Consider the following 72,089-nt stretch of genomic DNA (forward strand, 5'->3'; position numbering starts at 1 on the left):
AAGGGAACTATTGGTAACAAATTTAATTTTTCCATTGATGATGTCTTACTAGTTGATGGATTGAAACATAATCTCTTGTGTATTAGTCAACTATGCGATAAAGGTTACATCGTTAAATTTGAATCAAATATGTGCATTATTGAAAAACCAAATCATAACATGACTATGATTGCTTTAAAACAAAATAATGTCTATACCATCAATCTTGATGAACTAAGTAATGAAATGTGCTTCTCCGTCGTAAATGATGATGCTTGGCTTTGGCATAGGAGATTAGGCCATGCAAGCATGAAAACAATATCTAAGATCTCATCTCAAGAATTAGTACGAGGAATTCCAAATATAAAGTTTATTAAGGACAAAGTATGCGATGCATGTCAACTAGGCAAACAAATAAAAACAAGCTTCAAACCAAAAAATCAAATTAGCACTACTAGACCATTACAATTGATCCATTTGGACCAATTGATACAACAAGTCTAGGTGGAAGCAAATATGTTTTTGTGATTGTGGATGACTACTCTAGATACACTTGGACCTATTTCTTAGCTCACAAAAGTGATTGCTTCAAGTGTTTCTCTAAATTTTGTAAACTCACTCAAAACGAAAAAGGCTTCATGATTTCATCAATTCGGAGTGATCACGGTGGTGAATTCCAAAACCATGACTTTCAAAATTTTTGCGAAAGTAATGGGTACAATCACAACTTCTCAACTCCAAGAAATCCTCAACAAAATGGAGTAGTTAAAAGGAAAAATAGAAACCTACAAGAAATGGCAAGAACTATGTTGAATGAACATAGTTTACCTAAGTACTTTTAGGCCGAAGCCGTAAATACGGCTTGCTACATCATGAATAGAGTCCTAATAAGACCATCCTTATCCAAAACTCCCTATGAATTATGGAATAACAAAAAACCAAACATCTCCTATTTTAAAGTTTTTGGTTGTAAATGCTTTATTTTAAATGAAAGGGATGCTTTAGGAAAATTTGATGCTAAATCTGATGAAGGCATCTTTCTTGGTTACTCTTCCGTTTCTAAAGCTTTTCGGGTTTTTAATAAAAGAACTTTAGTAATTGAAGAGTCTATTCATGTAGTTTTTAATGAAATTTCCGATTTAAAGAAAAATGATTTTGATGATGATCTTGGTTTTGATAATTTGAATTTAAATGAACCCTCTCCTCAAAATAGCCATTTGAATGCATCTTCTTCCGAAATTTCTTTACCAAAAGAATGGAAGTATGTAGATGCTCATCCAAAAGAGCAAATTATAGGAGATACATCAAAAGGGGTTCAAACTCGTTCTTCTTTCAAAAATTTCTGTGCTAACGCCGCTTTCCTTTCTCAAATTGAACCTAAATGCATTGACGAAGCCTTAAAAGATGATTTTTGGATTATTGCAATGCAAGAAGAATTGAACCAATTTGAGAGGAATGAGGTATGGAAGCTTGTTCGTAGACCAAGTGACCACTTAGTCATAGGTACTAAGTGGGTCTTTAGAAACAAGCAAGACGAAAATGGTATCGTGGTTAGAAACAAGGCTAGATTAGTGGCCAAAGGTTTCAACCAAGAAGAAGGTATCGATTACGAAGAAACCTTCGCTCCCGTGGCTCGATTAGAAGCCATAAGGATGCTCCTTGCCTATGCTAGTAGTAATAATTTTAAACTATTTCAAATGGATGTTAAAAGTGCTTTCTTGAATGGTTTTATTTCCGAAGAAGTATTTGTCGAACAACCTCCCGGATTTGAAAATTCTCTTCTTCCTAATCATGTATTCAAATTGACTAAAGCTCTCTATGGCTTAAAACAAGCTCCTAGAGCTTGGTATGAAAGGCTTAGTTCCTTTCTTATTTTAAATAATTTTACCAAAGGCAAGGTTGATACTACATTGTTTATTAAACATTTTGAAAATAATTTTCTTATTGTGCAAATTTATGTTGACGATATTGTGTTTGGCTCTTCGGATGAATCACTATGTGAATCATTTGCCAAATGTATGAGTCTTGAATTTGAAATGAGTTTAATGGGTGAATTAACTTTCTTTTTGGGATTACAAATCAAACAACTTTGTGATGGTATATTTCTTAACCAATCCAAATATACATTAGAATTGTTAAAACGATTTAACATGGATAATTCAAAAGCAATAAACACCCCTATGAGTACTGCGACTAAGTTAGATATGGATGAAAGTGGTGAAAATTTCGATCAAAAAACATATAGGGGAATGATAGGTAGTCTACTCTACCTCACTGCGACTAGGCCGGATATTATGTTTAGTGTAGGACTTTGCGCTAGATTTCAATCTAATCCTAAATTATCTCATCTTAAGTGTGTTAAAAGAATATTTAGGTATCTTAAAGGAACTCCAAATTTAGGATTGTGGTATCCAAAATCTGAAAATTTTGATCTAATAGCTTATGCAGATGCCGATTTTGGCGGATGCAGGATAGATAGAAAAAGTACATCCGAAACATGCCAATTTTTAGGACATGCACTTGTTTCTTGGACTTCCAAGAAACAAAATTCAGTTGCACTATCTACGGCGGAAGCCGAATACATTGCTGCAAGTGCATGTTGTGCACAAGTAATTTGGATGAAAAATACATTAGAAGACTATGGAATTCACCTTGAAAATATTCCCATAAAATGCGATAATACTAGTGCCATATGCCTTACTAAAAATCCAATTCAGCATTCTAGAACTAAGCACATCGACGTTAGGCATCATTTCATACGCGATCATGTCCTTAACAATAATGTTGTTCTAGAATTCATTGACACAAAGCATCAATTAGCAGATATATTCACAAAAGCCTTGAATGAAGACCAATTTGAATTCATTAGAAGGGAATTAGGTATGTTAAATTGTCCCTAAACAATAAACTTGTTTGATTGGATTTTCCGTAAAGTTTTTCATCTTCTTTCCATCTCTCATTCTCCTTCAAATTACATATGACATGTTGTGAAATCTCGAAATCGACTTTGATGACTTGATTATGAATTTCAAGTTAGCGATTTGATTTAAATAAGTTTTATCTAAATCATAATCTTGATCTTGCAAAATTGGAATCACAAATAATATCTCTTGGCATTCATGAATTGATACTTACAAATATGAAAGTATTGGCATTCATGACTTGAATTTGATTGAAACATTGTATGCTTAAATTCATCATTCTCCTATGTTTCAAAAATTCTTTAAATGCCTTATGTGATGATTAAAAAGTAATGTTGAGATTTTCATGAATTTGACGATTTGAATGAGTTTGTATTCGAATTATGATCTTGACTTCGTGAAATTACTACTTGATTTTTTTATCCCAATCTCTCTCTTATACATCTACAATTTCTATTATTCATAGAAAGAAGAGATTAGATAATATGAATGCATGCTGAATTTTCCTCTAAAATGAACTCTGCGTAAATATTTTTGCATACTTAATTTTCAATGATAAAATCGTTGTATGACAAAATATGTGCTTCAAGTCTCATTTTCCTTTTTGTTGATGACAAAGGGGGAGAAAAGTGATGACTTATATCATTCTTAATAGCATGACAAAATATGAATTGCAAAATCCTTGAGAAAAGTGATCGATCGATGATTATCTTATATGCCTTGCAAAATCCTTGAAAATATCGTAAGATTGATTGATCATATTGAATGCATGTCTAAAATGTATAATCATGCAATTCAAGTTGAAAATCTTTATCTCTTGTCATAGTAAAATTTGTCTCTTATCTTTCGACTTGAAAAAGATTTTCATCAAAGTTTCGTACTTACTATTGTTTAATGAGGATAACGATAGAGTTCTACGATTAGAACTTATCGGGTTATGCTTGAATCCAATGGGATGGAATTCAAGTGTTTTTTTTATCTTCTCATAATATGGCATATAGATAGGGGGAGTTATGTTTAACTCCGTCATCAATTGATTGTCATCATCAAAAAGGGGGAGATTGTTGAATCTCGGATTTTGATGATATAATCAATTGGTGGGTTAATTGATCTAATCCATATTATTGAGTTAAGTGTGCAGGATTAACTACGATAACCAGAAAACATAAAGCAAGGATACCGGAGTCGAGCTCGATGGACGTTTAAGAGACCGAAGAATCATCGGAGATGCTGCCGGAACCATCCGAGAAGAAATCGGGAACGTGTCGGAAGTTCGCCGAAGAAATCGTCGGAGGCTTGCGGAGATCACCGAGAAGGCTCGGCTACTCGTTAAAGTCATCACAAAGATTGGGAGCTTGCAGGGAGTCCGTCGGAAGAAGTTCGTCGGAAAGCTCGCCGGAACAAGACTCGACGTTCGCGGTTAAAAAACTTGCTTAGGATGTTTTTTTTGTGTTATGTAGTTCACTTGTAATTAGGATTAGGATTAAGAGATAATCCTATATCCTGGTTAGGGGCCAACTGGGCCCAAAGTCAGAGTTGGTTTAGGCTAAAAATTAAGCTAAACCAGCGAACTAGAGAGCCAAGATTGAAGCCCAACTAGTGGCTGAAAACACTGTAGTTAGGCTGAAAACACTGTAGGCGGTGGCACCGCCTGGCTGGGCGGTGGCACCGCCCAGCACCCGAGAGCTGGGCGGTGACACCTCCTGGGCTGGGCGGTTGCACCGCCCAGCACTCGAGCGCTGAGCGGTGGCACCGCCTGGCTGGGCGGTGGCACCTCCAGCACCGGGAACCCTAAGAGAATTCAAATTTTGAATCCCAAAATTTGAATCCTCTTGAGGCCTATAAATACCCCTCAAATCTCAGCTGAGGTTACAACTTTTGAGAAGCATTTTGATTGAGAGAAAAGTCTTAGAAAGTCTTAGCAAGTCTTGTTTTCAATTTGCTAGAGAGTTCTCCTCCTCCTTTCTTATTGAAAATTTGTAAGAGGTTGAGCTGCTTGTAAAAGGTTGTAAGAGGGGTGTTTACCCTTCCATTTCAAGAGACTTGCTAGTGGAAGGTGGGAGCCTCATCGAAGAGGGGCCTCGCAAGTGGAGTAGGTCATTTGACCGAACCACTCTAAAAATCGGCGTAATCCCTGGTTTGCTTTTTATTATTGTCATTTACATTACTGCAAATCTTCTTACTGCTTTAGTTCCTCATTACTCTTACTGCACAATCTTGCGAATATGATTTCTTAAGCATTTCCTTCTTACTGTCAAGCATTTCCCCATTACGATTTCGTATTGTACGAAAGATTTGTCTAAAACCCTTGTTTTAATCCGCTGCACTAATTCACCCCCCCCTCTTAGTGCCGCTCCGATCCTAACAGCCTTGAGCGCTTTCTTCTTTGATGTCCTCTTTTTGGCTTGAGGACAATCGTTCTTGTAGTGTCCCAGTTTTTTGCATTCATAGCAAATCACTTGGTCCTTCTTTTATTCAAATTTATTTTTTATATTATTTTTAAGTTTGTTCTTTCTTAAATATTTTTTAAATTTTTGAGTCAAAAGTGCAATGTCATTGTCACTGTCCTCATCACTTGATGTTCTTTTCAAGTGGTCTTCTTGTGATTTGAGTGCCATATCCTTCCTGTTCTTTGGAAGGGGGTTCTCGAGCTCGTCATGAGCTTGACATGTCATTTCGTAGGTCATTAGAGACCCAATGAGTTCTTCAAGAGGGAATGCTTTAAGGTCTTTGGCCTCTTGAATGGCCGTAACTTTTGGATCCCAACTTTTAGGGAGGGATCTTAAGATTTTAGTTACTAGTTCAAAGTTAGTAAAATCTTTACCAAGAGCTTTGAGTCCATTGATGACATCCGTAAACCGGGTGTACATGTCTCCGATGGACTCACTTGGTTTCATTCGAAAAAGTTCGTAAGAGTGCACAAGGATATTGATTTTGGACTCTTTCACTCGGCTAGTGCCTTCATTAGTGACCTCAAGAGTTCTCCAAATATCAAAAGCCGAATCACACATTGAAACACGATTAAATTCGTTTTTGTCTAATGCACAAAACAAGGCATTCATAGCCTTTGCATTTAAAGCAAAAACCTTCTTCTCCGATTCATTCCATTCGCTCATCGGAAGAGAAGATTTTTGAAATCCATTCTCAACAATAGACCAAAGCTCAAAGTCCATAGAAATGAGGAAGATCCTCATGCGAGTCTTCCAATATGTGTAATCCGACCCATTAAACAAAGGTGGTCGTGCAATAGAGTGGCCCTCTTGCATGCCGGAGTAAGCCATCTCTCTTGGGTATTAAACCAAATATGAGAGATAACCTTGCTCTGATACCACTTGTTAGGATTGGAGCGGCACTAAGAGGGGGGGGTGAATTAGTGCAGCGGATTTAAACTTCGATTTAAAAAAAAATCTTTCGTACGATAAGAACGGAACTTGAAAAGTTTAACTTGAAAGCGTATTCTTAAAGTTGCGCAGCAAGGGTAATAAGGAACTAAAGCAGTAAGAAGATTTGCAGTAATGTAAATGACAATAATAAAATGCAAACCAGAGATTACGCCGATTTTTAGAGTGGTTCGGTCAAATGACCTACTCCACTTGCGATGCCCCTCTTCGATGAGGCTCCCACCTTCCACTAGCAAATCTCTTGAAATGGAAGGGTAAACATGATAGAACCCTTGCAGATTCTAAACTTGGGGTTGATCTCTTTAGGGGATCGGCCTCCTTGGAACTCTATAGGGGTTCCTCCCTCCAAGTTGCTGCTCAAAGGCTGCAGAAAAGATTCATCTATTGCTTAAGAAAAGAGAAGGAATACATGGTTATTTATAGGGCTTCTAAACCCTAACTCCTAATAGGACTCCTACTTAGGACTCTTACTTCTAACCAACTCCTAATATGACTCATACTCAAGACTCCTATTCCCTTACAACTCCTAATTCTTCTCTAAGAAAAAATCTCCTAACAGAATGTCCCTCTCAATTAGGACTCTCCTAGTTAGAGTCCTAACAGAGTGTCCCTCTCAATTAGGACTCTCCTAGCTAGAGTCCTAACAGAATATCCCTCTCAATTAGGACTCTCCTAGCTAGAGTCCTAACAGACTCGCCCTCTTCAAATCAGCCTTGTCCTCAAGGCTGAGATTCCATGAACTCAGGGAACCGGGTCTTCAGCTCCTCATATGGTTCCCATGTGGCGTCTTCAAGTGGTAGATTATTCCAATGCACTAGTACTTCAGTAGAGGGATGTCGGCGACGCATCACGATCCTGCGATCGAGGATGGCCTGTGGTTGGGCTTGAATAACTCCATCCTCAGTTGTGTTGGGCAGTTGGATCTGGGGTGACTCGTGTTCTCCCAACTTGGGCTTTAGGCATGATACGTGGAAGACAGGGTGAATTTTGGCATCTTCAGGTAATTTAAGTCTGTATGCCACGGCTCCAATACGCTCTGTGATCTGATAGGGCCCATAAAAACGTGGAGATAGCTTCATGGAGGCTCGAGTGCTGATAGAGAGTTGCTTGTATGGTTGTAGGCGAAGATAAACCCAATCTCCCACTGAAAATTCTCTTTCACTTCGTCGTGTGTCGGCTTGCTGCTTCATTCTGGCTTGAGCGGTAGAGAGATTATCTTTTAACAGTTGTAAGAGTTTGTCCCTATCAATCAATTCTTGGTCAACCTGATCTACCTTGGCCGAGCCAATTACATACTTTGGAATCACAGGTGCTGGTCGACCATACAATGCTTCATAAGGGGCACATTTTGTAGATGAATGATATGTAGTATTATACCACCATTCGGCCCAAGGAAGCCATTTCGCCCACTCTTTTGGTCGGTCGCTAGCGAAACACCGGAGGTACGTCTCTAAGCACCTATTTACCACCTCTGTTTGGCCGTCAGTTTGTGGATGATATGCTGTGCTCATCTTGAGTTTGGTGCCTTGTAACTGAAATAACTCGGTCCAAAATTTACTAGTGAAGATCCTATCACGATCACTTACGATGGACCTTGGCATCCCATGCAGTTTAACAATATTTTCTATGAAAATCTGAGCAATACTAGCAGCAGTGTAGGGATTTCTCACAGCACAAAAATGAGCATATTTCGTAAGTCGATCAACCACCACGAGAATCGTGCTTTTACCTTTGGAAGATGGCAGCCCTTCAATGAAGTCCATGGAGATGTCAGTCCACACTGAGTCTGGTATGGGTAGTGGTTGTAGCTTCCCTGGATTTGCCACAGTTTCACCCTTGTGCTGTTGACATACATCACATTGTGCCACATATTCAGCAATAATTTTTTTCATCCCTCTCCAATAAAAATTTTGCTTCACTCTTTTGTAGGTTCTTAGGAATCCAGAGTGCCCTGCTGAAGGTATAGAGTGCATTTCATGCAAGATGATTGCGATGCAAGGGGAGTCAGGTATAAGCACAATGCGACCTTTGTAGCGTAAATTCCTCGAATCCCAAGTGTAGTGGGCTATTGCACTTGGATCCTCCTCCAATTTTTTTATGATCTTACTGATCTCTGGATCCTTCTTCCATTCTTCCCTAATGTCCTCGAGGAGACCGGTGGTAGGAAGGGAGATGGCTGAAACCTTAGCTTGTTCAGGTAGCCGTGAGAGTGCATCTGCAACAACGTTTTCTTTCCCCTTTTTGTAAATAATTTCATAATCAAATCCAAGAAGTTTGGTTACCCATTTTTGCTGCTCAGGGGATGATATCTTTTGCTCCAAAAAGTACTTGAGGCTTTTATGGTCAGTTTTAATTTGAAATCGCCGGCCGATCAGGTAGGGTCTCCACCTCGTTACTGCGTGTACAATGGCAAGCATCTCCTTATCATATACTGACATATTTTGATGGGAGGGAGATAATGCCTTGCTAGTGTATGCGAGTGGTCGACCATTTTGCATGAGAACAGCTCCAATTCCGACTCCAGATGCGTCGGCCTTAATGATGAAGGGTATATTGAAATCTGGTAGCGCAAGCACCGGCGTCGTTGTCATGGCTGCTTTAAGTTTGTCGAAGGCAGCAGAGGCTTTGTCCGACCATTGGAAAGCATCTTTTTTCAGTAAAGAAGTGAGTGGTGCACTGATCTTCCCATAGTCCTTAACAAATTTTCGGTAGTAACCCGTTAGTCCAAGGAACCCCCGCAGTAATTTCACGTTTGTAGGTTTCGGCCAGCCTTGCATTGCCTCAATTTTTGTTGGGTCTACCGCCACTCCTTCTTCTGATATTATATGCCCAAGGTACTCTACTTTTTGCTGGAGAAAGCTGCACTTTGGTTGCTTAACAAAAAGAGTATTCTCCCGAAGGATCGTCAAAACAATCCGTAAATGCTGAAAGTGAGTCTCGAGAGAAGGGCTGTAAACGAGAATATCATCGAAAAATACCAGCACAAATTTACGAAGAAAGCTCCGAAATATATCATTCATGAGACTTTGAAAGGTTGAAGGAGCATTAGTGAGTCCAAAAGGCATTACCAAGAATTCATAATGGCCATCATGTGTGCGAAATGCAGTTTTTGGAATGTCATCGTTACATACCCGAATTTGGTGGTAACCGGATCGGAGGTCCAACTTCGTGAAGACTCGAGCTCCTTTCAATTCATCAAGAAGTTCATCCACCACTGGTATTGGGTATTTGTCCTTGACGGTGATGCCATTTAAAGCTCGGTAGTCGATGCACATCCGCCAAGTTCCGTCCTTCTTGCGTACAAGTAGCACCGGTGAGGAATAGGGGCTGCAACTTGGCCGAATCACCCCTGTTTCAAGCATCTCCTTTACGATCTTTTCAATTTCATCTTTCTGGAGGTGAGGATATCGGTATGGTCGAGTGTTCGCTGGTGGCTTGCCCGGAAGGATTGGAATTCGATGGTCATGTTGCCGAGAAGGAGGAAGACCGCGCGGTTCAGCAAATATGTCGGCAAATTCAGTAAGCAATTGGGCAAGATTTTGATCTTCAATTTCTATTTTCTTCCCCTCTGGTTGCTGCTGGAGGTGCATCAAAAAGCCACCATTTACCTTGTGTAAAACTTTCTCCATTCGTTGGGTCGAAACAGTGGTAACGTTGCTTCCGCGCTTCCCGCGTAGGATGATCTGTTTGCCCTTACAGTAGAATTTCATAATTAATTTAGAAAAGTTCCAAGAGACATCACCTAGTGTAGTCAGCCATTCTATACCAAGCACTGCCTCATAGTCATCGATTGGTAGGAGGAAGAAATCGGTGATAATTTCTTGGTCTTGTAGTAATAGTTTCACCTGCGGGCATCTTTGGTCGCACTTTTGGATTCTGCCGTCGGCAACCTTTACATCGAACTTGCTGCAACCTTCAATATGCAGTGCCATCCGAGCAGCAACCTTACTATTCAGGAAGTTATTAGTGCTACCCGTGTCGATGAGAACAGTGATCGGCTGTTGTTTGAGAAGGCCTCCAACTTTCATCGTTTGCGGATTTGAGTAGCCGGCTAGTGCATGTACCATAATGTCGGTCGGTTGTGACTCTTCTTCCATATCTTCTTCTTCATGTTCAAGGCTCTCTTCTAAATGTTCAAAGACCTCTTCTTCTACTGGTTCAATCATAAGAAGTCTACCTTTTTTACAGCGATGCTCGCGGCTCCACGGCTCGTCGCAATGCCAACATAACCCCTTCGCAGATCGCTCCCGAAGTTCTTCTCTTGTTAACCTTTTCGGTGCAGGGACTCGGTTGATAGTAGGGGGGGCTGAGGGCTTTAGTATTGTAGGTCGTGGAGTGATCCTAGTCCTCCGGGCTTCATGGTTCAATCGCTCTTCTTGAAGTCGTGCGAAAGAGATGGCTGCCATAAGCGTGTATGGTTGTCGCGCCTTAACTTCTCCCCGGATCTCCGGCTTTAAACCCTCAATAAAAGTACCCAATAACTGTTTTTCAGACCAATCACGAGTTTGATTAGATAACCTTTCAAACCTGGTTTGGTACTCCTGAATGGTGGAGGTTTGTCGGATCTTTGCTAGTTGTCCGTCAATGTTCTCGTAATAAGTTGGTCCGAAGCGGATCAGTAGTCCTTCTTTGAATTGTCGCCATGAAAGGGCTCCATAAGTGTGTTCAAACCAGTCAAACCATTGTATGGCATCCCCTTCAAGATGTATAGCTGCAATTTCCACCATGGATGCATCTGCAGTTTTATGGTACCGAAAATATCGCTCCGCGCGCGAGATCCAACCAATTGGGTCTCCTTCTTCCCATCTAGGGAAGTCCACTCTCATGCGCGAATAGTTGGGGTCGGTCATAGAACCTCCCCTCTCTTGGAAGTCATCTCTTTGGGCATGATTTGATTGATTAGAGCTCTCTCCTTGATGTGATTTCTTCGGGCTTGGTGGTCGGCCCAAACTGAATTCGGTAAGGAGAGTCCGAATCTTATCCTCCATTCGTGCCTCAAAGGCTTCAAATTTAGCATTGATTGCGTCCTCAGATGCCATAGTATATGACTCCAAATCTGTGATGTTAAGATTTCTCTTTTGTTGACGGGTTAAAGGCATGTATAGGTTTGATAGAAATCAGTGAAAGTTTGCTGCAGAATTGTGTTGTCTTGTAAGAGCAGAATTAACGTCGAAGAAACAGCGGTTTCTCGATGAAATCTCCACAAAAAAATTGAGAGATTTGAGGAGGGAATTGACAGCAATATCTCAGTTTATATGACAACAAGGATGTCCAATTTAATCAAGAAAATTTCGGCAGTAACAGCAAGAAAATTGGTGTAAGTTGCGATAGCAGAATTCTCGTCGAAAAATTTCAGCAACTTACGATGAAATTTGCAGCAATATAGGAACGAAATTTTTTTTTTTTTTTTTTGGATTTTCGAATATGTATAACTAAATTGCAGCAGCAGTAAGGTAGGAAACCAGAACCTGTTGCAATTCACAGGGAGATCAAAGGATGATCTGCGGTGGTGGAGATGATGGTGGAATTTGGCAATGATCTCTTAAGCAATTGTGGGAATTGCTTTGGGCGGTTGTCGAGGGTTGATGGATGGCAGTGGAAGGGCAGCGAGATGCCAAGAACGCTGCTCTGATACCAGGTGATAGAACCCTTGCAGATTCTAAACTTGGGGTTGATCTCTTTAGGGGATCGGCCTCCTTGGAACTCTATAGGGGTTCCTCCCTCCAAGTTGCTGCTCAAAGGCTGCAGAAAAGATTCATCTATTGCTTAAGAAAAGAGAAGGAATACATGGTTATTTATAGGGCTTCTAAACCCTAACTCCTAATAGGACTCCTACTTAGGACTCTTACTTCTAACCAACTCCTAATATGACTCATACTCAAGACTCCTATTCCCTTACAACTCCTAATTCTTCTCTAAGAAAAAATCTCCTAACAGAATGTCCCTCTCAATTAGGACTCTCCTAGTTAGAGTCCTAACAGAGTGTCCCTCTCAATTAGGACTCTCCTAGCTAGAGTCCTAACAGAATATCCCTCTCAATTAGGACTCTCCTAGCTAGAGTCCTAACAAAACACCCCTCTTACAACCTTTTACAAGCAGTTCAACCTCTTACAAATTTTCAATAAGAAAGAAGGAGGAGAACTCTCTAGCAAATTGAAAAACAAGACTTGCTAAGACTTTCTAAGATTTTCTCTCAATCAAAATGCTTCTCAAAAGTTGTAACCTCAGCTGAGATTTGAGGGGTATTTATAAGCCTCAAGAGGATTCAAATTTTGGGCTCCAAAATTTGAATTCTCTTTGGGTTCCCGAATGCTGGAGGTGCCACCGCCCAGCCAAGCGGTGCCACCGCCCAGCGCTCGGGTGCTGGGAGGTGCAACCGCCCAGCCCGGGAGGTGTCACCGCCCAGCTCTCGGGTGCTGGGCGGTGCTACCGCCCAGCCAGGCGGTGCCACCGCCTGGCTCTCCGATTTCACTGGTTTGGCTTAATTTTAGCCCAAACCATATCTGACTTTGGGCCCAGTTGGCCCCTAACCAGGATATAGGATTATCTCTTAATCCTAATCCTAATTACAAGTGAACTACATAACAAAAACACATCCTAAGCAAGCTTTCAACCGCGAACGTCGAGTCTTGTTTCGGCGAGCTTTCCGACGAACTTCTTCCGACGGACTCCCATCAAACTCCCGATCTTGTGATGACTTTAACGAGTATCCGAGCCTTCTCGGTGATCTCCGTGAACCTCCGACAATCTCTTCGGCGAACTTCCGAAAGTTTCGACAGGTTCCCGATTTCTTCTCGGTTGGTTCCGACAGCATCTCCGACGATTCTTCGGACTCTTAAACGTCCACCGATCTTGACTCCGGTATTCTTGCTTTGTGTTTTCTGGTTATCGTAGTTAATCCTGCACACTTAACTCAATAATATGGATTAGATCAATTAACCCATCAATTGATTTCATCATCAAAATCCGAGATTCAACAGGATTAACTACGATAACGATGAAGACATAAAGCGAAACAAAGTGCTGGAGTCAAGCGCGAAGGATTCGTTGGGAGTTCGAGAGTTCGACGGAAGTCCGAAGGTTCATCGGGAATGCTGCCGGAACTAGCCGAGAATGAGTAGGGAGCTTGCCGAAGGGTTTTTCGGAAGCTCGCCGGAAGGTTCGTTGGAAGTTCGCGGAGCTCACCGAGAAAGATCGGAGCTTACCGAAGAAGCTCGTTGGAACTCGCCAAGATCAAATCGTGAAGTCTAGGAGCTTGCCAGGAGTCCGCAGAATGGTTTCCGAGAGTTTATCAGAAGACCGTCGGAAGTTCGCCGGAAGCTCGCCGGAAGAAGTCTTGACTTACGGACTTTGTAATAGCTTAGAAAATGTCTTTAAATTCGTAGTTAGCACGTTAATTAGGGTTAGGATTAGGTGTTAATCCTATAACCCAAGTAGGGGCCAATTGGGCCCGAGTTCAGACTGGTTTGGGCCAAGTTTGGAGCCCAACCAGTGAGCTGAATTGGCCTAGGCGGTGGCACCGCCAGCATCGGGAACATAAGAGAATTCAAATTTTTGGAGCCCAAATTTGAATCCTCTTGAGGCCTATAAATACCCCTCAGGTCTCACTTGAGAAAATAACTTTTTGAGCAGCAAGTGATTGAGAGAAAAGTCTTAGAAGAGTCTTTGCCTTTCCTGTTTTCAATTTGCTAGTGTTCACCTCCTTCTTTCTTGCTGAAAATCTGTAAGAGAGTGAACCGTTTGTAAAAGTTATAAGAGGGGTATTTACCCTTCCCTTTCAAGAGATTTGCTAGTGGAAGGTGGGAGCCTCATCGAAGAGGGGCCTCGCAAGTGGATGTAGGTCATTTGACCGAACCACTATAAAATCGGCGTAATCTCTGGTTTGCATTTACTTATTGTCATTTATATTACTGCAAACCATTTGCACTTGAATGCTATACTGCTTTGTCTCCGTCTTACTTATCTCTTCAAGTTAAAACACAATCGAAACGGTTTTAAACAAAAACGTTGCTTTTATCGTACGAAGTTTCCGAAAAGTGTTTAAATCGTGAAAAGTTTATCGCACTTCACCGCTGCACTAATTCACCCCACCCCCTCTTAGTGCCGCTCCGATCCTAACAATTGGTATCAGAGCCCGGTATTTCTCATTTCGGATTTACACCCGAGAGAAATGGCTCTTCATGGCTTTCAAGAGGGCTTATCGGTTGTTCGTCCACCGTTGTTTAACGGATTGGACTACACTTATTGGAAAACTCGAATGAGAGTTTTCTTGATTTCTGTGAATTTGGATTTATGGAATATCGTTGAAAATGGTTTTCAACTTCCCTCTAAACCGATGAACGAATGGTCGGATTTGGAGAAGAAATATTTTTCTTTAAACGCAAAGGCTATGAATGCCTTATTTTGCGCTTTGGACAAAAATGAGTTCAATTGGATTTCTACGTGCGAAATGGCTTTCGATATTTGGCGAACACTTGAAATCACGCACGAGGGAACTAGTAGAGTCAACGACTCGAAAGTTAACATTTTATTGCATGATTTTGAGCTTTTTCAAATGCAACCAAGCGAGACTATAGGCGACATGTACACTCGTTTCATGGATGTCGTCAATAATCTAAGAGTTCTTGGTAAATCTTTTTCAAATTTTGATCTCGTAAGCAAGATCTTAAGATCCCTTCCAAAAAGGTGGGATTCTAAAATAACCGCAATACAAGAAATAAAAGATTTAAATATTTATCACTTGAAGAACTAATTGGGTTGTTGATGACATATGAAATGGTACACAATGCACATGATGAACAAAATCACCTTCCAAAGAACAGGAAGGATTTGGAACTCCGGACAAATGGATACCACTTGAGCAATGACTCAAGTGATGAGGACAATGATGAACTTGAATTTCGAACACTAAATCTTAATAAGTTTATTAAACAAAAATCTAAAATAAACAATGAACTTGAACGGAGGAAGAGGCCAAAGAAGAGGAAGGCAACCAAGGATGAATCAAGAACTTCCAAAGGTGAAACGGTGAATTGGGCTTTGACGGGCTTCGACTACAAGGTAAGTAACTCAACTCTCTTGAATTATTTTGAAATTACTTGATATTTTCCATGATGCATTTTCTCTTTTCTTTTGAATAATTATTTTTCTTGAAAATTGTATATTTTATGTTAATAGAATAAAATGTTAGATTTAAATAATCATATATATGTGCTTGAGAAGCAAGAATGTGTATTTTGATGATTTCCATATTAACCTTCAATGATGATGCATGGTTTTTATATGGAAGGCTTGATGATTTTTTTTTAAACCTTGTCTTTGGTTTTCAAACATGATGTATGTTTTTGACATAAGAACAAAACTTGAGCATGCTAATATAAAGTCAATCACATAAATTAAAACTAAAGAAGTTTTAGTTATCTATAAGAATCATTCAAAATTATGTTCAATGAAACCATTGCATAATGATGTAATGAAAATATTAAACATTTTGAAACCATGTTTTAGTGTTATGCATAATGATCATGCTTAATAAATTTCGAAATTATGCATATGAATCTTGTGATTTATGGATTATTGATTTTTACCATAATGAAAGTGCCTTATTAATCTTTATTGTAATAAATCTTACACTTTCGGTTTTAAACATTATACATGTTTTTATTTGGTATAAGTGAAATAAAATCATATGAATTGAAACAACTAAAAAGAGGAAAATATTTTTTCCTTGAAAAATTATTTTTCTCTATCCTATTGATCTTGATGTTTATTATGATAAATCTATGTATACCATTTTGAATCTCTTGAAAGTAATGTTGATATTTTGATGATTTTGATGATTTAAATTTGAAATGAGTTTTATCAAAATCATGATATTGATTTCTTGGAATAACATGAGATTACCTTTGATGATCATTTTGATTCATGGAATTTTGGATTCATGACTTGGTCTTACATTTGTTTATGAGATGGTTGAAATCTTTGTAGAATTCTTCCCTTCTCCTTTTAATTTATGCATGTTATATGTTAAAGATTTAAAACCATGTTTTGGTATCATGCATATCTAAGAAATATTGATGTGACAAATTGAATAAGTTGAAAATATATGATGATTTTTCTCTTGAATATAACTTGTGATATTTTTTTATAAATCATCATTTTGATTTCTCGACATTCGATACATGAGATTTTATTATAAATCAAAATTTCTCATTAATCGATCTTCTACGATTTTACTTGATATTCTCTTGAGAGGAGATTTTCTAAATGAATCATGATTTTTCCTTGTGAGTTCTTGGAGTTATTACTTGATTTTTCTTTTAAAACAAGATCTCTTCTTTGTACTCCTATGATTTTTCTTGATATTTTATTTAAAGAAGATATTTACTATATGAATCATGTCTTTTGGTATTCAAATGATTTTATCCTTCATGACATGATTTCTTTGTATTTATGGCTTGCATGGCTTGAAATGTTTTGGTACGATGCATGTAATGATGATATATTCATAAAGTTAAAATGATGTATACAATACTTATGATAATGATGTACATGATGTATTTATTGCATATGATGTGTATCATGAATGCTTTAAATGATGAATGTTTGGTATCATGATCAACATGTTGATAAATGCTTGAAAATTTTAATGTTTGAGTATCATGTATGATTTGCTTATTAATGATGATTGAATTATTTTTCGGTATCGTGCATGAAAAATAAGGTTATTGAAATTGTGTATGTTTTAATTTAAATATATAATGATGCACAAATAAGAATGATACTTACCTTTGTCATAATATGAAAATTGATATAAGGGTCTTCCCTTCTTTTTGACAATGACAAAGGGGGAGCAAAAATTTCTAGCGTGGACATCATGAAAAGAGAAAAACTAACTAGCTTGCACAATTCAAGATGAAAGCAAAAATTACACTTCTCAAAAGAGAAGATGCAAATGTAACATTTGCCAAATTGTTTGCTTGCCTCATGTAAAACATTATCTCTTGCTAGTTTGACATTTTTGCTAGCTTGTATGTTGCAAAACTTGATCACTTTTTCAAACATTTTGCTAGCTTACATTTTGCAAAGAAAGCAAAAATGACACTTCTAGAAGAAAGAGCTTGTTATTTTGAACATCACAAGCTTGCCTATCTTAAGAAACAAAAATTGCAAAAGTGCTATCTTGCCTATCTCAAGAAGCAAAACTTGCAACTTGCACATTGCAATAGGAAGCAAGAATTATGAGCTTACACAAGAAAGCTATCTTGCATTTGCTTTCGAAATTTTTGCTAGCTTGTATATTGTGAAACTTACATATCATAAAAATTGCTAGCTTGTAGTCTAAAGAGAAGCAAAAAGTTGCTATCTCAAAAGAAGCAAATGTGCTATCTTTCCTATCTTAAGAGGCAAAAATGCTAACTTGCACATCTAGCAAAACTTGACAAATTTGCATAATTCAAGAAGCAAGAGTTGCTTTCTTGAACATCTCAATATTGCTAGCTTGCATGATGTAGAACTTACTATCTTGAACATTACCAAAAGTGCTATCTTGTATGCTGTAAAACTTGCATATCTAAAACTTGATAGCTTGAATGTCCTAAGCATGATGCATTACTTGCTAAATTTTCTAGCTTCAAAACCGCATGATGATAAAACTTAATATTATGTTTTTCATGCAATGAGTTGAACTTATATTACAAACACAAAGAATAGTTATACTTCTCCTTTTTGTTGATGACAAAGGGGGAGAAGTATGTTGATGACATGATATGCATAAATTTATGCATATGTTCATGATGATGTGTTGCAAGTATTCATGATGAATATTGCAATGACTTGAATTCAGTTTGAATTCAAGGTTCTATCAATATGGCATATTGATAGGGGGAGTTTGTTTAAACTCCGGGAGTTAAGGTTAACTCCGTCATCAAGTGGTTGTCATCATCAAAAAGGGGGAGATTGTTGAATCTCGTATTTTGATGATGAAACCACTTGATATGTGTTTATGATTTAAACTGCATTTTGAGCGATGCAGGTCTACTCGATCAGGTTTAGATAGTTGACGCAAGAGGAATTGACGTTGCGCCGGAAGAGATCACGTCAGGATATTGGATGGCTGAATGCTTCGGACGTCGGGCATCGGGCCAAGGAGAGCGAAATTGCGCCAAGGATATCGGGGTTGCGGAGGTCAACCGCCGATTGGGCAACAAGCTGCAAGAGAGGATGATGCACCGAAGAATCGGATGAAGCGCCAACCAATGACGTGCCGGGCAACAGAATGTCAATTCGCATTGTAATAATTATCTAGATCGGAGTTGAGTTTTGGTTTGTGTGTGCAGGATTAACTACGATAACGATGAAGACATAAAGCGAAACGTGCTGGAGTCAAGCGCGAAGGATTCGTTGGGAGTTCGAGAGTTCGACGGAAGTCCGAAGGTTCGTCGGGAATGCTGCCGGAACTAGCCGAGAATGAGTAGGGAGCTTGCCGAAGGGTTTTTCGGAAGCTCACCGGAAGGTTCGTTGGAAGTTCGCGGAGCTCACCGAGAAAGATCGGAGCTTACCGAAGAAGCTCGTTGGAACTCGCCAAGATCAAATCGTGAAGTCTAGGAGCTTGCCAAGAGTCCGCAGAATGGTTTCCGAGAGTTTATCGGAAGACCGTCGGAAGTTCGCCGGAAGCTCGCCGGAAGAAGTCTTGACTTACGGACTTTGTAATAGCTTAGAAAATATCTTTAAATTCGTAGTTAGCACGTTAATTAGGGTTAGGATTAGGTGTTAATCCTATAACCCAAGTATGGGCCAATTGGGCCCGAGTTCGGACTGGTTTGGGCCAAGTTTGGAGCCCAACCAGTGAGCTGAATTGGCCTAGGCGGTGGCACCCGAGCGCTGGGCGGTGGCACCGCTTGGCTGGGCGGTGGCACTGCCAACATCGGGAACATAAGAGAATTCAAATTTTTGGAGCCCAAATTTGAATCCTCTTGAGGCCTATAAATACCCCTCAGGTCTCAGCTGAGAAAATAACTTTTTGAGCAACAAGTGATTGAGAGAAAAGTCTTAGAAGAGTCTTTGCTTTTCTTGTTTTCAATTTGCTAGTGTTCACCTCCTTCTTTCTTGCTGAAAATCTGTAAGAGAGTGAACCACTTGTAAAAGTTGTAAGAGGGGTATTTACCCTTCCCTTTCAAGAGATTTGCTAGTGGAAGGTGGGAGCCTCATCGAAGAGGGGCCTCGCAAGTGGATGTAGGTCATTTGACCGAACCACTGTTAAATCGGCGTAATCTCTGGTTTGCATTTACTTATTGTCATTTATATTACTGCAAACCATTTGCACTTGAATGCTATACTGCTTTGTCTCCGTCTTACTTATCTCTTCAAGTTAAAACGCAATCGAAACAGTTTTAAACGAAAACGTTGCTTTTATCGTACGAAGTTTCCGAAAAGTGTTTAAATCGTGAAAAGTTTATCGCACTTCACCGCTACACTAATTCACCCCCCCCTCTTAGTGCCGCTCCGATCATAACAGAAGAAACAAGATAGGAGCCTCTGACTATGCATCGATTATCGAGCCCTCAACAAAGTGACGATGAAGAACAAGTATCCCATCCTGCTCATCGTGGACTTATTCGACCAGTTGGGCAAAGCCAAGTATTTCTTAAAACTCGACCTTCGATCGGGGTATTGGCAGGTGCGCATTGCTTAAGGCGACGAAGCAAAGACTACCTGCGTGACCAAGTATGGAGTGTTTGAGTTCTTGGTGATGCCTTTCGGCTTGACCAATGCTTCGGTCACATTCTGTACTCTCATGAACTAGCTACTCAAGGAGTATTTGGACAAGTTCGTGGTCGTCTACTTAGACGATATTGTCGTCTATAGTCAAATGCTCGAGGAGCATGTCAAGCACCTTCGGACAATCTTCAAGGTTTTCAAGGAGAACACTTTGTTCGTGAAAAGGGAGAAATGCTACTTTGCTCAAACGGAGATCTTATTCTTGGGGCATCGAATCGGTAATGGCTCCATTCAGATGGACAAATCGAAGGTGCAAGTGGCTGCGGAATGGCGAACTCCAAAGAAGGTGCTAGAGTTGAGATCCTTCCTTGGCTTCGTCAACTACTATCGACGCTTCATAGTGGGGTATTCGAAGCATGCAACTCCACTGACGGAGTTGCTGAAGAAGGAGCAGCCTTGGAGGTGGTATGATAAATATGAAATTGCATTCCAAGATCTGAGGGCTGTTGTGTTAGAAGAACCAATGCTCAAATTGCTAGACTATGGAGAGCCCTTCGAAGTACATACAAATGCTTCAGACTTTGCTATTGGGGGAGTACTCATGTAGGAGGGTCATCCGGTGGCCTACGAGAGCCGCAAACTCAACGAGACCGAATGGCGGTATCCGATGCATGAAAAGAAGATGACAGCGGTGATCCATTGTCTACGAGTTTAGCGACACTACCTTCTTGGATCGCGATTTGTACTAAGGATAGACAAACATCACTTTGAGCAATTTCCAAACTCAGAAGAAACTCTCCCCAAAACAAGCACGATAGCAGGACTTCCTGGCTGAGTTTGATATGGCAATAGAGTATAAGCCCGGAAAGGCGAATGTCGTGGCCGATGCATTGAGTCGGAAAGTGGAGTGTGTGAATGCTGTACAATTGGAGGGAAAGGGCTAAGCAAGTCAATCGATTTTCTAAGTATGTAACTTTCATTGCTGCTCCCCTACACTGTTCAGCAGAAGAAGCGGCCAAGATGATGATGAAGGATGTGGTGAAGTATAGCGGAGTCCTGCACAATATCATCAGTGATCGAGACGCTCGATTCTTGGGACGATTTTGGACCGAGCTATTCAAATTATTGGGGTCGAAGTTATACTTCTCCACAAGTCTCCACCCCCAAACGGATGGCCAGACTGAAAGGATAAACTCGCTCCTAGAGCAATATTTTCGGCACTACGTAAGTGCCAACCAATGAGATTGGGTGAAGTTGTTGGACATTGTCCAATTCTCCTACAACTTGTAGCGGAGCTCTGCATCCAACAAGAGCCCCTTCGAGATCATTACGGGGCAACAACCGTCAACTCCTCACACCATGGTAATTGGGTATACTAGGAGTAGTCTGTCAGCCTATCACTTCACAAGGGAGTGGCACCGAAATGCAGATATTGCGCGGGCTTACTTGGAGAAGGCGGCAAAAAGAATGAAGAAGTGGGTAGACTTGGGAAGGCGACCACAAGAGTTCAAGATCGGCGATTTGGTGTTGGTCAAGCTCTAACCAGCATCACTCCAATTCTTTAGTAATAAAGTACATAAAGGATTGGTGCGCAAGGATGAAGGGCCCTTCCCAATTAACAGCAGGGTGGGCAATATCTCCTACAAGTTACAACTGTCGGCATGGTTCAAAATTCACAACATTCTTCACGCTAGCAACTTGAAAGCCTACCACTCGGATCCGCAAGATGCTTCCCGAAGTGTTCCAACTCGGCTACCCCTCACCACAGCCTCCTATGAGAAGTGAGTTGAAACCATTTTAGCGGACCGTAAGATAAAGCTGCCCACTGGAGCTGAGCAGACCGAGTACTTGGTGAAGTGGCGAAAGCTTCCCCGAACTGAAGCCAGTTGGGACCCTGAAGACACCCTATGACATGAAGAAGCAATCATCAACAACTATCAACAAGCGTCGACGAGGGCATCGACTGTTTGAGTGGGGGAGAATGTCACGAACGGTCATCGTGCACCTGCAACAACTCCATTCAACGAACCATTTCTCGCTCTAATCTACATGTACAGCTACTTGGCAGCATGTTTTGGCTTGGTTTTAAGTACTTTTGCTTATAAAAATGTAAGTTCGAATAAGTTACAGCGCTACAGTGCGACCGCTCACCGAACCGAGCAAAATAGCCCCAAAACAGCTTCGTTTTCGCATGCCATGGGCTGATTTCTACAGCCCGCTACTGTACGCGAAACGTCAACCATCTTAGCACCATGGAACCCCCCAGGTGGCACAGGGCTGGATGGGGCTTCGGTATAGTGTCGGGCGTTGAACAACCTTTCGCAAGTTCGCACGTTACCTTGACGAGAACTTGTTGTCACGCCCGGCACCCGGTGAGCAACTATTTGTGGACTTGCAGCTATTCGTTCAACCTTCTAAAGTCCTTGTTTTCCCCCCTCTCCCTCTTTTCTCTTGTGCACGCAAGGTGCTCGCTGAATTGCTTATAAAGCTTCCCCTTTTCGTGAGACATCAGGACTTGTCCGTCGCTCATTCTTCGAACTAATCAACTTTCTCTTTTTACAGGTCCTTCGGGACCTGCGAGAGGTTGCAAGTGGGCTGATCTTTGCAGACGCAAATCGCAAGGGCGAAGCGCGACTTAGGCAACGAAGCTAAGTTCGCGTCTTTGCCGCAAGGGTGCCTCGCAACTTAGGCAACGCAAGCTAAGTTCGCGTCTTTGCCGCAAGGGTGCCTCACGCCTTAGGCAATTCCAGCTAAGGCCGTGACATCGTGGCGCCTCTTGCGTGATGGGTTGCCCATTCCTCTAACTTCATTCTCTTACAAACATATCATTCCCATATCAAAGAGAAAGTTTTAATGCTTCATGGCACCGACTTTCGTTCACCTTGGGATGGTCATGAACAGTCTGTCGTTCGTATATAAGCCCTTGCATGAGCATCGAATTTTTCAAGTTGGCAATTCCCCTCACCCCTATGAGCTTTGCACAAGTCTTTTGGTCGCTGAGCAACTCAACCCTCTTTGTATGGTCGTATCCTTTGCCAAGCGCTTAACATGAGCACCATTAAGTTTGGTTGCCAACGTCGAGCCGTAACTTGAACTTAGCCATGTGCTATGCATTCTTCCAAACTCGCTTGTCCTCGTAGTGCCTCTCGTGTGAAGGGTTGGTCATTCTTCTAAATGTCAATCTTAAATCTCCACTCCTATGTGCTATGCATTCTTCCAAACTCGCTTGTCCTCGTAGTGCCTCTCGTGTGAAGGGTTGGTCATTCCTCTAAATGCCAATCTTAAATCTCCACTCCTATGAGCGGATCCTTTCCCTACGTCTCTATACCCATTTCTCTTAAACAGTCGCACAAGATGGCTACTCTTAACGTAGCCCCGCTAGATCCTCCATATTTGCATGCTAAGTGTTTCTAAGCGTGCTTGTCCCACCTTGATACCATATGTTACAGACTTAGTTGGTTTTACCTAAGTCGTGCAATATCCTTACGTATCCATCTACAAAAGGTTAACCTCCTCAAAACTTCTTATGATCTCTTAAGAACCTGTAAAAGAGAAGACGAGTTAGAGAAAACATTTAACTCGAGATCCAACAAACAAATAGTCATTTCAACAAACACTTGATAGACAATACAAATTACTGTAAGCTCTGAACGATCGCATGATAAAAGGTCTAAGGTGATCCACTGTGATTAAAAGTCTCCACAAGTGTCCACAAGAATAAAACAACAAACCAACCTTAGAAACTACCCAAAAAGCCCATCCAACCATATGCAACTTAGGGAGCTCGTAGATATTGTGCTGATTGACACTCCGTAGCACTTTACAGAGCTTAAAAAACCCCAAAATGATTGCCTGGATGGTTTGTTTGTATATAGTTTTGTCTCCGCGTGACAACTATACACAACCTATGTTTAAAGCTTGAAATGACTACAAAAGTCAACTAAAACGAAGTTACTAAGCCTATTGCAAGCTCTACATGCTATATAAAATATGAACAAAGTTGAAAGACATAGACATATACAAGTATTATATCGAACACCCAATTTACAATTTTATCTTTGATATTTCAGAAGATCAAAACCAACAAAGACAACGTAACTCTAGCTTGTGATCTATTTGAAAACTTAAAATTGCAAGATAAATATGTTTATTTCAAGTTCCATGGGAACAAAAATGACATACAACAAATATACCCAATATATCTGATGCACCAAAGGAAAAACATGAGTTTACATAAATATTACATACACTAATAGGGTTAGTGCCACCTTGACGGTGGTTAGTTAAGTGCTTGATTCAATACCGAGCTGTTTCCATCATTTCAAGGGCTAATGCAGACTGGCTAGAGTAGGTGATTGAATTCAGAAGCTGATCTCACGCCTCTCAGCAAAAAAGTTTCCTGTGGTCAATAGTTGGCAAGGTAGCAACGCAACCCAAACTCCAGTATCTGCACCTTCTTCAGCTGAAGTATTTCCTGCCCAACCTGTCATAGCAGTCTTCACCCATCCTGGACAGTAGCAATTTATGTAGATCTTATGACCTTCTGGTCTGTCGGCGAGCCTCCGTGCCATTAGTCGGGTGAACAGATTGACTGCCAGTTTTGATACTGAATAATCTGTGTACATCTGAGGCCAGTCATTTGATGCCCAAGTTCCCTCCTTCACTTGGCAGAGGAAATTAGCGACCATATCATCAATCAGCTCCTCAGAAAGGCAATCATCTTTTAGTAATTGCTCTCTCAAGGTCATGTCGCCCACCCTCTGAAAAAAAAAATGAAAAGCAATTTCCAAGAGTCCAACAAAAGCATAAGTATGAAAGTGAGTGATTCATATTGAACATGCTTGGAACGCTAGTTTAAGATCATGAAAAGAATGCGGACATATGTGGACAACAATTATTGACAAACCTACTTAAGACAGGAGAAGCATCTAGAAAGTTTCTGCATCTTACATTCCGTCTACCATTAACTCTGCCAAGCCTTGAGCTAACGTTCAGTATTCGAGCACCAGAAGTAGAAGGACGCATCATTGAGATAAAGATTTCGATCATCCGTTTTGTCCCAAAATAGTTTGTGGCAATGACCTCTTCAGCAAACTCAACAGAATTATCAGCGCCTGTGTTAAAGTTGACACCTGCATTATTTACCTGCAACATGATTGAGAGTAAGTGTACAAAGAATAACCCACTGCTAAATGTAAGGGATTGGCAATGGCAGTCAATATTGACTTTTTTGACCATGTAAGGGATTGCCGACGGCAGTCAGTATCCCCAAAAATCCTAGAAAGAGGATACTGAGTGCTAAATGGAAGCAAGATAAATAGCTATTTTTTTCATGAGTTTGACTATCATTTGGAATAGATAAGTAATAGCTCATCAATAGAGCTTGAAAACCTTTTTTGAGGCTAAATATGTCATTTTCTTTGTTTTTTCTTAATATTTTAAGCAATATATAGTAATTTATTTCTTTGATTATATCTTTGGAGGTCTTGCTCTTCCTTGATATGAAGAAAACCTAGTTAAGAGAATCTATTCCTAATAGTTTAATATAAAAAAGTCTTGATTTGTGCCCCATCATAGCTTTTAGAGATGTCCACAATTGTTGCCTAAAAGAAGACCACTTCCAAAACAAGATGAGTTACTATATTTACTCAACTGATACAATTAAAAAGTCATCCAACAGATTGAGCAAAGGTGCAAAACGATGATTGCGCCACAAGCTTCATCAAACCATGTTTTCACGACTGACACGACGAAGTGCCAAAATAAATTTTATGTGGCTCGAGACAAGAAAACAGTGGAAGCACCACCAGTTGAGTAATCTCCACAAGTTGCAATAACACAGGACTCGAATAACTACCAGTGGTCCCACCAACCGTGTTGCATCAAATTCACCTATGACAGTCTCATTCTTAGATGGATTTGCTGATAGAATCTACTACACGTCATGGCTGTGAAATTTGCTTGTCCCAGACATCTTAGTGATGGATCCAAATATACTTACATATCATTAGGCAACTAGTCTACAAACCTTCTTTGTATATGCCTCAAATATGTGCATGCATGTTGCCACTTTAGGGGCACAGCCAAACCTATAATCCAAAATGGAGTACCAGTTACAATGATAACAACACCTCTGATCATTGATTATGCAATTCCATCTGCTGCCACCTCCATCACTCGAACAGCAGCAATTTGTACCGACCAAGGCCAAGGGCAGTAGCTACAACCTTCTTTTGTTGGAGGAACCAATGACGCTCTCAGTAGCGACAACAATCTCAGAACCTTGAACCACTTTCACCTCCGAGACACTAATATTCTTAAGCCACTTGCAGAGCTTGTCGAGTTCATCAGCCTGGGTCATAATGATTATAACCTAATCACTAGTTGTTTTGAGACTCTTATTTACGTCACATCATCACTAGAGCAACATGCATATCACTTGTCCTATGTCATAGTAGGAAACCAATAATTTACTAAACAGTCCAGCCTGCAGAATAGAACATGTCTAACTAAAAAAGCAGGTTCAGTCAGCTGGAGGTGGTCTTACATGAAGCAATTTTCTGTGAGTTCTTAAACATAAATTTTTCATGTGGCTGGTCCTAAAGTTTGAGTTCACTTAGTACTAATTCTTACCATAAAAAAAGGTGGTAAAATGGGATGTCTCCTGAGCTGTGTAAATGCTCTCGTGAGTCTACTGATCATGTCCACCTTGTCGTTTGTTTATAGGCTAATTTTCTACGAGTTCTTAAACATAAAATTTTCATGTGGCTGGCCCTTAAGTCTGAGTTCACAAGGCCTAATTCTTATCATAAAAAAAAGGTGGTAAAATGGGATGTCTCCTGACCTGTGTTAATGCTCTCATGAGTCTATTGATTGTGACCTCATTATCGTTTCTTTATAGGCTCTGGAGAAGCATTCCAGCTCACAGGCGCCTCAATTGACATCCAACCAAATTGAATTAGTGTGAACTAGGAAGATCAGAATAAACTTTAACACATGCCATTAGTTCATCTCTTGGCTTACTGCGCGGCCAAATATGTTCTATAAACGTTCTACGTCTTCTACCACTGAATCCTTGACATGTAATTATTTGGCAAGCGCATCAAAAGAACCGCTCTGTCCATCAATATCACGATGAGAATCCGAGCATAAGAATTCAAGCGTCAAAATGTAAAAGCTCCTCACCAGGATGTCAAGTCCGCCATACTTCTCAGCGATCCACTTTGCAAATGATTCCACGGATTCAGGACGCGAAACGTCAAGCTGCCGAAACTCCACGTTGAGGCCTTCGCCCCGGAGTCCGTCCGCCGCGGCACGGCCACGATCGGCGTCTCTTGCGGTGACGATGACGCGCAGGCCATGGACGGCGAGCTGGCGCGCTATCTCGTAACCAATCCCCCGGTTAGCGCCCGTCACCACGGCCACCGTCTCCGACGACCACCATCTAGTAGAAGGACAAAAGAAGGGAGGGTGAAAAAGAGTCGGTAGAGGGAGGCAATTCGACGAACGGGTGGCGGGCGTGTGGCGAGCGAAGGGGTCCCGACCTGTCAACAGATGAATAAGGTAGCTTCCGGAGCCGGGAGATCTCTTGGAGCCGCTGCTCCCGCCTCGCTTTGGCTCGTTCCTTTCCCTGCTTGCCCATGCCGGGAGAGCGCCCGATGGGGTGGATTTACGATTCACCCTTGTTTTGGCTCCCCTCGCGTCGTGGTCGTCTGGATGGAGGAGCGAAGGGAAAGCGGAAGCGGTGCGTCGGAATCAAGAACTCCACTGCGGTTCCGATCAGACCAGTTTCGAATCCGTTTCAACGATCTATATGTATTAACGAATGAAAAATTAGACTAGGTTTCTTAAATAAAATATATTTAATTTTAAGACGAGAGTCTCATCTTGTGGACGTGCCGGAGTGGTTATCGGGCATGACTAGAAATCATGTGGGCTCTGCCCGCGCAGGTTCGAATCCTGCCGTTCACGAATTTTTTATTTATTTATTCAATTTTCCAAGCCATTCATTCAACCCAGGTTTTTTATATGTTCCTTCTACTTATGTGTATTGTCGAATATGATTTTTTCTTCACAAGGTCTTTCGAGATTGTAGGTTTGGAATAAGAGTTTCTTTTATGTTCTTTCTCTCTTTTAGAATATAATATTATAATATTTTCTCTAAATATAAAAACTATAATTATGTTATTATTGATGTGTCGTGGCTGATGAGTTAGCATGACCTGGTCCACGGGGCGATGTGGGGAGTCTTCGGTCGGCTGAGCTGAATGCCGGTGTCGGTCGAGCCCTTCAGTCGGTGTGTTGGCGCCGCAATATTGACGTCTCTTCGTTGGGATGCTGATTGGCACGTCAGGAGGAAGGACGCCTATATCGATCGGGATAGCCTCGCCTCGGACGTTACTGTTTTCCTGCACAAAAGGCCCCTACCGGGTCATTATCGATTATGGCCCCTCGACAAGTAAGTCAGTGTGGGGTTCTGCATTCTGCCTCTTTTTTTCCCCTTCTCTAGCCGGATACCGACCAAGGGCTTTTATACTATTGTACAAGGGTCAATCGTACGCGGGTTTGGCATGGTGGCTGATCCTCGAGGGATGAGATGGTACCTTTATGCAGTCGTCATCTCGGGACGTGCGGAATGATGCCATGCGACGCCGTCCTAGGCTTATTGGGATGGGACATACCGAGTGGCGTCTTGATACGGTTGTTGGCTCGACGAGTGGGGGGTGCTTCTCTAGCTAACTTAGCTATGGCATGGCGTGGTATCAATTGTGATGTGGCCTGAGTCCGAAGTATGCCTTATCACTTCCCCCCCCCATCAAGGCGTGCCGTGGGGTCCTTGAGGGGGTGAGAGGCGCGCTTGGATTGGAATGCAACGGTTGTGTTGATTGCTCGTGGGGGAAGCTGGATTGGCTTGTCTTGAGGTAGTTCGAGGGCGACGCCTTGTGTTTTAGGAATGATTTTATGCTGTCGGTCGGGCAGTTGGGCCCATGCAGGATGATGCTGGCGAGTCGCTGGTCAGGAGGCCGAGCTGTGTGAGTTGAGAGGAGATGGCCTGTTGGCCGAGTAACCGATCTTGGATTTGTGTTTGATGCTGATGAGTTACAAGTCGGGAACCGATCTGGAGCGACTCGAGCGAGGATTGGACCTGTGGGTCGAGTGACTGATCTCAGGCTCAAGTTTCATGCTGATGAGTCACAAGTCGGGAACCGATCTGGAGCGACTTGGGCGAGGATTGGACCTGTGGGCCGAGTGACTGATCTCGGGCTCAGGATTGGTGCCGACGAGTCAGAAGTCGGGAACTGATCTAGAGAGACTCGGGTGAGGATTGGACATGTGGGCCGAGTGACTAATCTCAGGCTTAGGTTTGGTGTTGATGAGTCGCAAGTCGAGAATCGATCTGGAGCGACCTGGGCAAGGATTGGACATATGGCCCGAGTGACTGATCTCATGCTCAGGTTTAGTGCCAACGAGTCGTAAGTCGAGACGATTTGGCATGACTCGAGCAAGGACTGGACCTGTGGGCCGAGTGACTGATCTCGGACTTAGTTTGGTATCGACGAGTCACAAGTTGGGAACCAATCTAGAGTGACCTGGGCAAGGATTGGACCTGTGGGCCGAGTGATTGATCTTGTGCTTAGGTTTGGTGTCGATAAGTCACAAGTTGAGGACCGATCTAGAGCAACCCGGGCAAGGATAGGACCTGTGAGCTGAGTGACTGATCTTGGGCTCAGGTTTGGTGTCGATGAGTCGCAAGTCGGGAACCGATCTGGAGCGACCCAAACAAGGATTAGACTTATGGCCCGAGTGACTGATCTTGGGCTCAGGTTTGGTGCCGACAAGTCGCAAGTCGGGAACCAACCTAGAGCGACCCGGGCAAGGATTGGACCTGTGGGCCGAGTGACTGATCTCGTGCTCAGGTTTGGTGCCAGCGAGTCGTAAGTCGAGAATCGATCTAGAGTGACCTGGGCAAGGATAGGACTTATGGGTTGAGTGACTAATCTCGGGCTCAGGTTTGGTGCTGACGAGTTGCAAGTCGGGAGCCGATCTGGAGTGACCCGGGCAAGGATTGGACCTGTGGGCCGAGTGACTGATCTCGGGCTCAGGTTTGGTGCTGGCGAGTCGCAAGTCAGGAACCAATCTGGAGCGACCCAGGCAAGGATTATACCTGTGGGCCGAGTGACTGATCTCGGGCTCAGGTTTGGTGCCAGCAAGTCACAAGTCGGGAACCGATCTGGAGAGACCCGGGCAAGGATTGGACCTGTGGGGCAAGTGACTGATCTTGTGCTCAGGTTTGGTGCCGATGAGTCACAAGTCGGGAACCGATCTGGCGTGACTCAAGAAAGGACTGGACCTATGGGCCGAGTGACTGATCTCAAACTTAAGTTTGGTGTCGACGAGTCACAAGTCGAGAGCCGATCTAGAGTGACCCGGGCAAGGATTGGACTTGTGGGCTGAGTGATTGATCTCAGGTTCAGGTTTGGTGCCGACAAGTCATAAGTTAGGAACCGATTTGGAGCGACTCAGGCAAGGATTGGACCTGTGGGCTGAGTGACTAATCTCGGGCTCAAGTTTGGTGCCGACGAGTCGCAAGTCGGGAATCGATCTGGAGCGACTAGGATGAAGGCTAAGGGGCATTGTTGGGTGACATGCCGGTTTTAGCCCGGGTGTCACCGTGCCACGTGGCGGGCCTTGTGGAACAGCGCGGTGCCTAGCAGGAAACTTCTTTATTTCGAATGGCTTCTGGCGGGAGATTTTGGGTGACGAGGTGCCTATGGTAGGAGCTCCAAGACCGGCAAATCTGGCGAATCCAAGGAATCATGATGGGTTTTAAATGCTACAACCATCTCTCTCCTCGAAAAGCCCAATCGTCGTCTCACGGTGGATCAGCCTGCCCTTTATAAGCTTCCTTCAGCGCAGTTGTCCTTTACTTTGTTCATCTGCCATTATCTTGGCCAACTGCCATTGTCTTGCTTGGTCCTTCATCCCGCGACCCAGCTTCTTCCTTCCAACTTCGAGGTCAGGACATCTCCGCGTTCTTCTTCATCTTCTTCTTCCTTGTCTTCTTCTTCTTTGTCCTCTTCTTCCACGTCTCCGGGTTAAAGTTGTCAGTTTGTCTTTGGAAGGTGCACCTTCAAAGGCCGCAGGGAGTCTTGCCGTGTTTGCAAATCTCAAGTTGTGGCATGATGTAGACTCGATGGTGACCGAGGAACTTCTGGGGGAGCTTCGGGATCGCTATTGTATTCGGAGTGCTATGGCATTTTCGCCCCTCGGCCTAGTCAGCGGTCGTACGACCAGTTTCCCGATGGGTTCGAGCTGACCGTGGGCGCCCTTGAGGCAGGATTGTGGTTCCCGCTGCATCTTGTCATCAAGGCATGCCTCCACAAGTGGGGGATATCGCCGTCCTAGATGGTATCGAACTCTTGGCTCTATCTGGTGGCTTTCCTTAGGGAATGTCGGGGGGCAGGGATAGAGCCATCCAGGACCATTTTTCTGGCCTGCTTAGTTTATGTAGAGGGCGAGGCGGGTATTATCTGACCGCTTGTAGCGATTTTAAGATTAGCGGCGCTTCTTCTAACAATAAAGGTTGGAAGAGCCGCTTCTTCTTTGTCAATTATAGTTGGGGGTGGGGTTTTAATACTGGATGGACTTTCTGAACCATCGACAATGTCCCCCCATTGCTTTCTGTCGGAGAGACAGCAGATGTGAACCGGCTGAGGGGCATCTTGTCCTCTTCTCGAGCGATCAGGGAGATGACCGAGGAGTGGCTGGTCGAAGCGGGACAGAGCCCAGCCGCTAGGGGTATGGTCATTCGCATGTTGTGGATCGTCCGCTCGTCCCGAGATGGCTAACCAACCTGGCTTTTGCTTGTAGAAATGGTGGACCTCCAATCGGTGAAGAGGGTTCCGGAGTCGGGGATGTCTCATAGAAGGGCACCCCGAGGAGGGCGCTAGGGTCCCCAGAGGCGAGTCGCCCTCAGAAGAAGGCAAAGACTCTAGCCCAAAAGACGTCTGCGAGCTCGGTTGCTCGTGAGAGTGCCATTCCGGGGTCGTCCGGGGCTGTTCCCTAAGGTGAGGGCTCGGGGAGCGTGAAAGGAAAGGGGTTGGCCGGATCGTCCGGCGATGACCCCTCAAAGAAGGCATCGGTGCACCCGAAGTCAATGCGGGACTTGTGTTGCATCCACTTTCGAGGCGAAGGCGAGTAGTACTAGGCCCTGAGCATGGTTGACCTTCCTGTTGGGGAGTCGGGAACCCCCTACATTCCTTGGTGGGCGAGCCTCAAGGCCGACAGTTGCATCTGGGCCGATGGGCCAACTGCCCAGGAGTTCACCCAGGGGGTGCTTCACCCGACCATGGCCAAGGAGCTTTTCTGCTCCTCCTCGGAGGTATTGGCGGATCAAGCAGCCAAGTCGTTAGTCTGGGTGAGTGGAGGCATTTCTTCTAGCTTTGATTCTTCCCTCTTTGCATGGGTCTTTGACGTCAAATGTTGGTGCAGGGCCAACACTACACCATGGCGCTGATCGACCGGGTCCTCGATGCCGGGCGGGTGATCGAGCGCTAGTCGGACGTCTATGCCGCTCTTCACATGAAGAACTTGGAGTTGAGGAGTGGATTTGGCCCGGAGGCTGTGGCTGCAGTTGAGTAGCATGCCTCAGCTTTGGATGAGGAAGTGAACCGTCTGAAGGTCGAGCTAGAGGAAAGCTGGTCCCGCATCTGGACGCTGGATGACGAGTTGCAGACCCTCTCCCACTATGTCAAGTCCGCCAGGTCTTTGGCTTGGGCTGCCGAAGAGGTCCTGAAGGAGGAGTGGCTGGCGCTTCCCGAGAAGATCAAGGGGGCGATCGTTGAGTACAAGGCATCCGCCGGGTTTGAGCGCGGCCTAGTGAGGTCGGGGCGGGTGACATATGAGTTTAGGTATCGGGTGGCTTATGCTTATTTTTGAGCGAGGTACTCGGACCTGGAATTGGAGTCGGACCCGTTTGCCGACCAGCCGGGGGATCAGAACGTCGATATGCCAACGAGCGTCCCCTTTGATGACAGGCTTGAGACTCCTCCTCCAAACTAAAAGTTGTATTTCTTTTTTCTTTCGCTTCGGTCGGGTTGAATTTTGAAACTGTATCGCCCGACCACAACATGTACTTCTTTTTCATCAATATAGAAACTTTTGTTTTGAAATTTTGACTTGTCTTTTTCGGTTGTGGATGTGTATGTTTCTTAATAACACATGTCTTTCCCACACCTCGACTTACTTCCTTCATAAGTAGAACTTCTTTAAGTTCGCTGCATTCCATGTCCTTGGCAGAGGGTTTCCCTCCATAGTCTTGAGTCGGTAGGTCCCCTCTCGGACCACATCGTAGACCCAATAGGGGCCTTCCTAGTTAGGCACGAGTTTTCCTCTCACTCGGGTCGGGTCACTCACCTTTGCCTTTCGAAGGACTAGGTCCCTGATCTTGATCGGTCGTGGATGAACCTTGCGGTTGTATATCCGAGCCGTAGCCTTCTTGTATGCCAAGACACATAGGTGTGCCTTGGCTCTTCTTTCTTCTAGGAGATCTAGGTTTGCTCGTAGGCCCTCCTGGGAGTCTTCTTGTTTGTAGTTGGAGGTGCGCAGGGTCGGGAACACCATCTCGGGGGGAGGACTGCTTCGGTCCCGAATGCCAAGCTAAATGGAGACTCCCCCAAGGCAGTTTTAGGAGTTGTCTGCATCATCCATAGGATGCTAGGGAGCTCGTCCACCTAGGCTCCGTGCGCGCCCAAGACCCGCTTCTTGAGGCCCTCCAGAATTGCCCGATTCATCACTTCGGTCTGGCCGTTAGTTTGGGGGTGAGCAACCGAGCTGAACTTCAATTGTATCCCGTACGACTAGCATTGTTGAATTGAGCCCCATTGTCGGTGACGATAGCCCTCGGGATCCAGAATCGGGTAATAATGTTCTTCCGTGTGAAGCTTTGAACTTTTTTCTCGGTGATGGAGGTTAAGGGCTCGGCTTCAATGCACTTCGTGAAGTAGTCGACCTCGACTATAAGGAAACACTATTGTTGTAATATCCCCCATTTTTAAAAATTTAGTAAATGCTTGTTTGTAAATATAAGGATTATTTAATAATTATTTTATATTAAATAATATTATATTAAAAGTTTATGGCTATGGACCTAAGAGTAAATATTAGAAGTTTGATATGATTTATAAATAATTTAGATTTAAGTTAAAGAAAAAAAATAATATAGTAGACATGTGTCACTAGCTAACCTAATGGTGCCACTTATGTTTGCTCTAAAGATGACACCTAGCCCCTTTCATGCATGCATGACACATTGCAACCTTTGCATTAACCAAAACATAAATAATTAGATGAAAGGTTAAAGAAAACAAAACTTAAGAGCTGCAGCCAACGTGAGTTGGAGAAGAGAAGGGAAGAAGAAGAAGAAGAAGAAGAAGAAGAAGAAGAAGAGCTTGAGGTTTTTCATCAAAAGAAGAAGAAGAGCTTGAGGTTTTTCATCAATTTTCCCACATTTGAGATTCAAACTATTTTAAGGCAAGTGTTCTAACCCTATCCCATAATAACTTTAATCTCTGTTTTCATTCTGCAAAATTTGAGAGATTTCAGCTGAGAAACAGACCTTCTTTCATTTTGATACAAAGCCATAAATCTATAATTTTTCGGCAATTTGACCATTATACATTGTTTCAGTCCTAACTTTTTGTAATAACTCTGATTTAGGAAAAACCTATTCCAATTGAAAGTAGACTCTAAAATATTTATTTTGATACTAAGATTGAATGATTTAGAGTTTAAATACCTACTAAGACTTCTGTTTCAATTAACTCTACAGATTCTGAAAAATAGGGACCGTAATTTCTGACCTCTTGTTTCTTAACTGCTTATAACTTTCTGCTAGGGACTCAGATTCATGAAAATATGATTTATTCGAAGCTAAACTCAAAATGCTTTCTGTATGTATCTAATTTGAAATTTTTGGAGTATAATTGTAAACTGAAACATCTATTTTCATCAACCTTATGGATTCAATAAAACAGAACTAATGTTTTCAGACCTTTAGCTACGAAATTATCTGTAACTCCCTATTATAAATTCCAATTCTTGTAAATCTTGATTTACCTAAAACTAGATTGAAAAATCTTTCTAATGACACCTATTTTGTATAAATTAGAGTATAATTGATTATCTAAATAATTTATACACTCTACCTCTCAAATTCTATCGGAATCGAGCTTTGGTCGATTTCGCCTCTTATTGTTTCTTCTCTTTGGAAATTGATTTTGGCAAAAACTCTTACTTCAGTTGAGCTTTACATTATTGTCTTAAATTCCTATATACTTTTTTCTTTAATTATTTGTACACCTGCAGCTATCATCTAAAGTTTATGTTTGCATCGCAATGATTCGTATAGGCTCATGCATCCCATTGTTCCGCATTTGCTTTCGATATGTGCCTCTTCTAGTTTTATTTATTTGGACATTGAATTCATTTGACCTTCTTATTTCAATTGAGCTATATGTGATTGCTTAAAATCCTTGTATACTCTTGCTTTTATTTCCTTTCAAATCTGAATACATTTGTGAAAGATTATGTTTGCATCGTATTGACTTGAAAGACACATGTATATTTTATTATTCCGCATGTGCTTCCGATATATGCTAATTTTATTATTCATACTATCCCTTTGTACTCTAGTATTTGTGGGATAAATGTGAACCTTTGTTAGAAATGGTAAAGAGAGTTATGCTTAGAGCCCACGATGCCCTACCGGCCCCTTATGACTTCACTCAGACGTGGGTGGATGGAACTCCCAAACATGGGAGGCTTATGTTTGGTGGTCATTCAGAAATGGATGGACCATATTATGTTATGATCCCACTTCACCTTCTATGTGTTTGATATGATATCCAAAGCTTTGGCTATGTTTTTATGCATGCTTTGGATAAGAATGAAATTAATGCAACGTCATGTGACATTTGAGCTTCTATTCATGTTTTGTTCTTTGATATGTTTCCGACATGTTATAGGTCTTTGTTATGCCTTGAAATTACCATATGCCATGAATATGCTCCTTATGTCAATGATATGCTCCAATTACCTTTCCTCGATTATATGAACAAAATATGCTTCGAACGAAATGACATCATAATTCTGCATTCAAACAACACATGCTTCTGTTTCATCTTGTATCTCTGCTTTGTATTTTTAATACCTTATTTGTTTGAAAACTGTCCTCTTTGCTATGGATATGTTATCGCTTGCTGAGCTTTATATGCTCACCCCGTTAATATATAAATTTTTCAGGATAGCTTATCGCTCATTAAAATATGTAGTTTGGGTTGAGGTAGTAGAAAGCTAGAAGATTTTGAGGCAAACCTTTCGTACTTGATATGTTGATATTGTATAAGTTCCTTTTGTGTGTATCAACAACAAATCTAGATTGATGTATCTTGTAAATATTTGAAAAGTACCTCTCATGTTAGGATTTTGAGAATGTTAAGTTAAAATTATGTAATGAATGATATAAACATGTGGTACATGTTGGTTTTATAATTGTATGGATTCTCACAACTATGGATTTATGATATGGTTATGGTTTAGTTAAGTTGTCTTTGGATTTTAAGAATCATCTAGTGACATGATGTATGATTATAAACTACACAGATTTTGTGAATTGTGGATTGTAGAGGTGAATGACTTGAATGTTTTTCTTAGTGACCTCAAATGTGTGATTGGATCCTGGATTATTTGTTGAATTATAATATTATCAATTTTGAGTTAGGTTCACACCTCCTGAATGAGAATTAAATTCGGGGGGCATGACAGAGTGGTATCAGAGCATAGTTTGAGGATCATTGAAATATTTGATATATTGACGTGCAAAATATATTGAGGTCTAGTGAACTATAGTGATTGGTAAAATTTTCTTTGATGCATTTTAGGAATCTAGGATGACGAGGACATTTAGTCATCCTACTTCATATGCTTTTGATTAATTAAGTGCGATAAAAGGGTTGATTGAGGATATTAAATTAGAGTGGCATAGTAGAAGCGCGGTGAACCTAATACATTGGTAGCAGAAAAATGGATGATATGATTGGAGAAGATATTTGATATATGAAATTGTTCTGATGATCAAAAGAATTTCTAGAGATCAAGGACAGGAATAGCAAGGACAAGTTTACCAAAAAAAAAAAAAGATTAGAAATGAATCAGAATGTGATAACAAGAGGGTCAAGACATCATCGATTTGAAAAGGGAAGTTACCACAAAAGATTCAATCCTGTGTATGATGCGAGTTAAATTATGAAATAAGTTTGTATTTGTAGGTGACTGGAGCCTATTTTGCTTATGGAAATTTGGATCATAAAATAAAAGACTGTCCTTTGAACAAGAAGAAAGAATCACTGCCTCATAAATTATCAGCTCATGTCAAAGTGTATATTATTACGGAATATGATTCTAAAGCTTTTGAATTAGTGGTCGAAGGTACTATTCATGTTTCTAAAAGAATGCAAATATTTGTTTGACCATGTGTCTCATCTATGATTTAATTCGTAATATTTTGCTTATCACATGGTTATTCAACCTAAACCACTGGATTATATGCTATATATAAATATGACTATTGGGGATTGTTTGATAATAAACTTGATCTGGTTATCTTGTTTGATTTCTATTGGAGAACATGAACTTCTTGCTGATTTGGTTCTCTTAGATATTTGGAGTTTTGATATTATACTAAGTATGGATTGACTATCTTCCAATCATACCAGTATAGATTGTTATACAAAATGATCACTTTTTGGATACTAGATCATCCCATCTTTTATTTTGAGAGTATTGGGCATGATTTACCTCCTTGCTTGATGTATTTCCAGATGACTTGCCTAGTTTACCTCCAAATAGAGAGGGTGAATTTACTATTGATTTGGTCCCCGTGATAACCCTAATATCTAAGCCTCCTTACAGAATGACACCACTTGAGTTAGAGGAATTGAAAAAGCAACTACAAGAACTATTAGATAAGGGTTTCATTTGATCCAGTGTTTTACCATGGGGTGCTCCGGTGCTATTAGTTAAGAAGAAGGATGGAACATTGAGGCTTTGTATTGATTATAGACAATTAAATCAAGTGACCATCAAGAACAAGTATCCACTACCTAGAATTGATGATTTGTTTGATCAATTGTAGGGTGCACAAGTATTCTCTAAGATTGATCTAAAGTCAGGTTACTATCAATTGAAGATTATGAAGAAGGATATTCCAAAAACAGCTTTTAGAACTCGATATGGTCACTATGAATTCTTAGTAATGCCTTTTGGTTTAACTAATGCCCCTGCAACTTTTATGGAACTGATGAATAGGATATTTCAGCCATTCTTGGATGATTGTGCAATTGTATTCATTGATGATATATTAGTATATTCAAGGAGTAATCAGGAGCATGAGGAACACTTGAGAAATATATTGTTTGTATTAAGAGAAAAGAAGTTGCATGCAAAGTTCAGCAAATGTGAATTTTGGTTGAATGAAATTACTTTCTTAGGCCATGTGATTTCAGGGAAGGGCATATCTGTTGATTCAAAGAAAGTAGAAGCTGTAGTTAAGTGGGAAGTACCAACAAATGTAACAAAAGTTAGAAGCTTCTTGGGTATGACAGGTTATTACAGGAGATTTATGGAGGGATTTTCTCGAATCGCTCAACCTCTCATCAAACTCATTCAAAAGAATATGAAATTTGTATGGAGTGATGATTGTGAGCAAAGTTTTCAAGAGTTAAAAAGAGATTGACTAGTGCCCCTATTCTCACTATTCCAAGTGGTGATGAGGGATTTATAGTTTATACTGATGTCTCAAGAAAGGGCCTTGGATGTGTTTTGATGCAAGAAGGGAAAGTGATTTCTTATGCTTCTAGACAATTAAAGAGTTATGAACTGAATTATCCAACTCATGATTTGGAATTGGCAGCAATTATTTTTGCTCTAAAGATTTGGAGGCATTACTTGTATGGGCGAACATTTGAAATCTTTACTGACCACAAGAGTTTAAGATATATGTTTTCTCAAAAAGAGTTAAACATGAGGCAGCGGAGATAGATAGAACTTCTAAAGGATTATGATTGTACCATTCGTTATCACCCGGGTAAAGCTAATGTCGTAGCAGATGCCCTTAGTAGAAAATCTATAAGTTTTATGGCGACTTTGGTTGTGAAGCAATGGAAGTTATTAGAAGAGAATTATGATTTGATTGTTATGAAAAAAGGGCAAGACTCAATGATATTAATAGCCTCCATCCAAGTGCAATCTGTTCTCATTCAATAAATTAAAGAAGGACAACTACGAGATAGACGCTTAATCTGCTTAAGGAATGAAGTAGAAAAAGGATTAAATTGAATTTTCAAGTTTCAGAGGATGGCCTATTAAGATTTGGGGATATAATATGTATTCCAAATGACCCAGATATTAAAAATCAAATCCTGAGGGAAGGTCATAATTCAAAGTACACCATGCATCCTGGTAGCACTAAGTTGTATAGAGATCTCCAAAGTCATTATTGGTGGGAAGGCATGAAGAAAGAGATTGCAATATATGTTTCAAAATGTTTGACTTGTCAACAAATCCAAGTAGAACACCAAAGACCTGGAGGTTTATTACAACCTTTAGATATTCCTGAATGGAAATGAGAATGTATTACTATGGACTTTGTTTCAGGACTACCCCGAACTTCTAGAAAGCATGATGCTATTTGGGTTATCATTGATAGGTTAACGAAATCTGCACATTTCCTACCGATCAATATGACTTATTCTCTTGATAGGCTTACAGATTTATATATTAATGAAATAGTAAGACTTTATGGTGTTCCAAAGGAGATCATCTCTGACAGAGACTCCAGATTTTTATCTAGATTTTGGAGAAGGTTATAGGAATCTATGGGCACTAAAGTAAAGTTTAGCACTGTTTATCACCCTCAAACTGATGGTCAATCAGAAAGAACCATTCAAACACTTGAGGATATGCTTCGAGCCTATGTTATGGATTGGAAAGGTGAATGGGATAAAGATATATCTCTTATTGAGTTCACTTATAATAATAGTTATCATTCAAGTATTCAGATGGCTCCTTATGAAGCTTTATATGGGCGAAAGTGTAGAACTCCAATATGTTGGGAAAAAGTTATTAGCACCAGACAAAGTACAAGAGACTACCGAGAAAATTCAAGTTATAAGAAAAATGTTAAAGACTACTCAGAGTCATCAAAAGAGTTATGCTAATAACAGAAGATGAGATATTGAGTTTCAAGTCGGGGATTTTGTATTCCTAAAGGTCTTCCGTTCTAAAGGAGTTGTAAGATTTGAGAATAAAGGAAAGTTAAGCCCAAGATTTATTAGACCTTATGAGATTCTTGAGAGGGTTGGTTCTGTGGCTTATAGGATTGCCTTGCCATCATTGTTGTGCCATATCGATGATATATTTTATATTTTAATGATTAGAAAGTATATACCTGATCTCTCTCATATCATTAAGTATGAGCCGATTGTGATTGATAAAGACTTATCTTATGTGGAAGAGCCCACTCAGATTATTGATAAGAAAGAAAAGATCTTGAGGAATCGGAAAATCCCTCTAGTTAAAGTGATATGGAGATATCATTCTGGAGAAGAAACAACCTAGGAGCTTGAGGAAGAAATGAAGAAACGGATGTCATCAATGGACTCAAAGCTCTTGGTAAAGATTTTACTAACTTTGAACTAGTAACTAAAATCTTAAGATCCCTCCTTAAAAGTTGGGATCCAAAAGTTACGGCAATTCAAGAGGCTAAAGACCTTAAAACATTCCCTCTTGAAGAACTTATTGGGTCTCTAATGACCTACGAAATGACATGTCAAGCTCATGACGAGCTCGAGAACCCCCTTCCAAAGAACAGGAAGGATATGGCACTCACATCACAAGAAGACCACTTGAAAGGAACATCAAGTGATGAGGACAGTGACAATGACATTGCACTTTTGACTCAAAAATTTAAAAAATATTTAAGAAAGAACAAATTTAAAAATAATACAAAAAATAAATTCGAACACAAGAAGGACCAAGTGATTTGCTATGAATGCAAAAAATCGGGACACTACAAGAACGATTGTCCTCAAGCCAAAAAGAGAACATCAAAGAAGAAGGCGCTCAAGGCAACATGGGATGATTCAAGCGCGTCCGAAGAAGAGGAGTCCAACACCAAGCAAGTTGCTCATTACGCCCTAATGGCCATCGGAGAAGAGGTAATGTATTTAATTAATACAGATTTACCTTATCATGAATTATTAAATGCTTTCCATGAGTTATTTGATGAATGTAAGACAATTAGTAGAAAATACAAATTGCTAAAAAAGGAGCATGATAGTCTCACTTGTGATATCGATAAATTAAAAACTGAATATCATGATAGTTTAGCTCCATGTATAAAATGCCATGATCTAGAATCTCTCCAAAAGGAGAACTTGCTACTTAAGGACACCTTGAAGAAATTCGAGGTTGGTAGCAAATCCTTGAACATGATCCTTACAAATAAGGGTCACATTCCTAAAAGAAGTGGAATCGGATTTGTGAGAAGTCCTCACCAAAATCCAACCACTTTCATTAAAGGCCCCGTCTTACATGTTCGGCACCAAAGCAATTGCAACTTTTGTTGCAAATATGGACATAAAACTTATAAATGTCCATTCAAGAAAATTAGTCCGAACAAACTAATTTGGGTTCCTAAAGGAACCATGATTAATTCTATGCAATATGATGAACAAGTTTTTAAGGCACCCAAAAGAAAATGGGTACCTAAAAATAATCCCTTCTTGTAGAAACATACACCATCATAAGCTAGGAGCAAGAGATGGTATCTATATAGTGGATGCTCAAGACATATGACTGGAGATCCATCTCATTTCTCTATGCTCACTAGCAAAGAAGAAGGGTACGTCACCTTCGGAGACAACAACCAAGGCAAAATCATTGGCAAGGGAACCATAGGTAACAAATTAAAATTTTCTATTGATGATGTCTTACTAGTTGATGGATTGAAACATAATCTCTTGAGTGTTAATCAATTATGCGATAAAGGTTATATCGTTAGATTTGAATCAAATGTGTGTATTATTGAAAAACCAAACCATAACATAACTATGATTGCATTACAACAAAATAATGTCTACACCATCAACCTTGATGAACTAAGTAATGAAATGTGCTTCTCCGCTTTAAATGATGATGCTTGGCTTTGGCATAGGAGACTAGGCCATGCAAGCATGAAACTAATATCTAAGATCTCATCTAGAGAATTAGTGCGAGGACAAAGTATGCGATGCATGTCAACTAGGTAAACAAATAAAAACTAGTTTCAAACCAAAAACTCAAATTAGCACCACTAGACCATTACAATTGATTCATTTGGACTTATTTGGACCAATTGACACGACAAGTCTAGGAGGAAGCAAATATGCGTTTGTAATTGTGGATGACTATACTAGATACACTTGGACCTATTTCTTAGCTCACAAAAGTGATTGCTTCAAGTGTTTCTCTAAATTTTGTAAACTCACTCAAAACGAAAAAGGTTTCATGATTTCATCAATTCGGAGTGATCACGGTGGCAAATTTCAAAACCGTGACTTTCAAAATTTTTGTGAAGTTAATTGATACAATCACAACTTCTCCACTCCAAGAAATCCCCAACAAAATGGAGTAGTTGAAAGAAAAAATAGAAACCTACAAGAAATGACAAGAACAATATTAAATGAACATAGTCTACCCAAGTATTTTTGGGCCGAAGTCGTAAATACAACTTGCTACATCATGAATAGGGTCCTAATAAGACCATCCCTATCAAAAACTCCCTATGAATTATGGAATAGCAAAAAACCAAATATTTCCTATTTTAAAGTTTTTGGTTGTAAATGCTTTATTTTGAATGAAAGGGATGCCTTAGGAAAATTTGATGCTAAATCCAATGAAGGCATCTTTCTTGGTTACTCTTCCGTTTCTAAGGCTTTTCGGGTTTTTAACAAAAGAACCTTAGTAATAGAAGAGCCTATTTATATAGTTTTTAATGAAATTTCTAATTTAAAGAAAAATAATTTTGATGATGATCTTGGTTTTGATAATTTGAATTTAAATGAACCCCCTCTTCAAAATAGCAACTTGGATGCACCTTCTTCCGAAATTTCCTTACCCAAGGAATTGAAGTATATAGATGCTCATCCAAAGGAGCTAATTATAGGAGATACTGTTGAATCTCGTATTTTGATGATGAAACTACTTGACATATGTTTATGATTTAATCTGCGTTTTGAGTAACGCAGGATGCTTTGATCAGGATGAGACAATTAAAGCAGGAACATCATGTTGTGCCGGAGGAACATGTCAGAAGATTGGACGTCGGGCCGGTGGATCGGTCGACGTATCGACAGAAGGCTTCGGGTCGTGGACTCGGGCATCGGGCCAAGAAGAGCGGGTATTGTGCCAAGGATATCGGAGTTGCGGAGTCAACTGGCCGATTGGGCAATAGGCTGCAGGAAAGGACGATGCGCCGAAGAATCGGACGAAGCGTCGAGGGACCAATGACATGCCGGACAACTTGGTTAATTGCTTAGGATTAATTGTCTCGATCAAAGTTTTTGTTTTGAGTGTGCATGATTAACTACGATGGAAGATAGACAAGCAGCAGGAGTTACGCCGGAGTCAAGTTCATGATCACGTTGGGAGTTCGAGAGTTCGACGAAAGTTCGGACGGTCGTCGGAGGTTCTGCGAGAACAGATCCGAGAAGTCCAGAAGCTTGCCAAGCGAAGCTCGTCGGAACTCACCAAGTGGATCGTCGCAAAGTCCAGGAGTTTGCCGGAAGTCCGCAGGAGCATCACCGAGAGTTCATCGGATGATCGACGGAAGTTCGCCGGAAACTCGCCGGAAGAAGCGATTGACGCACCGAAGCAAAGCTGCAGAAATTGTCTTAGATCTAATCGTAGTTAGCACGTTGGTTAAGTAGAAAAATGGGAGGTGATCCCATTTGCTTAATCTTTGGGCAATTGGGCCCCTGAAAGATTGAAATTGGGCCGAATGGAGCTAACCATTCGGACCCTGATTACACCAGGAGGTGCAACCGCCTAGGCCAGGAGGTGGCACCGCCTGGGCTAGGCCTTCCAGCGAGACTGGGCGGTGCAACCTCCCCAGCCAGGAGGTGGCACCGCCTGAGCTCAGTCTTCGAGCAAGACTGGGCGGTGCAACCTCCCTGGCAGAGAGGTGGCACCGCCTGAGCTCAGTCTTCGAGCTCTGGCAGAGAGGTGCAACCGCCTCTGTCAAGAGGTGGCACCGCCTGAGCTCAGTCTTCGAGCTCTGCCAGGCGGTGCAACCTCTCCAGTCAGGAGGTGCAACCGCCTGATCCCGGAATTCCGGGATTTGATCGTTTTGAGCTCCAAATTTGAATTGGGTTGGGGCCTATAAATACCCCACCCATTCAGCACTGAGAGAGCAAGAACTCAAGCTGAAATCTTGATCTTTTCAGTGGTTCTTAGAGCTCAAAACTGCTAGTTTTCCTCCTCCTTCTGTTCTTCAAGTTTGAGTTGTAAAGAGAGGAGAGAGAACATTTGTAAGGGTTGTCTCCTAAGCCCGTCAAAAGGAGTGAATCTGTAAGAGGGTAGTTGGCCTTCGCCTATTGAAGGAAGGCCTCTAGTTGACGTCGGTAACCTCATCGGTGGAGGAAGCCAAAAGTGGAGTAGGTCAAGACTGACCGAACCACTCTAAATCTCTGGTTTGCGTTTATTTTGAGCACTTTATCATTACTGCAAACCTCCTACATAGCTACTGCTCTCTGCGCTTTTACGAACGAGTTCTGTGCAGTTTACGTTCACGTCTTAATTCCATTTACAAACTGCAAACTGCTCTCTGCGTTTTTACGAACGAATTCTGTGCAGTTTACGTTTACGTCTTGATTCCATCTACAAACTGTAAACTGTCTTCTGCGCTTTTACGAAAGAGTTTCTTTGCAGTTTACGTTTACGTCTTGATTCTGTTTATAACTGCAAACTGATTTCTGCGAACGAGTTTCTTTGCAGTTTACGTTTACGTCTTGATTCTGTTTATAATTGCAAACTGATTTTTGCGAACAAGTTTCTTTGCAGTTTACGTTTACGTCTTGATTCTGCTTAGACGTAAAACTGTGTTTTATACGTAAACTACTTTTAAACGTAAAACTACGTTTAGACGTAAAACTGCGTTTAGACGTAAACTGCGTTTAGACGTAAACTGCGTTTAGACGTAAAACTGCGTTTAGACGTAAAACTGCGTTTAGACGTAAAACTACGTTTAGACGTAAAACTACGTTTAGACGTAAAACTACGTTTAGACGTAAATCTGCGTTTAGACGTAAAACTGCGTTTAGACGTAAATCTGCGTTTAGACGTAAAACTGCGTTTAGACGCAAACTACGCTTAGACGCAAACTGCGCTTAGACGCAAACTGTGTTTAGACGCAAACTGCGCTTAGACGCAAACTGCGCTTAGACGCAATCTGCGCTTAGACGCAAACTGCACTTAGATACAAACTGAGAATTAGCTTTTGCATCATAATAGTTTTTATTGAACGAACGCAGCTTTTCGTTTTTTAATCGCTGTAAGATTTCCGCTGCACTAATTCACCCCCCCCCCCTCTTAGTGCTCTCGATCCTAACAATTGGTATCAGAGCGGGGTATTTCTCATTTCGGATTTACACCCGAGAGAAATGGCTCTTCAAGAGGGCTTATTGGTTGTTCGTCCACCGTTCTTTAACGGATTGGACTACACTTATTGGAAAACTCGAATGAGAGTTTTCTTGATTTCTCTGAATCTGGATTTATGGAATATTGTTGAAAACGATTTTCAACTTCCCTCTAAACCGACGAACGAATGGTCAGATTTAGAGAAGAAGTATTTTTCTTTAAACGCAAAGGCTATGAATGCCTTATTTTGCGCTTTGGACAAAAATGAGTTCAATCGGGTTTCTTTGTGCGAAACGGCTTTCGATATTTGGCGCACTCTTGAAATCACGCATGAGGGAACTAGTAGAGTCAAAGACTCGAAAGTTAATATCTTACTACATGATTTCGAGCTTTTTCATATGAAACCAAGCGAAACCATTGTTGACATGTACACCCGTTTTACGGATGTCGTCAATGGTTTAAAATCACTTGGTAAAAGCTTTTCGGATTTTGAACTCGTTAACAAAGTTTTGCGCTCACTTTCTAAAACTTGGGATTCAAAAGTAACTGCTATTCAAGAATCGAAAAACTTGAACCAATTTCCACTTGAAGAACTAATTGGTTCATTGATCACATATGAAATGACGTGCAATGCACGTGAAGAACTTGAGAACCACCTTCCAAAAAACAGGAAGGATTTGGGACATAGAACATTTGAAGACCACTCGAGCATAAGCTCAAGTGATGGTGAACTTAAACTACAAATGAAACAAAAATTTAAAAGTAAAAAGAACGGAACTACTTGCTTTGAACGCAAGAAGAAGAACAAAAATTGCGATGAATCGAGCTCCTCTGAAGACGAGGAGAAAATCAACAAAGGCGAGGTGGCAAACTACGCCTTTACGCCTTTCGATGCTGAGGTAATCAAAATGCCTTTAATTTACTTCGAAATTACATGATGTTTTTCATGATGCATTTTTCTTTTTCTTTAAATTTTCTTGAAAATTACATTTTTAATAATTTAATAATGAAAATGCAAAAATATGATCATGCTTGTAATTTTGAAAATGATAATGAAAATTGCATGTCTTATGTTAATGCAAGATAGAAATCTAATGATTGTACACCTAGTGAGATTAAATCTTATTTATGTGCTTGAGAAGCAAGAATGTATATTTTGATGATTTTCATATTGCTTTTCAATGACGATACATGGCTTTTGTCTGGAAGGCTTGATATTTTTCATTGTCTTTGTTTGATGTATGATTTTGACATAAGAATAAAGATTTGAGATTTTAAAGTTATGCATGATGATTTTTGTGATTGATGGTTTTATGATGAAATTCATTTCATGATCCTAAACGTTGATGCATGTTTTCATTTGACATAAATGAAAAGGCATGCTAACATGAAATTGATCACTTAAGATGAAACACTTAAAAAAAAAAAAAGGGAGAAATATATGAATTGATGCTATAAACACTATGCTATGATTATCCCATGCTTGCATCACCAAGAAATATATGATTGCTATCATTGCTATATGCCCTGTTCAAGATATCAAACAAAAATTTGCATCATACGAGCTGATATCTTACCATGTGATGCAATGCTACACTTGCTAAAATATTTGAAATATGTACATCATGCCCTGTATCAAGATATCAAACAAAATCTTGCTTCACAGTTTTACGCATTGATATCTTACCTTATGATGAAATGCTACAATTGATGAACACTTGAAATGTAATCCTCTATCTTATTGATTTTTCAATAAATCTATGCTTGTCATACATGAATTTATTGAACGTAATTTTGAGGATGATTTCAGATTTGACAAAAGCTTGATTCGTATTTACGACATAAGATACACTTTAAATATGAATCATGCATTAATGCTTCAATCATTTTCTATCTCTAGAGTTCTCGATTTTGATAAAATACAAGTGATAAATTCATTTATGATATCTTGTAAATCACTTGAATTATGAATGAGTTTTTTTTTTTTTTTTTGATGTGTTAAAAGAATCACTTAAAAAGAAAATGCTTTTCCCATCTTATCGAGATTAATGATTTCATAATATTGTGTGAATCTCGAAATTGATTTTGATGAAATAGTAATAACGTTATTCATGTTATGAATCTCAAAAATGATAATATGCTTCATGTGATAATATGAATACACGAAACACTTATGATATGATTTTTATACAATTCCGTGTATTCATAAAATATTTATCTCCTCATCCAATAACTTTTCTTGATATTCCTTATGAGATGAAATGAAATAATGCATGAAATACAAATGAGGAGTTATTAATCATGCATGGTAGGATATAATTTGACAAAATTGATACCATCATGATATGAAACATTTATGATTTGCAATTATACATGCAATACTTGTGCTTTCTAATTATGATGTGATGTATTGCATATGATGTAAATCATGATTTAAAATGCTATGAGTGCTAAGTTACACATTTTGAGAAGAAATTGCTATATTGAAACATTAATGTAATTATGAATAATGATATGATATTATGCATGTAATACTTCAACTTATGATAATGATGCATGCAATGATAAAATATTCATGATGAAAAATTGTCTTGACATTCATTATTCATCCTTTGTCATGATCGTTGTAAAAGGAAAAAGAACTACAAAACTGTATTCTTCCTTTCTTTTTGACAATGACAAAGGGGGAGATAGCTAGCTTGCACAAGTCAAGAAGATGCAAAAACTTGATTGCTAGCTTGCCTATCTTAAGTAGCAAAGATTGCTAACTTGCTTATTTCAAGAAGCAAAAGTTGCCTTCTTGAACATCTCTAATTTGCTAGCTTGCATGATGTAGAACTTGCTATCTTGAACATCTCTAATTTTCATACCAAGTGCTATCTTGTATGCTATAAAACTTGCATATCTAAAACTTGATAGCTTGAATATTCTAAGCATGAATCAACACTTGCTATATTTTCTAGCAAAATTGCATGATGATAAAACTTGATATTATGTTTTTCATGCAATGAGTTGAACCAATATCACAAACACTTGATTGTGATACTTCTCCTTTTTGTTGATGACAAAGGGGGAGAAGTATGTTGATGAAAGTATGTTGATGACATGACATGTGATGCATAAGTTTATGCATATGTTCATGTTGACGTGTTGCAAGTATTCATGATGAATATTGCAATGACTTGAATTCAGTTTGAATTCAAGGTTCTATCAATATGACATATTGATAGGGGGAGTTTGTTTAAACTCCGGGAGTTAGGTTTAACTCCGTCATCAAGTAGTTGTCATCATCAAAAAGGGGGAGATTGTTGAATCTCGTATTTTGATGATGAAACTACTTGACATATGTTTATGATTTAATCTGCGTTTTGAGTAACGCAGGATGCTTTGATCAGGAAGAGACAATTAAAGTAGGAACATCATGTTGTGCCGGAGGAACATGTCAGAAGATTGGACGTCGGGCCGGTGGATCGGTCGACGTATCGACAGAAGGCTTCGGGTCGTGGACTCGGGCATCAGGCCAAGAAGAGCGGGTATTGTGCCAAGGATATCGGAGTTGCGGAGTCATCTGGCCGATTGGGCAATAGGCTGCAGGAAAGGACGATGCGCCGAAGAATCGGACGAAGCGTCGAGGGACCAATGACATGCCGGACAACTTGGTTAATTGCTTAGGATTAATTGTCTCGATCAAAGTTTTTGTTTTGAGTGTGCATGATTAACTACGATGGAAGATAGACAAGCAGCAGGAGTTGCGCCGGAGTCAAGTTCATGATCACGTTGGGAGTTCGAGAGTTCGACGGAAGTTCGGACGGTCGTCGGAGGTTCTGCGAGAACAGATCCGAGAAGTCCAGAAGCTTGCCAAGCGAAGCTCGTCGGAACTCGCCAAGTGGATCGTCGCAAAGTCCAGGAGTTTGCCGGAAGTCCGCAGGAGCATCACCGAGAGTTCATCGGATGATCGACGGAAGTTCGCCGGAAACTCGCCGGAAGAAGCGATTGACGCACCGAAGCAAAGCTGCAGAAATTGTCTTAGATCTAATCGTAGTTAGCACGTTGGTTAAGTAGAAAAATGGGAGGTGATCCCATTTGCTTAATCTTGGGGCAATTGGGCCCCTGAAAGATTGAAATTGGGCCGAATGGAGCTAACCATTCGGACCCTGATTGCACCAGGAGGTGCAACCGCCTAGGCCAGGAGGTGGCACCGCCTGGGCTAGGCCTTCCAGCGAGACTGGGCGGTGCAACCTCCCCAGCCAGGAGGTGGCACCGCCTGAGCTCAATCTTCGAGCAAGACTGGGCGGTGCAACCTCCCTGGCAGAGAGGTGGCACCGCCTGAGCTCAGTCTTCGAGCTCTGGCAGAGAGGTGCAACCGCCTCTGTCAAGAGGTGGCACCGCCTGAGCTCAGTCTTCGAGCTCTGCCAGGCGGTGCAACCTCTCCAGTCAGGAGGTGCAACCGCCTGATCCCGGAATTCTGGGATTTGATCGTTTTGAGCTCCAAATTTGAATTGGGTTGGGGCCTATAAATACCCCACCCATTCAGCACTGAGAGAGCAAGAACTCAAGCCGAAATCTTGATCTTTTCAGTGGTTCTTAGAGCTCAAAACTGCTAGTTTTCCTCCTCCTTCTGTTCTTCAAGTTTGAGTTGTTAAGAGAGGAGAGAAAACATTTGTAAGGGTTGTCTCCTAAGCCCGTCAAAAGGAGTGAATCTGTAAGAGGTTAGTTGGCCTTCGCCTATTGAAGGAAGGCCTCTAGTTGACGTCGGTAACCTCATCGGTGGAGGAAGCCAAAAGTGGAGTAGGTCAAGACTGACCGAACCACTCTAAATCTCTGGTTTGCGTTTATTTTGAGCACTTTATCATTACTGCAAACCTCCTACATAGCTACTGCTCTCTGCGCTTTTACGAACGAGTTCTGTGCAGTTTACGTTCACGTCTTAATTCCATTTGCAAACTGCAAACTGCTCTCTGCGCTTTTACGAACGAATTCTGTGCAGTTTACGTTTACGTCTTGATTCCATCTACAAATTGTAAACTGTCTTCTGCGCTTTTACGAAAGAGTTTCTTTGCAGTTTACGTTTACGTCTTGATTCTGTTTATAACTGCAAACTGATTTCTGCGAACGAGTTTCTTTGCAGTTTACGTTTACGTCTTGATTCTGTTTATAACTGCAAACTGATTTCTGCGAACAAGTTTCTTTGCAGTTTACGTTTACGTCTTGATTCTGCTTAGACGTAAAACTGTGTTTTAGACGTAAACTACTTTTAAACGTAAAACTACGTTTAGACGTAAAACTGCATTTAGACGTAAACTGCGTTTAGACGTAAACTGTGTTTAGACGTAAAACTGCGTTTAGACGTAAAACTGCGTTTAGACGTAAAACTACGTTTAGACGTAAAACTACGTTTAGACGTAAAACTGCGTTTAGACGTAAATCTGCGTTTAGACGTAAAACTGCGTTTAGACGTAAATCTGCGTTTAGACATAAAACTGCGTTTAGACGCAAACTACGCTTAGACGCAAACTGCGCTTAGACGCAAACTGTGTTTAGACGCAAACTGCGCTTAGACGCAAACTGCGCTTAGATGCAATCTGCGCTTAGACGCAAACTGCACTTAGATACAAACTGAGAATTAGCTTTTGCATCATAATAGTTTTTATTGAACGAACGCAACTTTTCGTTTTTTAATCGCTGTAAGATTTCCGCTGCACTAATTCACCCCCCCCCCCCCCCCTCTTAGTGCTCTCGATCCTAACAGATACATCAAAAGGGGTTCAAACTCGTTCCTCTTTTAAGAATTTTTGTGCTAACGCCGCCTTCCTTTCTCAAATCGAACCTAAATGCATTGACGAGGCCATAAAAGATGATTTTTAGGTTATTGCAATGCAAGAGGAATTGAATCAATTTGAGAGGAATAAGGTATGGAAGCTTGTTCCTAGACCTAGTGACCATTTAGTCATTGGTACTAAATGGGTCTTTAGAAACAAGCAAGACGAAAATGGTATCGTGGTTAGAAACAAGGCTAGATTAGTGGCCAAAGGTTTCAACCAAGAAGAAGGTATCGATTACGAAGAAACCTTCGCTCCCGTGGCTCGATTAGAAGCCATAAGGATGCTCTTTGCCTATGCTAGTAGTAATAATTTTAAACTATTTCAAATGGATGTCAAAAGTGCCTTCTTGAATGGTTTTATTTCCGAAGAAGTATATGTCGAACAACCTCCCAGATTTGAAAATTCTCTTCTTCCTAATCATGTATGTTAGGATCAAGAGCACTAAGAGGGGGGGGGGGTGAATTAGTGCAGCGGAAATCTTTCAACTATTAAAATCGAAAGCTGCATTTGTTCGATAAAAATGATTTCGATGTAAAAGCCGATTCTAAGATTACTTTAACTTAAGATTAAGCGAGATGACGTTAAAGTAAATCTATGAAGGCAGTTTGCAGTTTATGATGGAAATCAGAATGCAAGCGTAAACTGAAATGTGTCGTTCGTACGATAAAACTGGTTTACGTCTAAATGCCGATTCTGAAGATACTGAACTTTGAGATACATTTTATAAATGAGCAGAAGGCAGTTTGCAGATATGATTGAAATCAAAACGTAAACGTAAACGTAAACTGAAATATAATGATCGTACGAAAAAGCTGATTTACGTCTAAACGCAGATTCGGAAAGCTCTGAACTTAGAAACTCGTTCGTAAAAGCGCAGAAGGCAGTAAGCTATTGAGGAGGTTTGCAATAAAGATAAAATGCTCAAAGTAAATGCAAACCGAGATTTAGAGTGGTTCGGTCAATCTTAACCTACTCCACTTTTGGCTTCCTCCACCGACGAGGTCACCGACGTCAACTAGAGGCCTTCCTTTAATAGGCGAAAGCCAACCACCCTTTTACAGTTTCACTCCTTTTGAGGGGCTTAGGAGACAACCCTTACAGAAATTTTCTCTCCTCTCTTTACAACTCAAAACTTTGAAGAACAGAGGGAGGAGAACTTTTGGCCTTTACAACAATTTTGATCTCTAAGAATCACAGAAAAATATCAAGATTTCGAGTGTAAGTTGTGCTCTTTCAGTGCTGAATGGGTGGGGTATTTATAGGCCCCAACCCAGTTCAAATTTGGAGCTCAAAACTGTCAATTCCCAGAATTCTGGGATCAGGCGGTTGCACCTCCTGACTAGAGCGGTTGCACCGCCTGGCAGAGCTCAAAGACTGAGCCTCTGGGCGGTGCCACCTCTGTTAGGGGCGATTGCACCTCTCTGCCAGAGCTCAAAGACCGAGCTCAAGCGACGATCCACTTGGCGAGTTCCGATGAGCTTTTTTGGCAAGCTCATGGACTTCTCGGATTTGTTCCCGCAGAACCTCCGACGACTGTCCGAACTTCCGTCGAACTCTCGAACTCCCAACGTGATCATTGTCTTGACTCCGGCGCAACTCCTGCTGCATGTCTTTCTTCCATCGTAGTTAATCCTGCACACTTAAAACAAAACTTTGATCGAGACAATTAATCCTAAGCAATTAACCAAGTTGTCCGGCATGTCATTGGTCCCTCGACGCTTCGTCTGATTCTTCGGCGCATCGTCGTCTCCTGCAGCCTATTGCCCAATCGGTTAGTTGACTCCACAACTCCGATATCCTTGGCACAATACCCGCTCTTCTTGGCCCGATGCCCGAGTCCACGGCCCGAAGCCTTCTGTCGATACGTCGACCGATCCACCGGCCCGACGTCCAATCTTCTGACATGTTCCTCCGGCACAACATGATTTTCCTGCTTTAATTGTCTCATCCTGATCGAAGCATCCTGCGTCACTCAAAACACAGATTAAATCATAAACATATATCAAGTAGTTTCATCATCAAAATACAAGATTCAACAATCTCCCCCTTTTTGATGATGACAACCACTTGATGACAGAGTTAAACTTAACTCTCGGAGTTTAAACAAACTCCCCCTATCAATATGCCATATTGATAGAACCTTGAATTCAAACTGAATTCAAGTTATTGCAATATTCATCATGAATACTTGCAACATGTCATCATGAACTTATGCATAAACTTATGCATAACATCATACTTCTCCCCCTTTGTCATCAACAAAAAGGAGAAGTCCAACTATTCTTGTGTTTGGAATATTAGTTTAACTTATTGCATGAAAAACATAATATCAAGTTTTATCATCATGCAAGTTTGCTATTATCAAATATCAACATGTAAAATTGCGATGTAAGCTTTTGATATCATAACGCAAACATTTCAAGTGTTTATCAATTGTAGCATTTCATCACATGGTAAGATATCAACGCGTAAAATTACGATACAAGTTCTTGACATCTGAACACATGATGCAAACATGGCATAATGCAAATTTGGCAATCATAGCATCAGTGTTCATAGCATCAATTCATTTATTTCTCCTCCTTTTGTCGTCAACAAAAAGGAGAACGATATAAGCAAATTTTAAATATAAGTGTGATGCCATAAGCAGGTTCATGTCATTTTTCAACAAAGAGTGATAAGATACCAAATATTCAAACATTTCAAGGAAAACATGACATGGAGATAGCTTTGAAAACTTCTTCCATTTTATTTGTTATTTTCTTTTTGCATGAAGGAGGAAAGCTATTTCTGAGCTTACTCGAATGAAATCGATAAGATATTAAAGCACGCTTCATTTTTACAAGTATCAAGATATGTATATCAAATCCTTGTACGTAAAAATGACTTCCTTTTTCAAGAAGGAATTTATAAGCAGGAATCATTTCATCAAATCCATTTCTCAAAACAAAATATTGTTCACATGATAAGTGTATGAGAGATGTATTTGCTAGTTGATTCCATATGTCAAAAATCAATGATATGAATTAAACTTGATATGACATATGCTTATTAAGTCTGGAAGAGGATAATTTGAAAATCCAATTGTTTTGTTAAGTCTAATATCAATATGTTTTGTTCTTGAGAATTGTTAGGATACCAATAGTTAAGAGAATCCGAAAATGAAATTTACACTTTCATGCATTCGGACAAGGCTGTGCTATTGATTTTCAAATACAATCACGAGGACAAAACATGCTTATTATCATGGAAATTTTTGTATCCAAAGCACATAATTTCCAACCTGTTATTATGGCATGTAATTGTGTAAAATCATCATGGCAGTCGAGTGATTTGATCATTTAATCAAGAAAGTCCGAAAATTAATTTTAATAAGTTCAATCATTCGGACATATTTTTGTCATAGTTTTTCAAATACAATCATGAAGATAAGACATGCTCATCATCATGATAGTACGATAGCAAGTTTACAATATACAAGCTAGCAAAAAATTTTCAACATTTTAAGACACGCAAGCTAGCAATTTTCTCTTTGAGATATGCACATTAGCAACTCTTTCTCCCCCTATGTCATTGGCAAAAAGAAGGGAAGACCCTTTACATTAATTTCTAAATCATGACAAGGGTAGGTTTCAATCTTATTTGTGTTGAATCTCGTATTTTGATGATGAAACTACTTGATATATGTTTATGATTTAATCTGCGTTTTGAGTGACACAGGATGCCTCGATCAGGATGAGACAATTAAAGCAGGAAAATCATGTTGTGCCGGAGGAACATGTCAGAAGATTGGACGTCGGGCCGGTGGATCGGTCGACGTATCGACAGAAGGCTTCGGGCTGTGGACTCGGGCATCGGGCCAAGAAGAGCGGGTATTGTGCCAAGGATATCGGAGTTGTGGAGTCAACTGGCCGATTGGACAATAGGTTGCAGGAAAGGACGATGCGTCGAAGAATCGGACGAAGCGTCGAGGGACCAATGACATGCCGGACAACTTGGTTAATTGCTTAGGATTAATTGTCTCGATCGAAGTTTTTGTTTTGAGTGTGCAGGATTAACTACGATGAAAGTTAGACAAGCAGCAGGAGTTGCGCCGGAGTCAAGTTCATGATCACGTTGGGAGTTCGAGAGTTCGACGGAAGTTCGGACGGTCGTCGGAGGTTCTGCGAGAACAGATCCGAGAAGTCCAGAAGCTTGCCAAGCGAAGCTCGTCGGAACTTGCCAAGTGGATCGTCGCAAAGTCTAGGAGTTAGCCGGAAGTCCGCAGGAGCATCACCGAGGGTTCATCGGATGATCGACGGAAGTTCGCCGGAAACTCGCCGGAAGGAGCGATTGACGCACCGAAGCAAAGCTGCAGAAATTGTCTCAGATTTAATCGTAGTTAGCACGTTGATTAAGTTGGAAAATGGGAGGTGATCCCATTAGCTTAATCTTGGGGCAATTGGGCCCCTGAAAGACTGAAATTGGGCCGAATGGAGCTAACCATTCGGACCCTAATTGCACCAGGAGGTGCAACCGCCTAGGCCAGGAGGTGGCACCGCCTGGGCTAAGCCTCCCAGCGAGACTGGGCGGTGCAACCTCCCCAGCCAGGAGGTGGCACCGCCTGAGCTCAGTCTTCGAGCAAGACTGGGCGGTGCAACCTCCCTGACAGAGAGGTGGCACCGCCTGAGCTCGGTCTTCGAGCTCTGGCAGAGAGGTGCAACCGCCTCAGTCAAGAGGTGGCACCGCTTGGGCTCAGTCTTCGAGCTCTGCCAGGCGGTGCAACCTCTCCAGTCAGGAGGTGCAACCGCCTGATCCCGGAATTCCGGGATTTGATCGTTTTGAGCTCCAAATTTGAACTGGGTTGGGGCCTATAAATACCCCACCCATTCAGCACTGAAAAGATACAGATCCACACCGAATTCTTGATCTTTTCAGTGACTCTAAGAGCTCAAATTTGTGTAAAGTCCAAAAGTTCTCCTCTTTTCTGTTCTTCAAGTCTTGAGTTGTAAAAGAGAGGAGAGAAAGGATCTGTAAGGGTTGTCTCCTAAGCCCGTCAAAAGGAGAGAAACTGTAAAAGGGCAGTTGGCCTTCGCCTATTGAAGGAAGGCCCCTAGTTGACGTCGGTGACCTCGCCGGTGGAGGAAGCCAAAAGTGGAGTAGGTCAAGACTGACCGAACCACTCTAAATCTCTGGTTTGCGTTTATTTTGAGCACTTTATCATTACTACAAACCTCCTACATAGCTACTGCTCTCTGCGCTTTTACGAACAAGTTCTTTCCGAATCTGCATTCAGACGTCAAAAGGTGTTTTCGTACGATCTTTACATTGCAGCTTACATTTACGTCTTGAATCTGTTTATAACTGCGAACTGTCTTCTGCGCTTTTACGAACGAGTTTCTTTGCAATTTACATTTACATTTTGATTCTATTTATAACTGCAAACTATCTTCTGCAATTTTATCAACGAGTTTCAACATTTAGACGTAAAACTGCATTTAGACGTAAATCGGCTTTCCTCGGACAATCATCAGATTTCAGTTTACGTTTACGTCTTGATTTCAATTGCATACTGCCTTCTGCGAGTATACAAACGAGTTTCAAAGTTCAGACGTAAATCTGCGTTTAAGACGTAAATCTGCGTTTAGACGTAAATCTGCGTTTAGACATAAATCTGATTTTTGCAGATTACTTTTTGAGCTGTACAATAGCAGCACATTGTCTTTATACTTCTGCTTAAACTGCGCTTAGACGCAAACTGTGTTTAGACGCAAACTGCGCTTAGACGCAATCTGCGCTTAGACGCAAACTGCGCTTAGACGCAATCTGAGTTTAGACGCAATCTGCATTTAGACGCAAACTGCGTTTAGACGCTAACTGTGTTTAAACATAAACTGCACTTAATCATAAGTAATCTTAGAATCGGCTTTTGCATCAAAATAGTTTTTATCGAACGAACGCAGCCTTCGTTTTTAATCGCTGAAAGATTTCCGCTGCACTAATTCACCCCCCCCCCCTCTTAGTGCTCTCGATCCTAACAATTGGTATCAGAGCGGGGTATTTCTCATTTCGGATTTACACCCGAGAGAAATGGCTCTTCAAGAGGGCTTTTCGGTCTTTCGTCCACCGTTCTTTAACGGATTGGACTACACTTATTGGAAAACTCGAATGAGAGTTTTCTTGATTTCTCTAAATCTGGATTTATGGAATATCGTTGAAAACGGTTTTCAACTTCCCTCTAAACCGACGAACGAATGGTCGGATTTGGAGAAGAAGTATTTTTCTTTAAACGCAAAGGCTATGAATGCCTTATTTTGCGCTTTGGACAAAAATGAATTCAATCGGGTTTCTTTGTGCGAAACGGCTTTCGATATTTGGCTCACTCTTGAAATCACGCACGAGGGAACTAGTAGAGTCAAAGACTCGAAAGTTAATATTTTACTGCATGATTTCGAGCTTTTTCATATGAAACCAAGCGAAACCGTTGTTGACATGTACACCCGTTTTACGGATGTCGTCAATGGTTTAAAATCACTTGGTAAAAGCTTTTCGGACTTTGAACTCGTTAACAAAGCTTTGCGCTCACTTTCTAAAACTTGGGATTCAAAAGTAACTGCTATTCAAGAATCGAAAAACTTGAACCAATTTCCACTTGAAGAACTAATTGGTTCATTGATCACATATGAAATGGTGCACAATGCACATGATGAACATGTTGAACACAATTACCTTCCAAAGAACAGGAAGGATTTGGAACTCTGGACAAATGAATGCCACTTGAGCGATGACTCAAGTGATGAGGACAATGATGAACAAAACAACCTTCCAAAAAACAGGAAGGATTTGGGACATAGAACATTTGAAGACCACTCGAGCATAAGCTCAAGTGATGGTGAACTTAAACTACAAATGAAACGAAAATTAAAAAGCAAAAAGAATCAAACTACTTGCTTTAAACGCAAGAAGAAGAACAAAAATTGGGATGAATCGAGCTCCTCCGAAGAAGAGAAAGTCAACAAAAGCAAGGCGGCAAACTACGCCTTAACAGCCTACAATGATGAGGTAATCGAAATCCCCCTAATTTATTTTGAAATTACTTGATGCTTTCATGATGTATTTTTCTCTTTTAGTTTAGAATTAATTTTCTTAAAAATTACATGTTAAAAAAATTATTATGATCATGCTAAGTAATTTCGAAAATGATAATATTGCATATTTTATGATAAACAAATAAAATGATCTTGATTGAAAATATGAAATCATGGTTAAGAAGTAATAATGTGCATTACGTTGATTTCCATTATTATTTCTCGATTTTGATTAAAGATCATGTTTGATTTGAAGAAATGCATAATGATGAAATTAAATATTTCGATTAACAATTTTATGCATGAGATTTTAAGCCGATGATAAGCATGTGTTATTCTCATGAGTATATTTGAAAAACTATGGTAAAAATGTGCTCGAATGCATGAACGTGTTAAGATTATTTTTCGGACATTCTTGATTCAATGTTCAAAACACTTATTTGCCATGATGATTTTACACTATAACATGTTGGAAATTATATATTTTGGATACATAAATTTTTATGAGCATGTTTTATCTTCATAATTGAACTTGAAAATCTATAGCAAAATCTTATCCGAATGCATGAAAGTACTAATTTCATTTTCGGATTCACTTAACAATTGGTATCCTAACAATCTGATTTTCTCATACACTTTTGAAAAATATTTTTCTAAAATGGATTTGATGAAATGATTCCTGCTTATAAATTCCATCTTAAAATATGAATGATAGTGTCTTTGCTGGCAAAGATTTGTTTCACATACATATCTCCTATGATTCATGTGTAGAAAAAGAATTTATAAATCATAATACAATGAGATTTCTTATGCAAAAATAAAGTGCTTTTGTGATTTTTTTTTGCTAAAGAGAATAATTATTAAAATCATGATCTTGATAATTATAACATGAAGCTCTTTATAAATCAAGATCGTTCATTATGCTCCCTACATTTATCAAAAAGGAGTTCTTCAAATGAAATGCAACTTGTCTTTTGATTTCATGATATTTTGTGAATTTCGAAATTAATTTTAATGACTTGATTATGAGTTTCAAGTTGACGATTTGATTTGAATAAGTTATGTCTAAATCATAATCATGATCTTGCAAAATTGAAATCACAAATAATATATTTTGGTATTTATGAATTGATACTCACAATATGAAAGTATTGGTATTCATGACTTGATTTTGATTGAAACATTACATGCTTAAATTAATCATTCTTCTATGTTTCAAAAATTCTTTAAATGCCTTATGTGATGACTGAAAATTAATTTGCTTTATGATGAATCACGAATCATGACTTGATCTATGATATTGAAATATTTTAATCATGATTCTTGGTTATATAATTCCTTTGCCCTGTTAAAAGGATTTGTTGAATGGATCATGTCCTTTTTGAACTTTCTTGATATCATGACAAGATTTTGTAATATGGCCTGTATAATAATTAAAAAATTTTGGCCATTGATTACTCCCTTCTTTTCGACAAAAACAAAAGGGAGAAAGCTTTTGCTAGTTAGAACATGCAAAGAAAAGCAAGTGCAATCTTGCACATGAAGCAAGTGTTGAATTGCCATGATTGAATCTAAGAATCTTGCTATGCTTTTGTGCTTATATGTTGTGATGAAAAAATAGCTTCATGTTATAAAAACTTGCATATATTTTAAAATAGCTAGAGCTACTTCTCCTTTTGTTGATGATAAAGGGGGAGAAATATATGAATTGATACTATAAGTGCCATATTTGAATTTTCATCATGTTAAGATATCAAGAACTTGCATCGTAATTCTACTTGATGATATCTTGCCATGTGATGAAATGCTACGATTTGTTGCTAAAATGATGCATGCAATACTTATGCTTTCTACGTAATGTATTGCATATGATATGAACCTTGATTAAAATTGCCTTGATTTGAATTCAAGGTTTATCTCAATTATAGAATTTTGAAATACGAATGATTACTCACCTTTATCATGATTTAGAAATTGACAGAAAGGGTTTTCCCTTGTTTTTGACAATGACTAAGGAGGAGATAACTTGCTAGCACAATTCAAAAAAAAAAAAAAAAGGGCAAAAATTACAAAAGAGAAGAAATTGCTATCTTGAACATCACAAGCTTGCCAAACAAAAATTTGCAAAAGTGCTATCTTGCCTATCTCAAGAAGCAAAACTTGCATATCGTAAAAATTTGCTAGCTTACAACTTGCATATTTCAAGAAGCAAGAGTTGCCTTCTTGAACATCTCTAAATTGCTAGCTTGCAAGTTCTAAAATGTTGCAACATTGCTAGCTTGCATAAAAGTGCTATCTTGTATGCTGTAAAACTTGCGTATCTAAAACTTGATAGCTTGAATGTTCTAAGCATGATGTAACATTTGCTAAATTTTCTGGCTTCAAAACTGCATGCTGATAAAACTTGATATTATGTTTTTCATGCAATGAGTTAAAACTTACATCACAAACACTTGATTATGGTACTTCTCCTTTTTGTTGATGACAAAGGGGGAGAAGTATGTTGATGACATCACATGTTATGCATAAGTTTATGATGGCATGTTGCTTGAATTTTTGAATCCAAGAGTTTCTATCAATATGGCATATTGATAGGGGGAGTTTGTTTAAACTCTGGGAGTTAAGTTTAACTCCGTCATCAAGTGGTTGTCATCATCAAAAAGGGGGAGATTGTTGAATCTCGTATTTTGATGATGAAACTACTTGATATATGTTTATGATTTAATCTGCGTTTTGAGTGACACAGGATGCCTCGATCAGGATGAGACAATTAAAGCAGGAAAATCATGTTGTGCCGGAGGAACATGTCAGAAGATTGGACGTCGGGCCGGTGGATCGGTCGACGTATCGACAGAAGGTTTCGGGCCGTGGACTCGGGCATCGGGCCAAGAAGAGCGGGTATTGTGCCAAGGATATCGGAGTTGCGGAGTCAACTGGCCGATTGGGCAATAGGCTGCAGGAAAGGACGATGCGCCGAAGAATCGGACGAAGCGTCGAGGGACCAATGACATGCCGGACAACTTGGTTAATTGCTTAGGATTAATTGTCTCGATCGAAGTTTTTGTTTTGAGTGTGCAGGATTAACTATGATGAAAGTTAGATAAGCAGTAGGAGTTGCGCCGGAGTCAAGTTCATGATCACGTTGGGAGTTCGAGAGTTCGACGGAAGTTCGGACGGTCATCGGAGGTTCTGCGAGAACAGATCCGAGAAGTCCAGAAGCTTACCAAGCAAAGTTCGTCGGAACTTGCCAAGTGGATCGTCGCAAAGTCCAGGAGTTTGCCGGAAGTCCGCAGGAGCATCACCGAGGGTTCATCGGATGATCGATGGAAGTTCGCCGGAAACTCGCCGGAAGGAGCGATTGGCGCACCGAAGCAAAGCTGCAGAAATTGTCTCAGATTTAACCGTAGTTAGCACATTGATTAAGTTGGAAAATGGGAGGTGATCCCATTAGCTTAATCTTGGGGCAATTGGGCCCTTGAAAGACTGAAATTGGGCCGAATGGAGCTAACCATTCGGACCCTGATTGCACCAGGAGGTGCAACCGCCTAGGACAGGAGGTGGCACCGCCTGGGCTAAGCCTCCCAGCGAGACTGGGCGGTGCAACCTCCCCAGCCAGGAGGTGGCACCGCCTGAGCTCAGTCTTCAAGCAAGACTGGGCGGTGCAACCTCCCTGACAGAGAGGTGGCACCGCCTGAGCTCAGTCTTCGAGCTCTGGCAGAGAGGTGCAACCGCCTCAGTCAAGAGGTGGCACCGCCTGGGCTCAGTCTTCGAGCTCTGCCAGGCGGTGCAACCTCTCCAGTCAGGAGGTGCAACCGCCTGATCCCGGAATTCCGGGATTTGATCGTTTTGAGCTCCAAATTTGAACTGGGTTGGGGCCTATAAATACCCCACCCATTCAGCACTGAAAAGATACAGATCCACACCGAATTCTTGATCTATTCAGTGACTCTAAGAGCTCAAATTTGTGTAAAGTCCAAAAGTTCTCCTCTTTTCTGTTCTTCAAGTCTTGAGTTGTAAAAGAGAGGAGAGAAAGGATCTGTAAGGGTTGTCTCCTGAGCCCGTCAAAAGGAGAGAAACTGTAAAAGGGCAGTTGGCCTTCGCCTATTGAAGGAAGGCCCCTAGTTGACGTCGGTGACCTCGCCGGTGGAGGAAGCCAAAAGTGGAGTAGGTCAAGACTGACCGAACCACTCTAAATCTCTGGTTTGCGTTTATTTTGAGCACTTTATCATTACTGCAAACCTCCTACATAGCTACTGCTCTCTGCGCTTTTACGAACAAGTTCTTTCCGAATCTGCATTCAGACGTCAAAAGGTGTTTTCGTACGATCTTTACATTGCAGCTTACATTTACGTCTTGAATCTGTTTATAACTGCGAACTGTCTTCTGCGCTTTTACGAACGAGTTTCTTTGTAGTTTACATTTACATTTTGATTCTATTTATAACTGCAAACTGTCTTCTGCAATTTTATCAACGAGTTTCAACATTTAGACGTAAAACTACATTTAGACGTAAATCGGCTTTCCTCGCACAATCATCAGATTTCAGTTTACGTTTACGTCTTGATTTCAATTGCATACTGCCTTCTGCGAGTATACAAACGAGTTTCAAAGTTCAGACGTAAATCTGCGTTTAAGACGTAAATCTGCGTTTAGACATAAATCTGCGTTTAGACGTAAATATGCTTTTTGCAGATTACTTTTTGAGCTGTACAATAGCAGCACATTATCTTTATACTTCTGCTTAAACTGCGCTTAGACGCAAATTGTGTTTAGACGCAAACTGCACTTAGACGCAATCTGCGCTTAGACGCAAACTGCGCTTAGACGCAATCTGAGTTTAGACGCAATCTGCATTTAGACGCAAACTGCGTTTAGACGCTAACTGTGTTTAAACGTAAACTGCACTTAATCATAAGTAATCTTAGAATCGACTTTTGCATCAAAATAGTTTTTATCGAACGAACGCAGCCTTCGTTTTTAATCGCTGAAAGATTTCCGCTGCACTAATTCACCCCTCCCCCTCTTAGTGCTCTCGATCCTAACAATTTGTGCATCATTATATTTTCAAATTTGAACATGCATAATTTCAAAAACCTTATCTTTCATTCATGCATGATACTGAATAAATCAATCAATATTATGAGCATATCATACATGATATTCAAGCATTCATGATATATCATTTTGGCAACATGATCATAGATATTCAAACGATGGTATCTAAATGTCAGAATTCATTACATCCTATTATGCATGATCATTAACTCTTCATTTGTATTTCATGTATTATTTCATTTTATCTCATAAGGAATATCAAGAAGAGTTATTGGATGATGAGATAAATATTTTATGAATATACGGAATTGTATAAAAATCATATCATAAGTGTTTTATGTATTCATATTATCACATGAAGCATATTATCATTTTTGAGATTCATAACATGAATAACGTTATTACTATTTCATCAAAATCAATTTCGAGATTCACACAATATCATGAAATCATTAATCTCGATAAGATGGGAAAAGCATTTTCTTTTTAAGTGATTCTTTTAACACATCATAAAAAACTCATTCATAATTCAAGTGATTTACAAGATATCATAAATGAATTTATCACTTGTATTTCATCAAAATCGAGAACTTTAGAGATAGAAAATGATTGAAGCATTTAACATGATTGAAGCATGATTCATATTTAAAATGTATATTATGTCGTAAATATGAATCAAGCATTTGTCAAATCTGAGATCATCCTCAAAATTACATTCAATAAATTCATATATGACAAGCATAGATTTATTGAAAAATCAATAAGATAGAGGATTCCATTTCATTTTTATAAATTTCTATTAATGTGATTTGCTTCTTATGAGCATGCCTTTGCTTTTTAAAAAAATGTCAACCTTCAAGATAGAAAGGTAAATTTCATAAAATAAATTATCAAGCATGATTCCATGATAACATCATTTTTATATCTTGATATTCATTATCAAATATTATTTCAAAAAGTATGTTCAAGAGAAATCATTAAGACCAAATGCATGATATACTCATTTATTTTCAGAATATTCATCATGTTTATTTTCATGAGATTCACAAGATTGGTAAAATAAATTCATTAATCTCAATAGGATATAAAATTCATTTCCATTTCATACAATTGATTTCATGTGAGGGTGTTCAAGTCTTTTTGTGAAAACATGTATCATCATTTAAAATCGAAACATAAGTTTCGTCATAAAGCCGTCAAGACCAAACACATAAAAAATAAAACATCATGATATCACATCTATCATCAAAAGACTATCAAGAAATTCATACATAGATGTACAAGCACTATGTCATCTTAATATGTCATGAGAATGTCATCTTAATTCGTCATAAAAATGATTAAACCAAAAACATGTTAATCCAAAATGAGAGTTTCAAATCATTTACTTCAAAAGCTCATGCATGACATAAAATCATCATCTTAAAAGTTTTAAAAGAATATTTAGGTATCTTAAAGGAACTCCAAATCTAGGACTGTGGTATCCAAAATCTAAAAAATTCGATTTAATAGCTTATGCAGATGTCGATTTTGGCGGATGCAGGATAGATAGAAAAAGTACATCCGGAACATGCCAATTTTTAGGACATGCACTTGTTTCTTGGACTTCCAAGAAACAAAATTCAGTTGCACTATCTACGGCGGAAGCCGAATACATTGCTGCAAGTGCATGCTGTGCACAAGTTGTTTGGATGAAAAATATATTAGAAGACTATGGAATTCACTTCAAAAATGTTCCCATAAAATGTGATAATACTAGTGCCATATGTCTCACCAAAAATCCAATTCAGCACTCTAGAACTAAGCACATCGACGTTAGGCATCATTTCATACGCGATCATGTCCTTAACAATAATGTTGTTCTAGAATTCATTGACACAAAGCATCAATTAGTAGATATATTTACAAAAGCTTTGAATGAAGACCAATTTGAATTCATTAGAAGGGAATTAGGTATGTTAAATTGTCCCTAAGAATAAACTTGTTTGAATGGATTTTCCGTAAAGTTTTTCATCCTCTCTCCGTTCCTCAGTGAATCTGATCCTTCTCTTTCGATTCTAAATGACATGTTAAATTATCTTATCCTATCTTGAGTCAAACACCGCTCCCATCTGATCAAGATTAATGATTTTATGATATTTTGTGAATCTCGAAATTGATTTTGATGGCTTGATTATGAGTTTCAAGTTGACGAATTGAATTTGAATGGGTTTGTATTCGAATTATGATCTTGACTTATTGGAGTTACTACTTGAAATTTTTTTTTTCTTTTCACTATCTCTTCCTTGTACATCTACAATTTTTGTTATTTATAGAAAGAAGAGGTTTGATAAAATGGATGAATGCTGAATTTTCCTTTAAGATGAACTTTGCGTAAATATTTTAGCATACTTAATTTTGAATGATAAAGTTTTTGTATGATCAATGCTGAATTCCTGGTGTTATAATCACAAATTATGTGCTTCAAGTCTCATTCCCTTTTTGTTGATGACAAAGGGGGAGAAAAGTGATGACTTGTACCATTTTAATAGCATGACTTATATGAATTGCAAAAGCTTGTGTGATATGAATGTCTTATATGCCTTAGTTTGTGTGATATGAATGTCTTATATGCCTTGCAAAATCTTTGAGAATATCGCAAGATTGATTGATCATATTGAAAGCATGTCTAACATGTATATCATGAAATTCATGTTGAAAATCTTTATCTCCTGTCGTAGTAAAAATTGTCTCTTATCATTCGACTTGAAAATGATTTTCATCGAAGTTTTGTATTGCTTAATGAGAATAACGATAAGTTCTACAATTAGAACTTATCGATTTATGCTTGAATTCAATGGATGAAATTCAAGTGTTTTCATCTTCTCATAATATGGCATATAGATAGGGGGAGTTATGTTTAACTCCGTCATCAATTGATTGTCATCATCAAAAAGGGGGAGATTGTTGAATCTTGGATTTTGATGATAAAATCAATTGATGGGTTAATTGATCTAATCCATATTATTGAGTTAAGTGTGCAGGATTAACTACGATAACCAGAAAACACAAAGCAAGAATACTGGAGTCAAGTTCGATGGACGTTTAAGAGTCCGAAGAATCGTCGCAGATGCTGCCGGAACCAACCGAGAAGAAATCGGGAACCTGTCGGAATTTTCGGAAGTTCGCCGAAGAGATCGTCGGAGGTTCACGGAGATCACCGAGAAGGGTCGGCTACTCGTTAAAGTCATCACAAGATCGGGAGCTTGCTGGGAGTCCGTCGGAAGAAGTTCGTCGGAAAGCTCGCCGGAACAAGACTCGACGTTCGCGGTTGAAAACTTGCTTAGGATGTTTTTTAGTTATGTAGTTCACTTGTAATTAGGATTAGGATTAAGAAATAATCCTATATTCTGGTTAGGGGCCAACTGGGCCCAAAATTAGACTTGGTTTGGGCTAAATTTGAAGCCCAACAAGTGAACCGAAGGGTCTGGCGGTGGCACCGCCAGACTGGGCGGTTGTACTGCCCAGCACCCGAGAGCCCAGGCGGTGGCACCGCCCAGCACTGTCAATGTCTGACAGTGACAAGCGGTGGCACCGCCACTGACAGGCGGTGGCACCGCCAGCATCGGGAACCCAAAGAGAATTTAAATTTTGGAGCCCAAATTTGAATCCTCTTGAGGCCTATAAATACCCCTCAAATCTCAGCTGAGATTACAACTTTTTGAGAAGCAATTAATTGAGAGAAAGGTCTTAGAAAAGTCTTTGCTAGTCTTGTTTTCAATTTGCTAGTGTTTACCTCCTTCTTTCTTGTTGAAAATCTGTAAGAGAGTGAACCGCTTGTAAAAAGTTGTAAGAGGGGTATTTACCCTTCCCCTTCAAGAGATTTGCTAGTGGAAGGTGGGAGCCTCATTGAAGAGGGGCCTCGCAAGTGGATCTAGGTCATTTGACCGAACCACTATAAAATCGGCGTGATCTTTGGTTTGCATTTACTTATTGTCATTTATATTACTGCAAACCATTTGCACTTTAATTCTCTACTTTTTATCTCCGTCTTACTTATCCCTTCAAGTTAAAACACAATCGAAACAGTTTCAAACGAAAACGTTGCTTTTTATCGTATGAAGTTTCCGAAAGTGTTTAAATTGTCAAAAGTTTATCGCACTTTACCGCTGCACTAATTTACCCCCCCCTCTTAGTGCTACTCCGATCCTAACACTTATAACGATGGAAGGCCACGTGGGTCAATCTAATTGCCTCACGTTTACCGACTTAATATTATCGAGAGAGATGTTTATATGATTTGGTCTCCTAATATGACATGTTACACATACATATTTAATATATATCTACATCGCATGCAAATATATATACATATCTAGTATATGTATAAGCAATCACACCAAATGATCATGGACCACAACCTAATGTGATTAGGCCCGAGCCAGTAGGCCTAATCACTCACATCAAGATCTATGTGTGCAACGGTGCATCTCCATGCCCTGTGATCATCCATCTCGTCCTCGTTGGTTCCGTCGACATCTTGATGCATCTTCATGCATCGCGATCATCCGTCTCGTGGGTCCCGCTATTGCATCCACGCTCCCGCTGCGCCTCCTCATGTGATTACAATTTAATCATAGGCACGCAGGCCCGACAATAAACGAGAAATATAATGGAGGTTCGCAGACCTCAATAATAATAATCACAAGTACATACATCACACGGTCTATGATCATCCGTCTACACATCATACATCACATGTATAAATAATAATCATCATGTAGGATTGCTAGATAATGATAAAAAATAATAATCAATTAAACCTTTTAATTAATTAGTATTTTATGAAATCAGGGACTATAGGGAATTTATGAATTCATAGGGGTATTTTCATAATTTGGACAAAAGACAGAAACTGGAATTTCTCAAATTCCAAGGGGCAAAACTATCTTTTGCCCAGAAAACCCTAATGCCCTACTCCCCTTTGCTGCTGCCGCCGTCGCCACCCTGCTGGCGGCGGCCTGTGCGGCGGGGCGGGGGCGCCGCCATTGTAGGTGGGCGCCACCGTGGGTTGGCGCCCCTGCGGGTGGTGCTGCCCCCGCGAGTGCTGTGCCCGTGGGTGCAGTGCCCTACCGGGCGGCCACCCTTGCGGGGGGGTTTGCCCGTAGGAGCAGCGGTCGCAAGCGTCGTTTCCCTATGGCGCCTCAGCCCGCGGGCGCTGCGGCCGTAGGCGCCTCGCCCCGCGGTGCCTCTGCTCGCGAGTCCAGCACCCGCAGGCGTCGCCCTTGCGCGCGGGCACAATGCCCACACATAGGTGGCCGCCTTGCCTGTAGCCCTGCCTGCCGGCGCCGTGCGACAACGACCGCGGGTGGGGCACCCGCGGGCTGCCAGCCCCACCGGCTGCAAGTTTACTGCAAGCAGGCCGCCGACCGGCTGCTGTAGGCGCAGCCCCTTCTCTGCCTGCCTTCGGCTGCGCGCCCTGCACGTAGATCGAGGGCAGCACCTGTTGCTACCCTTCATTGTTTTTGCGTCAACGATTTTGACGTCAAAATTCTTCCTAAACATAACACATGCAGTTCAAAACCAATCATTTGCACGACAACCTGGCTCTGATACCACTATTGGGAAATCATGGGGGCCACATCACATGCGCAGTGGAAGAACAAGAAAACAAAATCCCCGATTCCCAAAGAGATGTTCGTCGTCGTGCGAAGATTGGTGCGCAAAATCCACGAAACTTAAAACTGCGTATAGAGTAGATTGTGTTACCTAGGGAGATCGTATATCCCTATTTCCTTGCAGACCTTTAGGAGAGGGTGAAGGAGGTCAAGCGTCCTTCTCTCTAGCGGTGATCCACACAGTAGGATTGCGACGACGCTCCTCAAAACTCCAGGCCTACTCTGAGGTGGAGAGGGGGAGGAGAATAGGAGAGGCAAGCAAAGGCTCTAGCCTATGAGGCTCTGAATCCCTTCTATTTATAGAGGTCCCCTATCAAAACCTAATGGGTCCTCCCCTAGTGAGTATTGGATCTGCATCCAATAAGACAAGGGCTCCGTCGGATATCTCATATCCGAACCTCTACTCATCGCAATGCCTACCATATGTGTGTGACCCTCTAGGCCCAATATTGAGCTGGCCGTGAGTCATACCTGTCAGAACTCCTTCTAACTCAGTGAATTATTATCTCTGTAATAATTCACTTGACTCATCGACTACGAACGTACTAGGCCACTACGCCATAGTCCCCAGACGATACAGGGGAATCCAATCCTTTGGACCGGTCTATCCTCAGTGACCGTGTACCTATAGTCCCTCATCCATCTAATATCCCTGAGACCGTATATCGAGCATGGTGCTGTCAGACCCATACGGTTTCTACTCGAGTCTCGCTCTAGTGAATTCTCTCGGAGAACTCTTTCTCTCTCAACCTGAATGACCCTGGCTAGGGATTTTTCTAAGCAAGAACACATGGGATATTCCTCTCATGACGCCGAGAGTGGATGATCCTCTATCGACACTCAATAGCCCTCGTAAGGTCGACTACCACTCCCAATGACCAGTTGTACTAGATTTGGGATAGCCAAACCTGTAAGTCTGGTATCAAAGATTAGAGCACTTATATAGGACATCCTTGATGTCTCAAGTCTAAGGACCAGATATACCACTAGGACTACGGAATCGCTGTCTGACAATAAGGCATCATCAACCATCCAGCATTCCGTAAGCGGATCAATCAATGAACTCATTCTCCAATGAGCACCTGTATTGTATCCCTAGTGTCCCTACATGAGCAGCTATGAGACCAGCTGCATCCATCATATGGACGAGTATACAGCACACCAGTCTGTCCGGTTATCACGATGTCCCTCTCGAGTAACCTATGACCGAGATTATTTAGGATATGTGTTTAAAGGTGAATCGATCTCATTTTCATGATCTCATCACGATCCGATTCCTATTGCATAAATCCAAGGACATCATAATTTATATATTCATATATGCAATAGTTATAAAGTGATATATGCCATAATATAATAAGCAAAAAGATTCTGTATCAAGTCACACGTGCCATCACTCACGTAATTGGCTTGCTAGGCACTTATGACTAGTAGTATTTACTGTGGATAGCATTCGTATGCCATTCCTAATGATCAGGATGTCATCCATATATAACACCAAAAAGGTGATAGCGCTCCCACCTACCTTCCTGTACACACAAGGCTCATCTTCGTTCTTAACGAAGTCATAAGATCTGATTGCCTCATCAAATCATATGTTCCAACTTCGGGAAGCTTGCTTTAGTCCATAAATGGTGCTAAGTAACCTACACACCTTATCTGGGCAGTTCTTGGACACGAATCCCTCAGGTTGCATCATATACACCTCCTCCTCGAGGTTCCCATTGAGGAATGCAGTTTTCACATCCATCTGCCAGATCTCATAATCATAGTGTGCTACAATAGCCAATAGAATTCTGATGGATTTTAGCATTGCTACGGGTGAGAAGGTTTCATCGTAGTCAACACTTTGCCTTTGACGATACCCCTTAGCCACTAGCCTTGCTTTATAGGTCTCTACCTTTCCATCTACTCCGATCTTTTTCTTAAAGATCCACTTGCAACCGATGGGTACAATACCTTCGGGCGCATTAACTAGGTTCCAAACCTTGTTGGAGTACATAGAATCCATCTCAGAATTCATGGCTTCTTGCCACTTCCCGGAGTCTATACTCATAATAGCCTCCTCGTAGGTCTGAGGATCAATATCCTCAACATCTTCTCCTCTAATATGTCCCACATATCTCTCAGGAGGATGGGATACTCTATCAGAACTACGTAAAGTTGAAACTTGTGTATTAGGTACCAGAACTGACTCGGGCTGTAGAGTGGTGCTTGAGATTAGTTCTCCAACCTCGCTCAACTTTGTCATTCTCCCACTATCTCAACCAAGAATGTGTTCCTTCTCAAGGAACACTGCTCTCTTAGCTACAAAAACCTTTTGGTCTAATACCCATAAGTTTCCTTGGGGTATCCCACAAATTTGCATCACTCTGTCCTTGATTCTAACTTATCGGGGTTGTGTCTTTTAACGTGGGCACGATAGCCCCAAATCTTAACAACCTTAAGATCAGGCTTCTTCCCTTTCCACATCTCATATGGTGTAGACACTACCGACTTAGTTGGAACTTTGTTCAGAAGGTAAGCTGCGGTTTTTAGGGCATATCCCTAGAATGAGATGGGTAGGTCAGCGAAACTGATCATGGACTATACCATGTCTAATAGCGTATAATTTCTCTTTTCAGAGACACCATTGAGCTGAGGTATATAAGGAGGTGTCCATTGGGATAATATCCCATGGTCCTTGAGGAACTGAGTAAACTTTGTACTTAAGTACTCACCTCCTCGATCTGAT

General features: G+C 40.5%; 1 protein-coding gene and 1 non-coding gene across 2 annotated transcripts; one reads left to right on the top strand and one right to left on the bottom strand.

Annotated features, from left to right (window-relative positions):
• Positions 1 to 24,150: 24,150 nt before the first annotated feature.
• Positions 24,151 to 27,799, bottom strand: LOC103981762 (uncharacterized). The gene is made up of 4 exons (XM_009398495.3): positions 27,565 to 27,799; positions 27,206 to 27,464; positions 24,971 to 25,165; positions 24,151 to 24,780 (listed from the first exon to the last, which is right to left on the bottom strand). The coding sequence occupies exons 1-4, from the start codon at positions 27,660 to 27,662 to the stop codon at positions 24,382 to 24,384; spliced, it is 951 nt and encodes a 316-aa protein (XP_009396770.2). The 5' UTR covers positions 27,663 to 27,799; the 3' UTR covers positions 24,151 to 24,381.
• A 110-nt stretch (positions 27,800 to 27,909) lies between these two features.
• Positions 27,910 to 27,991, top strand: TRNAS-AGA (transfer RNA serine (anticodon AGA)). The gene has a single exon. It is a non-coding gene; the product is annotated as a tRNA-Ser (tRNA).
• The last annotated feature ends 44,098 nt before the right edge of the window (positions 27,992 to 72,089 follow it).

The sequence above is a fragment of the Musa acuminata genome, chromosome BXJ1-4 (assembly GCF_036884655.1).
Source record: "Musa acuminata AAA Group cultivar baxijiao chromosome BXJ1-4, Cavendish_Baxijiao_AAA, whole genome shotgun sequence".
NCBI lineage: Eukaryota > Viridiplantae > Streptophyta > Magnoliopsida > Zingiberales > Musaceae > Musa > Musa acuminata.

Coding starts and splice junctions, on each gene's coding strand:
- LOC103981762 (XM_009398495.3), bottom strand. CDS start 27,662: ATGGGCAAGCAGGGAAAGGAACGAGCCAAAGCGAGGCGGGAGCAGCGG. Junction 27,465..27,564: donor CCTTATTCATCTGTTGACAG/GTCGGGACCCCT, acceptor TCCTTCTACTAG/ATGGTGGTCGTCGGAGACGG. Junction 24,781..24,970: donor GAGTTAATGGTAGACGGAAT/GTAAGATGCAGA, acceptor TTTTTTTTTCAG/AGGGTGGGCGACATGACCTT.